The sequence below is a fragment of the Pagrus pagrus genome, assembly GCF_965226575.1.
Source record: "Pagrus pagrus genome assembly, chromosome: 5".
NCBI classification, from domain to species: domain Eukaryota; kingdom Metazoa; phylum Chordata; class Actinopteri; order Spariformes; family Sparidae; genus Pagrus; species Pagrus pagrus.
In genome coordinates this window covers 91,150-163,238 of record NC_140189.1, presented here as the reverse complement: position 1 = coordinate 163,238, position 72,089 = coordinate 91,150, and the positions used below count along the sequence as shown (strand labels likewise).

General features: G+C 39.9%; 3 long non-coding RNA genes across 4 annotated transcripts; 2 read left to right on the top strand and 1 right to left on the bottom strand.

Annotated features, from left to right (window-relative positions):
• Positions 1 to 26,790: 26,790 nt before the first annotated feature.
• On the bottom strand, positions 26,791 to 29,022 carry LOC311257615. The gene is made up of 4 exons (XR_014622642.1): positions 28,605 to 29,022; positions 28,100 to 28,300; positions 27,726 to 27,925; positions 26,791 to 27,306 (listed from the first exon to the last, which is right to left on the bottom strand). It is a non-coding gene; the product is annotated as an uncharacterized lncRNA (long non-coding RNA).
• A 1,002-nt stretch (positions 29,023 to 30,024) lies between these two features.
• Positions 30,025 to 34,960, top strand: LOC311257612. 2 transcript variants are annotated; one of them, XR_014622640.1, is made up of 5 exons: positions 30,025 to 30,342; positions 33,275 to 33,379; positions 33,512 to 33,631; positions 34,014 to 34,121; positions 34,278 to 34,960. It is a non-coding gene; the product is annotated as an uncharacterized lncRNA (long non-coding RNA). The 2 variants fall into 2 exon arrangements; XR_014622641.1 differs by having other exon boundaries at positions 30,027 to 30,342; positions 33,532 to 33,631.
• Positions 34,961 to 37,088: 2,128 nt separating this feature from the next.
• Positions 37,089 to 41,049, top strand: LOC311257391. Its single transcript, XR_014622616.1, has 3 exons — positions 37,089 to 37,140; positions 38,256 to 38,499; positions 40,638 to 41,049. It is a non-coding gene; the product is annotated as an uncharacterized lncRNA (long non-coding RNA).
• The last annotated feature ends 31,040 nt before the right edge of the window (positions 41,050 to 72,089 follow it).

Here is a 72,089-nt window from a genome sequence, read left to right as displayed (position 1 = left end):
ATTCAGGTCGGCAATTTTACCAGTAAACAAATGTTCCTTAAAAAACAACTAATGTCCATATTTTAGCTCTACTGTAAAACAAAGAAAGCACAAGTGATTATCCAAGGTCACCCAGATAATTGAGGTGTCCCACCGCTGTGAAACAGTCAGTCTGAATCAATCTGATACGGTTTAGCAGTCCCCCTCTCCATTCACTCTACCTGTAGCCTAAAACAGCGCCACTCTCCATTGCAGCTACATTGTGGTCAAACGTGGAATTGTCCCAGAATCGTTTGAGCTGCAATTCAGTACTATGCTTCCACCTAGTGGCTACAGTTGTCACTTACATTTCACGCGTTGCGTGAATCTCGCTCCCCGCGAGTGAAATGGCCACTTTGAAGTAGTACCTACTGTATATCAGCGCAGCTCTGTTTGTTTTTAAACAGCTAAGGTAGCATGAAGCTGTGGTGCATAAAGCTGACAAAAACACTGAAGTAAAGAGTTGTTTTGCTATGAAAACAATACACTGTCTCGTCTCATCATATTGGTGTAAACAGGTATGATTTATAAATGTTGCTGACCACATTCTTGCAAGCAGATGCAAGCTTCAACTTGTCAACTTGTGAATTTCTGTGGTAAATATGCAAATGCAATAGATTTGATCCTGAGCAGTGTGTTCCTCCACCAGTCTTTCCAGCTCTTTTCCCCATGTGTCCTTTAGTCGGAGGTTGGAAGACGACTGTGAAGAGAGAAAAATATTATAAATTGATGAAATATTATTTTGTGATTTTGGGGAAGACACAATATAGGTCACAGAAAGAGACCAGACCTTTTCTCCTTCCATGTTGTAAATGCTGAATCTAGAGGGTTAAAATTGGGAGATTATTGTCGGAGTAAGAACAGGAGATTTTAATCCAAAATGTTGTCTAAACTATTTCCAGATTTTTAATGAAGAAAGTACAACAGGATTGTTTGTGTACCTTCGTTAAGGTAAAGCCTCCATTTGATTGGGCTTGCCTGCCCGGATGTAAGACAGTATAGTGGCATTACGTGAACTAAGAAACGATTTGGGAAGAAAAAGAGGAAGAGGATTCGAGGTAATACTCTCATTTTAATTGTTTCGATTCGACCCACAAGTGAAAGAGGTAACATCTCTGGGGATCCAGTTTAATCTTCTCAGTCAACTTTTGTGAAAATTTTCCTGTGAAGTGGTGGATTTTGTAGCATCACTAGATGCAGCAGTACAAAGATGTCTGCAGAGTGCTACTGTGTTTAAAGTAGAGCATGACACGGGAGTGGATTTTCACTCCCGTCCCATCCCACTCGCAGAGAAAAAATCCCATCCCATCCCAATCCCGGGCCGGAGTAAAAAAAAAAATCCCATCCCGTCCCACTCCTGTAGAATGACTCCCGCTCCCATCCCGCTCCCACTCAAAATTACTCCCACTCCCATCCCGCTCCCATCCCACTCCGTTTTTTAGTGGCCGGCCCGGCCGGAAGTCAAAGCACTGTTGGATGTGTAGTTCTAACGCAAGTCAAAATAGTTTTGGCTCACTGAAAGATGACTACAAAAATGGACGTGTCTGTCCTTTTGGTTGTTTAACACGGCTGAAAATCATCATCTATTAATGGCGTTCCCGCTCCTGCCCGCTCCCGTTGATTTTTATTCCCATCCCGTCCCAATCACGGGATTAATAAAACTTTGACTCCCATCCTGCGGGAATCCCACTGGAATCACGTGACCCGCGGGAATTCCCGAAAAATGTCATGCTCTAGTTTAAAGGAACATCTAAGACATTACAGAATGAACTCAGTTTTGAGAAAGCACATCATTGAAGAAATCAGCAGTGCTGACTGCTTAAAACGATTTTAGTCGTGAGCATTTTTCACATTTTGACTTACTTATTTTAGTCATTTTTTAAGCTTAAATATCAAACATTTCCTTTTTCCATCTTCTTAAATGTAGTTTTTTGCTGCTGTTCTTGTCATTTATGATGGTAAATGAAGAGGCTTCGCATTTGGACTAATGGTTTGACAAGCAGGGCTCTGGGAATTTGTTAATAAAATAAATGTTTGCAAAACTTTTTAAGTGAGTTTTTAACAAGGGTTATCTTAATGTGGTAATTATACTTGTGGATAAACCATATTAGAAACATATTACTGTTCCAAACATAGTGTTTTTATTTTAATTTATTTATATGGACAAGTGTGATGCACCTTGTGACGCACCTTTGGTGCATCCTACTGGTGATACATGGTTATAGCGCATCTGACAAATGACTTTTACAATACTGTGCCTCCCCCGAAAAAAATTTCACCCGCCACCACTGGTGCCAACACCTTTGCTAAAGCTTGACGTTGTTGTTGAGCAAACTGATGGGTCTGTAGCTACCATATAGATTAGGGTCCTTATCTTTCTTTGGAATAAGAGATATCAGAGCCTGGTTTAATGTTTATGGTAAGACACCCTGTTCGGGCCACCCTGACAGCTCAGTCAGAGGCTTAGTCCTTGCTGCAGGGGCCCAGGGTTTGAGCCTCTCATCCCATTTCCTGTCGTCTCTCCAAGCTATCCTATGAATAAAGCCATAAAAGACCAAAAAAGCTGTGGGGCAACTTCTTATAGTACTCCACCGGTAAGCTGTTTGGTCCAGGAGTTTTGTTATTCTGCATCAGAGGGATGCAGGTAGTGATTTCCTGTAAGCTCAGTGGTAAATCTAAACGTTCTGCTACTTCTTCACTAACAGTTGGCACTGTATATCTAAATTTTTGACAAATAACAGAAATATCAGGAGGTGGCTGCGATTTGTAAAGGTTGGAATAAAAGATAGAAAACTCAGAATTTATGTTTGCTGGGTCTGCAGTCAGGCTCTGAGAATATTCATATATTTGTGATATGATTTGAGTGGTTGAGGCTTGGATTAATAACACAGATGAGATCGCCTCCCAAGATTAAATGATGAATGCCCAAAGTTGGTATGTGGGAAAATATTGTAGAAATAAAACTTGCTGTCCTAATTTGATGCTGTAGAAGAAAAAATTATCATTCAGGTCCAATTCGATGGCTGGTTTAGATTAGTTTTATACACTGATCAGTGGAGACAGAAGTTCACAACAGGGAAAGTTCCCTCTGACCAGAGTGACTTTCTGGTCAGTATTATATGCAGATAACAGGAAACAATAGCCCTTTTCAAACAGAATCTCTCATTATTGCCGCAACGAAGGCTCACCTTTACGCCGCCTTTGTTTGTTCACAATGAACCAAGCAGCACCAGCGTAAAGCCGCTCCAGTGTGCCATTTCGTACAACATGCTAGAGTTGCCTAAGCAAAAGAGGCGTGATGGTACACATCATGATGTTGACATCTGTGTGTGTTTTTAAACCTGTTTCCCACGGTTTCCACCAGTAAATCTAAACATTTATCTGCAATGGTTTATAATCATATGGATGCTGTTATAATGTGTTGTGATTGAGATCCTGATCCACCATGCATAGTGGAAAAGGACAAAGTTACGTTTTTTACTCTAAATGACATCACATAATCACCATCAGTAAATAGCAGACGCTGTCTGATAAAAAGACAGCTTCAATGATCCGTTTCCTACAGAACATGGGAAAGTAGTTCTGTTTCTGTAAAAATATCGAACATTGAAGAATCCCAAGTCCAACAACATTGCTGGTAAGCTAAGTTAGCCAAAATAATATCACCTGGAGAGGATAGTTATTTAACCCGCCGTTGAATCTTCCCCGGATGAGAGGTGCTCCTTGTAGAAAGCCTCTGCTGCCTTGGGAGAGTTGATGATGTGCTCCCTGTTGTTGTAGGTCACCTGAAGGCGCGCTGGGTACAGCGTACCAAACTTCACTCGCTGAGTGTAGAGGAGCTCCTTGACCCAGTTTAATGCTGCTCGCCTTTTCCGTTGTAAGAAGAGTCCTTATGAGTCTTTGCCCACTTCAGAACAGTTTCTTTCTCAATGTATCGATGAAACCTAACAATAACAGGTCATGGAGGTTCATCTGATCGTAGTTTTGGCTGCACAGTCTAGCTTGGGCGGCTCAGAGAGCAGATCTCCCTTCAAGTCAGAGAACAACTTGGACCCAGCATCTTTCTCCTCTATATTTTCTTGCAGTCCCAGTACCCAGCTATTTGTATAGATAGATGGATTCCAAATCTTTCACTTTAGCTTTGAGCATTGTATTCTCCTTCATCACTGATCCAAGGTCGGATTGAAGCCCACTCATGTCTAGTGTAGAGCGGTGAGTTTGCGGGCCATATTTTCCGCAGCTTTTCAAGCTCTTGAGCAAGCTTTTCAGTTGCTAGTGTTTGATGCCGGGTCATCGTCCGCCATGTTGCTAGCAACTCCAGCACTCCTGCTTTGCTCATTCTGCCTTTCAAAATTTCTGATTAAACCAAAGTAGCTGTTTCAAGACAAAACACAACACTACAAAAAGTATAAATTGAAAGGATGCTAAGCTCAGACAATGTGCATCTTAACACATCATTGCATAACCAGTAGTCATTGATAAATGATTTAAAGTAATGTTATGTAGTAATTTGTATTTTATGTGCTTTGGCAGATACTGGGCATTGATTTATGATTCAATAGTAGCAGTATATTGTGTAGCTTATGTTCTAAGAATCAGTGTTCACAAACTGTAATGTTAAATTGAACTTTCTTTGTGTCATGCACAAAACTTATCTCAGTGTTCTCCTGTTCTCCTTCTCCCAGGGTGTTCAGGTTAAAGAATTCCCCAGTGCTCGCACACCTTTTCTTAGTTTTGGGAGGGTAACATCAAGTAGGAAGTAGGGCTGCTTATGGAAAAAATCATAATCACGATTATTTTGGTCAATATTGAAATCGTGATTATGTAAACAATTAATTTTGAGTTTGGAAACATGATGCATTTATTCAGCATTTCTCTCAAAAAATACACGAAATGTTCAAATCGAAAAATACAAAATGTTCAAATCGAAGATAATGTACAAACATGTATCCAACTGTTCTGCAATTTCTAGTGATGATGATGATGGTGGTGGTAACGGGGAAGATCCAGGGGTGATGGACAGCCAATAGAATGAGCCACCAGCAAGGGTGCCACACATCCACCAAGAACCCAAATTGATACGATTCTCTCCTGATAATAACAATGAACGCTAATTAAAAACATTTGAAAGAATTGCCACTGTTTGTTGTTGCCAAAAGGAGTGGGCTTTCCAACGTGTCCCTCAGCTTACAGGTAAAGCATCTTGCTGTCCCTGATGGTTTTGGGAGCTCCCTGACAAAAAGCCCCAGATCAGAGGCAGATCGGCCTGCGCTCCCATGAACGATGGTCGGTATGTGTGAACTGTTCAAAGACATGCTCCAGGAGCTCTGGGACAGCTTGCTGGCGTGCTTCAGCTAGTGGTGATGATGATGGTGGTGGTAACGGGGAAAATCCAGGGGTGATGGCCAGCCAATAGAATGAGCCACCAGCAAGGGTGCCACACATCCACCAAGAACCCAAATTGATACGATTCTCTCCTGATAATAACAATGAACGCTAATTAAAAACATTTGAAAGAATTGCCACTGTTTGTTGTTGCCAAAAGGAGTGGGCTTTCCAACGTGTCCCTCAGCTTACAGGTAAAGCATCTTGCTGTCCCTGATGGTTTTGGGAGCTCCCTGACAAAAAGCCCCAGATCAGAGGCAGATCGGCCTGCGCTCCCATGAACGATGGTCGGTATGTGTGAACTGTTCAAAGACATGCTCCAGGAGCTCTGGGACAGCTTGCTGGCGTGCTTCAGCTAGTGATGATGATGATGGTGGTGGTAACGGGGAAAATCCAGGGGTGATGGCCAGCCAATAGAATGAGCCACCAGCAAGGGTGCCACACATCCACCAAGAACCCAAATTGATACGATTCTCTCCTGATAATAACAATGAACGCTAATTAAAAACATTTGAAAGAATTGCCACTGTTTGTTGTTGCCAAAAGGAGTGGGCTTTCCAACGTGTCCCTCAGCTTACAGGTAAAGCATCTTGCTGTCCCTGATGGTTTTGGGAGCTCCCTGACAAAAAGCCCCAGATCAGAGGCAGATCGGCCTGCGCTCCCATGAACGATGGTCGGTATGTGTGAACTGTTCAAAGACATGATCCAGGAGCTCTGGGACAGCTTGCTGGTGTGTCACCAACGTCTGCTGGATATCTAGAAGGCAAAATATCTGGCTGATTTGCAGACAATTCAGAGAGCTGGGAAGAAGCTACAGGGTCATTATACAAAAACGTGCCATTTTCCATTCTTAATGTTTGATTTTCAAAGTACTGTCTTTAAGCCCCTTTTTGGATGAAGTATATCCTTACCTTTCAGAAAAATGTGCCGTGCCATCTCAGGCCATCTTATTTTTTTATTTATTTTCACATATAATCAACATACATATGTGTTTTGTCAACCCTGTTACTGACATATCAGTTACTGTTTGAAAAGGTTTAAATCCAAATTTAAAACAAATCTGGTATACAGTAAAAGATACAACCCCCCTTGTTACACTAAGTGTGTTTACAAAGTGAGAATATTGAGGATTTGACTTTTTTCCATGAATGAATATGCTCATTTACAATTGACTCTTTCACAGCATCTTCTGTTTTAAGAAAACGTTATGTAAACAAAATAATAATACCACAATTTCTTTGAGTGGATTACTGGCCTCTTTTACTTAACATATCGATGAGTTGATTTTACATTTGTCTTTTCATTTTTTACATTATATTAGAATATTATACAAGTAACAGGGTTGACAACAGTTACCGTATATACTGCTTGTTTAAGTTACAGTTATGGCTATAATCAAGTTATAATGGGACATTCCTAAATCTTTCATTCAACATGACTAATCTGAATATTTTGGAGACAGATTTTTTGAGAGGAATTTGCATAGAAGATGAAAAAAAAATGATGATACTCTGTATCTAAATGTATTTCAATTGTTTTATTCAAACCATGAAGGACATTGAAATTACATCACAAATAAATGATGTATTGAACATGTTTGGCCTTAACAGAAGAAACAAAAGCATAATATTATATCTGCTGTGCCTCTTAACGCAATCAGTGGTACCCAGTTAAAGCAGTGAACCTCTGCAACAAGCGACAGCGGAACAACTTCCCTGTCAACTGTAGCGGAATGCAGTGACAAATGGCAGAGGAATCCACACCATTCCTAGATGGATATAAAGCACATTCCTAAAATAAAAAGATCTTAATCTATCTAAAAAGATAGATCAGTTTAGGTCAGTAACCTCAACAAATTGTAGCCCGCCTATCAGTAGAATAAATAGAAAAACATGATATTTAGGTATGAAACCTGCAAAAACATGTAAATACTATTGGAAAGAAAAGTATATTTTCATGTACACACAAAAGCATATACTTTCGTCAACCCTGTTACCCTAGAATAGTAACAGGGTTGACGAAATATGCTTTTGTTACGGTAACAGGGTTGACGAAAAATGTTATTGGCAGCCATTACTAGCCATGTGGTAAATGTAATGACACCACATGGTGTGCATTCATGAGAGGCTTAAATGTTGTTATATATGTACATTTAAAATTTCAAACAAATAACTTTTTAAAGTATGCTTTTGTGGTAACACGGCTGACACAATGAGCTCGTCCCCCCCCCTGTCAGACATTACATAACTCAAAGAAAATTCATTAAAAAAAGAGGACACTCACTTGTTTTTTCACCATCAACTTCATAAAAGGCAGATGATTTCACTACCTGGAATGATGCAACTTTCGGAACAGTCCATTATCTCTGAAGGGTGTTTTCATTGAAAGTAACAGGGTTGACAACAACCCAGGGACCCGAGTAAATCGTTGTTTTTTTCAACATTTAACACATATTAAGAATAAAATCCATTCATGAGTAATGAAACAACACTTGAGGCTTTATATAGGTTTAAGTTTTTATATGATAGTTTGACTTTTTTGGCCTTACTAGCTAGTAAAGGTGGAAAAATCATAGTGTGGGACAGGCCATTTTTACATTTCTTGCAAGATGCTTTGCACAAAAAAGGGTTTAAAACTCTAAAAACAAAAGAAAAAAACTTTTAATTAGTTTGTATGTTACTAGACTTATCAAGGAAACTAAACTATATATATATATCTATATTATTTATTGTTTATTCAGATTTACTGAGCAGTTTTGTTGGAGGGACACAAAATGGCAAGTTTTGGTATAACCACCCTACAGCCAATGAGACCAGACACTCCTCTCCTTTCTCCCTCTGGCCATTGCTGTCATTCGCAATTCGCAATAGCCCTGTGAACCCAGACTAACCCAGTGGGCACAATAATAGCCTGACGTTTCTATCAGAGTACATACACACAAGCATTTCAGTATGTGTTAATATTAATCCTTGCTGAACCATAATACAAGCATGTACTCCTGTGCCAGAGCCATCATCTGTTGAAGTCTCTCATTTTCACCACATAGGCCACAGCATTCTCCTGATCTGCAATTGGATTCGCCCAGAGCAGGTATTGCAGCCATTGATCGCACTGTGGGGCAAACAAACTTCTGCAGCATATGTCTTGAGAGTCAGATTGAACCTCTCCACCAGCTCGTCCATCTGGATGTGGTATGGGGTGGTCTTTATACCCCTCACCCCTTGCAACTGATAAACCTGCCTCAGCAGTTTGGACAGGAAGTTTGTACAGTCTGTAAGGACCTCTCTAGATGTGCCTACCCTTGAAAACAGTTATAGAAGCCAATTTGCAATCTGTCTAGGTCTAAGGGGAAATGCTTCTGCGTAACGGGTAGAACTCACATATTACCAAGATGCACCAATTGCGTAATGACCTTCTTTCAAGGGGCCCCAACACAATCATGCCTAGTCTGTCAATTGTTGTGACAATGACAGACCAAATGTCAGTGAAGGCTGACAGCTAAAGCTGGGCATGGACTATTCCCCTTGGTGAAGTTAGCTGATATGTTTCACATGAATTACAAAAACATTCACCATGGGTGTTCATGCCTGGCCAAAAAATGTACAGGCAATACTGCTAACTTAATAGGATATTAGTATTGGGTCAGCTTCCTGCAGTGCTGCTATGTCAATCTAAAGGCTGATTGGACTGTGTTGCTTCTTCACACTATTCACTGGCACCAAGTCTAGCAGTGTGGGGAGATCATGACAAAGGACAACTGGATATAACAGTGTTGCCACTGAAGCTACTGTCAGGAGGTATGTCTGACCACTGACTGTAGGGTAAATCTAAGCTGTGGGGTACAGTTTCTCATCACCATGAACACAATTAATGTTCGAAGTAGCCTTACTCCACAGTTCTCAAGGACCTTAGGCAGAACAACAGACTGTAAGTAGCAAAAGTCTAAGAGGGCCTCCTCACGCTGACCATTCACTGGAACAGTGAATACTTCCGCCTGAACTAGGGCTGGGTGTGACCTATACCATTACACTGATAGCAGTGTGTGTCTTGCCTAGAGTTAGAGAAAGACTTCTTACTGGCGTTTGGTTAACTTGGAGAGAGCTGCCTTGCACTTGAATTAGGGTAAAACCTGAGTTTGACCCCCCTTTCATCCCCATGGGACTTATGCATCTAGTGAACTAGTTGTCATGGCAGATGGTGGTTCTCCTGCTCCTGGTTCTGGCTGACACTAAGACCTCTGCAGGCCAGAAGGTGCCACGTATCAATGAGTTGCTGGAGAAAGTGGGTAAGTCTAAGTTTATCACTATGCTAGAGCTGAGCAGAGTGTACTGGCAGCTTGCCCTGGCACAAGAGACCAAGGAACTGACAACGTTCTTAACACCCTATGGCAAGTTTCCGTTCGCGGTTATGCTGTTTGGTCTCCATTGTGCGTGTCTGTGTCCATGCTTGTATAGTGAGTCAGTAAAAAGTCAGGACAGCCACACCCAGCAAGGTGAACGTCTACTAGTTTAAATAGACACACATGTGGGGGAGGATAGAAAATGTGAGTGATTTTGTGTGTGTGTGTGTGTGTGTGTTGCTTGGACACTCCTTTTTGACAGATCCTCTCAGTGAGTTTCAACAGACATATGGCCTCAGGAGTATGTGATGTGCGTGCTGTGAGACATGTATTTACCTGTAGACACCTCCCACACACACACACACACACACACACACACACACACACACACACACACACACTTTAACACAGTTCCATGGATAAAGTTGTCAAACCAGCTTTATATGGTTTCATCAGTAAAGTATGTTTGGTGGTGAACTAATGCTTAGTGTGTTTGTACATTTATTCATGTGTTAAACTTTATTCCAAAGTGACAATGATATAGAGGTACTATCCGAAGCCACAGTAGATCAAGAAGAGGCAATAAGAATAAGTGCAGTATAACTCAGTGTCAAGTATGCGTCAGGATTTAAGTTTTGGGTGGGCTACAGTAATTTTGGCCTCATAGCCTATATTAAAATTGTTTGCCTTTATTGACACTTCCCAGCATCGCTTAAACAGCGATGATATCATGCTGTGGAAGGAAACTAGCACCTCTCGTTGATTATGACAGTTTTTAGCTATTTTTCCAAAATATGTTCTTGCCTAACAGCAGTTCAGTGGTTGGTTCTGTTGCCTGACAGCAAGATGGTCCGGGGGCCAAGACCAGGCTGGAGCAGGGCCTTTCTGTGCAGAGTTTGCATGTTCTCCTGTGCTTGCCTGGGTTCTCTCTGGGTAATCTGGCTTTCTCCCACAATCCAAAAACATGCAAGTAAGGTTAATCTGTTACTCTAAATTGCCCATAGGTGTGAATGTGAGCATAAATAGTTGCTTGTCCTTATGTCAGCCCTGTGATGAACTGGCAACTTGTCAAAGCTGTACCCCACCACTTGCCCAATGCTGTGATCAACAGCTGGATGAGCTAGATTGACTTTTAAGAAGAGAGAGAGCACTGCACTGCACTGTCAACATATACGTTTTTCTCAATAGAAACGGTCTATAGATGCTTTCAAGGCAACATAGAGACATTGAAGTTGGGCAGGAATCCTCAGCTCGATTCCGTCTTGCCTATATTGTTTTCTAAGTTCTTCATGTCTATAGAAAAGTGATCAATAGTCAACATCTAAAACTTACATAATAAATAATAACTACATTGTGAGAGAGTGTGAGAGACCCCTCATAAAGAAGAAGATTAAAAATGATGCAGGACTACATTCTGCAGAGTGGAGGCAAGAGGATGAGCAAGTGTGACAGAGGGCAAATGTCAATAAAGTGGAAAGTCTTGCATCGAGTTGAGTGCCATGTGGATTTTGGAAGCTTATTTCTTCTTGGGACATGTTTCACCCATTGTCAGCAGCAAACTGAGGGGAGCAGAGGGCTTGAGTGAGTGCAGGGACAAGTGACACATGGCAGGTACAGACAGGGTCATTTGCACAGGTTCATCTCTGCCTCTGGGTTAGGTTGTGGTAAAAAAATTATGTACACTTGTAAAGAAAATGTATATTATGGCAGTCTTCACTTCCAATGATTTCTACATCCCTCATCTTTCTGTGATAGAATGGGTGGAACACATACTGCTTTGTCACAAGAAACATTCATGAAGGTTAGTTCAATAATGAATTTATTATGGGTCTTCTGAAAATGTGACCAAATCTGCTGGATAAAAAATATACATACAGTGACTTGAACAATCAATTTTGGGGATTATAGAAAGTTGTGTGAATCAAACTTTCTTTGTACCATGGACTCTTAACTTTTCTGTGTGATTTTGATTGATAACAGCTGGTGACTTTTCTGGGCCCATTTTAATAGGGCATGTTTTATACACCAATTAGACTCACAAACACTACAATGGGAAAGTCTAAGGAACTCACGCTTTTATCTGAAAGAGCACATTATTGATTTGAACAAGTCAGGAAAGTCACTTGGAGCCATTTCAAAGCAGTAACAGGTCCCAAGATCAATTGTATGAACAACTGTTTGTAGGTACACAGTTGTGTCACTGCCACCATTAGGAGGAAAATGCAAACTATCACCTGCTTCTGAGAGAAAACTGGTCAGGATGGTCAAGAGCAGGGGCGTCACTAGGTTTTAAGGACAGGGGGGGCTTAGCCCCAGGAGATGCACAGAATGTGAGCGAACGTTTAATTTCACAAACAGCTAACAAAAACTGAGAAATTGCACGTTTTTGGACAGATTTAACAGAGTTACTTTACTGTGTAAATGTTTTAGGCCACCATTACATTTTTAACACAGTACAACAACAAACACAGGAAGTACTGTATGTTTACAGCATTAACAACAACAAAAAAAGAAAAATATCCACATAGTTACAGTGCCGTATTTAACCAATGCTTCTTATTCATTAAGAGCCCACATGTATTAGCCAAAACTGTATGCAAAAAAAAGAGCACTGTGTTCTCACAAAGTACACCATTTTAAAATAACATGGCTACAATTGGCAGTTACTTGGTGGGTGAAAGCATCAAAGAATGTCGTCTGTTTTTAAGGGTGGCAAAGGCGTCTATCACTGTATTGTGATTTAGGTGCTGAAGCTCCTCTTTTTCAATTGACATGACGACCCTTCCAGATACATTAAACACAATGATTTGAATGAATAACTGATCAACAAAGAGGGTAATGCCATGACTTTCACTCACAACACAATAATTGTTTACTCCCAAATATTTTGAAGTCGCACAGAATACATTTTGGGCACATATGTGACTAAAATGGTTTTAATTTCAAGCCCTGAAAAAATATTACTTAATTACATAAATTACAGTTATATCAAGGTACTCTTGAAAATATTTGGGCCAGGCTAATTTGGCTTATACATCTCTCTCTTGGCTATATCCACTTTCCAATCATTACTCTCCTAAATAAAAGCTCAAGTTAAATAAGTCTTATATGGTGCACTTGGACTGAAATGTTTCATATTTCATATTCATATCGAGTTCCATTTAATTCCAAGACTGTCTGCATCACAAATGACTCTATCCTGTGAAATCCTTTAGACTCACCTTTCCAGTAGAGGTTTCTCCCCTCTCACTCCCTGTGCTCCTCTGCCCTGACTCCTGCAGGTCAATAGGGGTGGTGGAGTGATTATTATTAGTGTATTATTATTATTATTATTATAACCGTATTATCATCATCATTATTATTGTCATTATTATTATTATTATTATCCACATAATCATACGTGAATGAGCTGTTTCACGGTGTGCATCTGATGCTGGAGCTGATGCTCCAGAAGGAAGTCACCCCAAAGATAATATGAAGAGTGCACACCTAACTCTATAAACAACCAGGACCTTCACATTGCATTTCGGACTAACTAGCTAGCTACTGTAGCAGAGTAGACTTTTTGAGCTGAAATGTAACTTTTGACCGCAAAACAACAAAGGTAAGACGTGCACAGAGATATACAGCACGCATCTCACGCTGCCTCCTGTACAGGGGGCTCTCAGCTACAGAGTGTGCAAGCCAGGTTTTTATTTGTCAAACAGGGAGCATTTGGCAATTACGTGGGACTTTCTGCTGTTAGCTGGGGGGCTGCAGCTAACTTATTGTTACTATCAGCAGTGATGAATACTTACTCTCTTGAAAAAATTTCGTATATCCATTCTTGTTCACGTTCTTCTCCTAATGCTGCTCTAGTCGGTTCTGTGTGCTCCGCTCCCGGTACACACACTGCAGGTACCCAGGTACCGAGTGCAACCTAGGTTGCAGGGAAAACGTGGACTGGATTTCAGTGATGTGGGCGTGCTCTATATGAACAAGTGGAATGGACTGGATAACGACACACTGACTCTGACTCTCTACCACTTCCACTATGAAGTGAAGGGAAACTAAGATTTATGATCACATTTAAGTTAATAATAACTGGTTTATTTATTTAAACTTTATTATTATTTAAACATTATATTGAATTTGTCTGCACTTTTTTGTAAAAAAAAAACAAAAAAAAACAAAACATTTTTTTTTTAAAATAAATGAACATAAAATTATTTAGGGGGGCTTAATAATATTTTAGGGAGGCTCAAGCCCCCCTAAAATATGCCTAATGACGCCACTGGTCAAGAGCCAACTAAAAACCGCCAAAAAGCAAGTCTGCAATGAATTAAAAGCTGCTGGAAGACAGGTGACAGTGTCCACAGCCTGCCAGAAGCTTGTGGATGGCTATCAAAAGCAGCTAATTGAAGTGAAAATAGCCAAGAGACATTGAAACCAAATATTAGAATTACTGTATGTATATTTTTGATCCAGCAGATTTGGTCACATTTTCAGAAGACCTATAACAAATATGGAATTTGTAGCAAACTCCGTTGATGTTGTTTGCGACAAGTAGTATGTGTTCCACTCATTCCATAACAGAAAAATGAGAGCTGCAGAAATCATTGACTGCCATGATATACATTTTCTTTAGAAGTGAACCTTTGACTGCGACTGAATATACATCGTATTATATGGTCATTTAGGGTGTGCCAATTGTAGGGCCACCCACAATGACGCGATTGCTCCCTTGTTTAGAATTTAATTCTCAAAGTAACTACTTAAGAAAATGTAAGACACAGGATTCGATCTTAAAGACTATGAGACTACGAGTCATGAGTGACACGAATGTTCATGAGTAAGTGAGAATTCATAAATAAGAGTCAAAAAACACAAACTAGCTGAACGTCTTGGCAGAATGTGGGTAAAATGTGAATTAATTACTCCACAGAATAAACCGATGAAGCATAATTTGTGCTGGAAGTACAGAGCAGAAGATGGAACTTTGCCGCATTGTGAATGGGAATGTATGAAGGTCATCCGTAATGGATCCATTTGACTCCTTTCCATCACTTTGGTAAAGGTTAATCTTTATCTCATCAGTCCATAAAACTTTCTCCCAGAAATTATGAGCCTCGTCTCTTGTACTTTTTGGCAAATTCCAATCTGGCCTTCCTATTCTTATTGCTAATGAGTGGTTTGCATCTTCTGGTGTGGCCTCTGTACGTTTGTTCCCTGAAGTCTTCTGTGAGCGGTGGATTGTGATACCTTCACTCCTGCCCTCTGGAGGTTGTTGGTGACAGTTGTTTTAGGGTTTTTCTTTAGAGCTCTCACAATGTTTTGTCATCAACTGTTTTTTCCTTCGTTTACCAGTTCGACATCTGTTGCTGAGTACACCAGTGGTTTCTTTCTTCTTCAGGACATTCCAAATGGTTGTACTGGCCATGGCCAATATTTGCGCAATGGCTATGATTGATTTTATATCTTCTCTCAGCTTCAAAATTGCTTGCTTTTCTCCCATAGACAGCTCTCTGGTCGTCATGTTGATGACACCTTTTTAACTATAAATGCAGTCTGCAAAGGCAAAACTCAAAGCTGAAACTGAGAGCAGACATTCACAGTTTTCACGCACACAGTTTAATGTTTCACGCACACAGTTTAATGTTTGAATAATCAATCTAACCCTAATCAATCTGAGAGGATGTTATAATGCACCTCAAAGTGGTCAGTACATAGAAGAGATGAACACACCTTCCAACCTGATAATAATTATTTCCAAACTCTCTTTGAAGCTCAGGGACAAGTTCAGGGCTGTCATTGTGACATATGTTGAAAAACAGACTAGGATCCGCTCAGATCCCATGTTTGGAGATATCCAAGATCCCCGCCCAGCCAACAAAGATTCTGGATCAAAGACCTTTAAACATACCACCAAAGGAAGTAGCTTTGTCCCTGCAATAACTACTGTGTCCGAAAACTCAGAGAAGGAGAACAAAACTTGCCCACTGTCTGCCATCGATCAGCCATCGCAAGATCCTGTGAAAAAGAAAATTACCTACCAGCCATCAGAGAACCCTATGAAAAACATACTGAGAAATGGTCTAAAGCTTTCACTTGATGACATGATACAGGCCAACAAAGTCAGTGCTTCCCAGAAGAAATTGCTGCTTTAAAAAAGAAAACCCTTATGTAAAGAAAAGCAGTGCCATCCTCAGACTAGATCCAGTCTTGAAAGATAGATTGTTAAGAGTTGGAGGAAGGATAAGAAGGGCAGCATTGCTACAGGAACTCCTACTTCCTGTCCTCTTAACTAAAGACAGCCCCATTGCCAAGCTCATTTTGAGAGACATTCATGATCAAGTTGGTCATGGGGAAGATGCCATATGCTCTCTCAGCTAAGGCTGAAGTATTGGATCCTAAATGCCAATGCAGCAGCAAGAAAAATAATCAACAAATGCATGTTTTGTGGTCGGTAAAGGGCCAAAGTAGTAGAGCAAAAGATGGCTGATCTTCCTAAGAGTCATGTCATATCAGATGAGCCACCTTTCACATACTTTGTAACAGACTACTTTAGACCAATCGAAGTGAAACATGGAAGAAATTATGTGAAAAGGTATGGTGTCATATTTACATGTAACCAGCCCTGCCATACATCTGGAAATGGCTTCATCTTTGGATACTGATTCCTGCATTAATGCCATCTGCAGATTTATCTGTAGAAGAGGTCAAAGTTGTGGAGATCGGGTCCGACAACGGAACAAACTATGTCAGCTCAGAGCGTGAGTTGATACACAGCTTGATTGAGAACACCCTACTTCAGGATGGGATAAAGTGGATCTTCAATCCTCCTTCCGGTTCCCATCATGGAGGAGTGTGGGAGCACTTGATCCATCAGGTAAAGAACATACTTACCTCAGTCATGAAACAGCAAGCATTAGACGATGAAGGCTTACAGACGGCATTTTGTGAAGTGGAAGCGATTCTCAATGACGATCCAATAACAACCGTGTCTGATGACCATAATGACTTGGAAGCCCTGACACCAAACCATTTGCTTCAGCTTAATGGAAAACCAATCATGCCACCCGGACTCTTTCACAAGGAGGACTTGTACTCCAGGAAAACATGGAGGCAAATTCAATACCTAGTATTACCTTTTCTGGAAGAGATGGATCAAAGAATATCTCCCCTTATTGCTAGAATGCCAGAAATGGAATATCTCAAGGCGAAATCTTGCTACTGATAATGGCCGCGTTTCCCAGATTCGTTAAGAAGCTCTTAAGTGCTAAGATCTTCTTAGGAGCGCTCTTAAGAACGCTGTGAAAGAAGGATGCGTTTCCCAGAGTCGCTCTTAGCTTAATCAGATCTTTCACTAAGAAGGAAATGTAAGATCGAGCTGACCCACTCTTAACAGCCTTCTTAGCGACCAAATGCTCAGTGATCAAGCCGCGTCAGGGAAATTTATATCATCCACTTTGCGAAATAATAAAACAATGCTCAATGTTGAAATGCGCTCATAGCTGCGGACCACTGGCACAAGAAAAAAAAATAAGAAAATGGTAGATGAAAAAAAAACCTTTTTATTGAATTACACGTTTAAGTTTTCCACAACGTCTGCATATATGAGTTTATAGTACTACACATAAAAAAAACAACAACCCTGTGGCATTTCACAGATATCAAGGGAACAGATGTATTAAACTCAGCTGAACCTCATCCAGAGAGGCTTCACCTGCTACTCTACAGTATATAAATGCGTTGCCAAAGTCCGCACGTGTGAGAAACCACGGCTGCAATACAGCACATTCTCGCTGCGAACCAACAGCGTCGCCGTGCGCGAAGCTAGACGGTTTACATAAATGCATACGTGCGTCAGCACTTCTCCCCACTGGACGTGCTGTCAGACCGGGCTGTCCAGGCAAAGTACCGGCTGCCCCGTGCGGAGATCCAACGGCTGATCACTCTGTGCTGCACCTCCGGGCTGAGGCCAAAATTGCAGCGGGTTGCTCTCTGGATGTGTGGAGACACCAGAGTGATCAGCCGTTGGATCTCTTTGCCTGGACAGCCCGGTCTGACAGCACACACACACACACACACACACACACACACATAAAGAGGTGGGTGATCGATTTGCCTGGCATCGATTGATTCAGCACAGCAGCAGCGCGGTGGACAGCTCCCACTAAGAGCTTCTTAAGAAGCTTCTTTGGCTTGATCTTAAGGTTCTCCTAAGAAGGCAGTTAAGAACGCATCTGGGAAACACCCGTATCTTAGCGCTCCTTCTTAGCCGAACCCTTCTTAAGAGCCTTCTTAAGTCCTTAAGAACGATCGAATCTGGGAAACGCGGCCAATGTTGTTCTCATAGTGGATGACACTGCTCCATGCAGCTCCTGGTTGATGGCCAGAATTGTTAAAACCATTACTGGATGCAAGGGGGCACGTAAGAACTGTGCTACTGGAGACCAGGAAAAGCACATCAGAACACCCCATCAGTAACTTAAGTTTGCAACAAAAAGCAGTCATGTAAAGCCTGATATTTTTGTTTTGTTTTTGTTTTAAAATAAAATGGATGGAAGTTACGATGAAGCTTTACGTTAAGGCTCCTTGAAAAATTATGTTGAAGTAAATATTTTGTTAATCACAGCCACAATTAGAGGCTGGAAATGTAGGAGCCAAAATAGCAGTTTTTGTTTATATTTAAAGAATAATTAGTATTATTCAAAACTTCCCATATGTTTGGTTATAGTTCTGATTCACTGATCTTTATAACAGCTTGGTCACTGACTGGCAAACTGGCTACAGCCATAGTGATAAAGTTAAGTTAAGGAAGTTGGAAACCCTCGAAAAGGGTGGTAGTCTTAGCTTTAGTTGAGACCAAATACAGTTTTTTAACCATCTCATTGTTTGAGAAGCTATTTTCTTTAGGCTACATCCACTTTCATCTATTCGTCTCTCTTTAACACACATACATACATTTGAATCAGACATTGTTTATTGCATTGGCCTACAACGTTTTGGTAGGCCATTTGAGTTTATTTCACCCATTATTTTCACAATGTTTATTTAAACAATTACATTTAAATTAAAACACTTGATTGCTATGCATGCCTATTCATTTATCTGTGATGTACTTCCAAGATTTGTTAGGCCAATCAGCAATAGCCAATGTATATGTAGCAGCAATGTATGGCTAAGCATTCTGTAGGAAAGTTTGTATTGCAAAGAGGTTATTCGTGTCTCTTGACAGGCATGCATTATTATCCCACACTGTAATGAACCGGTTCAATTTGGATAGAGTTTCTTTGTTGCCTTCTACACAATGAACTACTTGACCAAAATCATTGCAGAAGTTTCAGCAGGTCTCTTACAGCCTTCATCCAGTGAAGTTTGCATAAGCTTCTCTGAGGGCCACTGCCTACCATCGGTCGCAGTAGGAAATGTGAAAGAATCTTTACAATTAGCCCATTCAGTTGTATATGTGTATCTTAGTAGCTGCTGTGTATCAGGAATCTACGCAGTTGGATGAGTGATTGGGTTAGGGCCTTCTCTTACGATATCTCTGATCTCAGCCGCAGTCCACAATTTACACACTGACATTTCCCCTACCAGGAGCCTCAACAGGTGGTGATGCATAGGTACAATTACCTAGGAGAAGGGGGGGTAGATCATTTGTCTTGACTTTAGTGTTTTGAGACGGGGCATCAGGAGGAACATCAATCACCTTTTTCTCTTTGCCTCAATCTTTAATTTTAACAGACGCTCCTCCTTGGGTGGGTACTCTCCCTCTTCACTGCCTGAGTTAGTGTTGTTTGGGATTTTGACACAGGCTGTACTCTGTTCCCTCTTTTTGTTTGTTTGAACTAAAATAGCGGCTGTATATAGCAATAACTTGTCAGTGATGCTGTTTAATTACCTTTGGTAAATGCAACTTTGGTCTTTGTTGTATTGAGATCCTATGGACAACGCCAAGTGTTGATGAATTTTCGTTTATTTATTTAACCCAGGTGAGAAGGGAGATTCAGGAGACACGATCCTTACGTTGAAGTATTTAATGAAGCTTAATCGAGGGGAACATAGCTCAACAGACGTGGTACCACAATGCGGTGCTTGCCAGTTCTGAATGATACTTCCCGGTCTATGACTATTTAATCCACTATGGAATACTCTGTGGAAACATGCTTACCTAAGTCACGTTGCATTGGATGGGAGACTATGGAGTTGCATGGCACCAGTGAAACTCTCGTATGAGATGTAGTAAAGGTTAAGATGCTGGAGCAACAGAATATGACCTTGATTGTCTGGGAGGCCGCTTATCTCTACAGCTGCTCACTATGACCCAGAGCGTGACCTCAGGGCAACTCTATCTCCTGGGTAAACAAAGTATATAGACAAATTTATGACTATGACTCTACAAGATTTAACATATGGAAATTCCTTAACATCCAAATCCAAAAAAGCTGCCTCTGGATCAGGTGACCTGGAAGCATACAAAACACACCAGTGCAAGATTGAAAGCTGGTATTAAGGAGGCAAAGAGGAGACATCAGCAGAAACTGGAGAGGGACCTCAACACCAACAGCACTAAAGATATGTGGCAGGTGATTCATTATTTCACAGGCTACAAAAGCAGGAGCGCCCATATTGTGTGTGGCCATGCTACCAGATGAGTTACCGCCTTTTATGCTCACTTTGATCTCCTCAGCAAAGAGTCAGCTGTAAAGTCTTCCAACCATTCACATCAACTCAAGTGCAGCTGGTATTGTTTTCACATTGTCTCTCTGTCTGTCTATCTGTGGACAGATTTCTGTCCCGCAATAGTTTAACAGCAACGTGCGTAGTTGATATCAAAATGAAGGAAGTGAAGACTGGTGTGGTTCCATGTAATAATGAAGTAATGACTACTGAGCAGTCATGAACAGGTTGGCAGGCATTGCTGCTGGTGTGATCTCAATATCGGGCGATACTAGTAACCAGTGTTTCATTACGTTGATTGTCAGGTGCAATATTCCTTTTTTTTTATCAACCATTCAATATCACTGCCAATTTTACATTCAGTGTCATTGCCACATGGTACTGTAAGCTGCCCTACATGTTATTGTATGCTCCGTTTAATATTCAACAAAATTCTATACAATATACTGTATGTAGTAGAGTGTCCCTGCTCTGCCTCTTTATCAGCTAAGGGGTCCTTGGACCGCAAAACCTTGAAGATCCCTGGTGTAGAACCTTTGTAGTTCTGTGCTGCTCTACCTCATCTTTGTGGGCGGCAATAAAAAAAAAAAAATCTTGTTTCCTTCCTAATGGGCTCTAATTATATTTGTGCACTTCTTCATTAGCTTAGGCTCGCTCAACACTGACACTCTGGTCAGGGGCATTTCTAGACCCCCTGGGGGCCCTAGGCAAGAAGGACCATGGAGGCCCCCCAGGCCAAATGAAGTCCAGGAAAAATATTTGTGTAGTCATATTAAATCAGATAGATCCCATGATATATTTTAAATGGGAGAGCAAGTCACTGTAATCTTAACTTTAAAAAGGAAACTAAAGTTAACTAAGTCCCTACTTTGACTTGTAGAGGTATGCTGTTGTTGCTGCTGCTGCTATTGTTGTTGTTGTGGGCCAAAAAACTTCAACAAAGCACCTTGAGGAAGAAAAAAGAAAAGAGCACAATGTATTTGGTTGGCTTGCGTAAAGTAAATTAAAGTAAAGTAAAGAACTGTGCATGCTACACAAACACTCAACATTTGAGATCTGTATGGAATAATTACTGAACATCCATTTGCAGTAACAACTTTAATGCTTCATGTTAACATTTTATTTATTGTAACATTCAGGCTATAGCAGAATATTTAAGGATATATTACATCTTTCTATTCCAAATACAAATTAGCACCAGTTTGGACAGACTAAACTGACAGCAGAATTGATGCTGGTATCAGTTTTAGCAGTTGACAACAAGTGCTTTATTCTGGGAGAAAATATCATTGGCATTGGCAGCAAAGGACTAACTTATTGTGTAGCTATAAATGTATGTAGCCTACACAGCCATTGACAACAAGGCTTATGACATACACCTGTTCTGTGTGAGCAAAGCTGGTCTACTTTTTAACTAATGTGAGCTGTTAATGTGCAGTAAACTTTTTTGGCGCTTGGTGGGACTGGGAGTCTGGGACAAAGTGGCAGCACTACTTTTTTATAATGTAACACACATAGCTTACACATTCCCACTTATACTGTCACGTTTTTTCTTTTCATCCTCTTCTTGTTTTTTTTCTCTCCCGTGCCCAGAGGGATACGTTCACTTCATTTTTGTTTTATTCGGCGTGTTTGACAACTGCGCGATGCCGGCTAGTAGGGGGCCCCATTAGGGAGATTCCCGACATGTCATTGCAGTGTCTACGGGGGTTTCATATGAAACCAGAGTCTCTGCGACTCAGATCTTTTTTGGGTTTCATCTGATCATGTTTTCTTGTCTCTTGTCTGACAGTGAGTCACAGATGTCAGACTGACTAGATCTGAAGTGAGGAGAAATCAACGCACCTATATAACAACAACATAACTACTTTAAGTTCAGAGGAACATTTCAAGCAGGTTGCGTTCTTTGGGATGAGATCCAACACCTAACTTACATAAATACAGCAGGTGTCAAATCACCCTGAACATTCATGTGTAAACCAAGTCCATAGACAGGTCATTTCTTTCCAAAATAGGCTCATTATATTCTCTTTCTGTGACGGCTACACCTGTTTCCATATAGAGGTGTCCTGTTCTGGTCTATATGGAAACATATAGAACAGTAGGACAGTAGTGTCTCATACTTCAACATCAGACAACAGCATGGGAGGACTTACATACCATACATCTTCATGTCTGAATATAGGAAGTTGAGTTCCTCGACGAAGAGGAAGGTCAGTATTTCTTTACCACTGATAATAGGCTGTGTACACATACGTGCTAGAGCAGCACCACCCTATGGCATTATTTTGTGATTTTCAGTTGAGTTAGCAAGAGCCTTCTCATTTTTTATGATACATAGTTGCTAGTATTTTCATCATCAGATCAGTGTTTAACACTTATTAATACTATCTAACACTGTTTCAGCAAGACCACAACACTCTACAGACAGTGTAAAAAATTTATTCATAGAAGCACAAAGTTCATACAAGTCATATGGCGGGGAGATTGTAACCCCAACCCAGATGTAAATATTTGTATATTTTCCCAATAGTTCATCTATTAATATCAATAACTGCAGTGAAGACAGAAATATTTGTTTTACTCTGTTTTGTCAAAATAAAGGATCTGATTGTATTTGTTTGCAGTGTAGTGAATATATGATAAGATGTTGTCCATTAACCAGATACACCTTACAGCTCTTCCACTGTCAGTCAAACAGGATCTCCTGCTACTCTCTTCCTTGCAGCTCGGATGAGAGAAAGCAACACTAGGTAGTTTTTCGACCTTAAAATAATGTTTCTAAACTCAGTTAAGTGGTAGAATAACCGTTAATAGGATGAACGGTGACGCCTCTGCAGCCTGAGGGGGGTCGCGCCGGCAGAAACCGCACTGTGTAACTTCCCAGAGCGGGTAGGTACATACCTGACGTAAAAAAGTCTAGTGCGACCTGCTTTACGACCCTTTTATTCATCGGTGGATTTAGCCAGCAGCTACTTGGATTTTTTGTAAACCAACACCATGGCCAAGCCAGCTAAAAAAGCCAAGAAGGTATTGTCTGAGGAGGCGAAGAAAAGAAAAAGAGAAAGTGATATAACATGAGTCGGACACGGATAAATATTGGACCAGCTTACGCTCGGTGGAGCGAGCTGAGAGAACAAATGGGTTTCAAGACTGATGGCGACCTAGCCTCGATGCTACTGGATTTGTAAGTCATATATTACATATATACATATTTATTATCTTAGCGACTTTTACTTTGAATTGATTTGTTGTTATGTGGTGTTCATTGGGGCTCTATTTGTCCACAGTTTATAACCGTAATAAAGGCGGGAGATAATTTAATGCTGTCCGTTTCGATAGCTTGCACGTTTTCATGTAGTGACTGTAAAGGATGACTAACTTCTTGAAAGTCTTGTCTTGAAAAGTTGCTGATTCCTTAGTTCATGCAGATAATCAACATAATTGTTGAACAGTGTGGTCGGGAGGTAACGTTAGGCTATTGTTGTTATCGGTAACGTAGCATGCTACTTAGCTACTGTTGTCGTACTGAGTTGGTTGTAGTTGTTACACCAAACACAACGTCAACTTGCACGTTTTCATGTAGTGACTGTAAACGATGAGTAACTTACTAAAACACCATAAACGTCTTGTCTTGAAAAGTTGCAGATTCCTTAGTTCATGCAGATAATCAACCTAATTGTTGAACAGTGTGATCGGGAGGTAACGTTAGCATGCTACTTACTGTTGTCATACTAAGTTGGTTGTAGTTATTACGCCAAACACAACGTCACAACTTGCGATTGTATTGAGTAACTCCCGAAAACATAGTTATATTTTCAGACGTTACTAAACACATTCACGCCCAAGCGTTGTGTTTTGGAAGTAACTTAGTCGGTGCATTCACTATAACCAACTCGGTATGAGAATAATTCTAGCATGCTAATGTGCTGTGCAGCCTATATGCTAACAAACTACCAACTGCTATCTCTGAATCTAGCTTGTTGTATAATACACATCACACAGTAGAAATACACTGTAGAAATACACAGCACAGAGATGAAATTAGGGCTGTAACGATTCATCGAGTTACTCGAGTTACTCGATTACAAAAATTGGTCGAGGCAAAAACTCTGCCTCGAAGCGTCGTTAAATTCCTATGACGCACAGGGATCTTGAATGTTCCACACGGACCGTTGTTAATACTACTGCGTAAAGTGCCGTACACGGACACGGAGAGCCCTCTCCGTCGCCGGAGAGCCGGAGAGCCTCTCCGTACTCTCCGGGCGCGGAGTGTCCGTCACTCCGTCGCGGGGAAACGGAGATGGCAAGGGCTGTGATTGGTCCTCTAAACTCACGTCCTCACGCTGGTTCTCCAGCAGCCCGGGGGGGATTGCATTGCGTATCCGCCACCACGACGGAGAACTGCGAAGGCTCGAGATGACATGCCAGAGCAGAATCAGTTTGTGCGCGTTTAAAAAACGTAGATATGATATCTGCTTTACAGACAGTTGAGACCGACGTGACATGTTCTCTCTCTCTGTCTGTCTGTAAGTGTGTGTGCACGTGTGTTTGTTTACGTCGGTCCGGAGCTCCTCCCTTCGTAAAACAGAGCGGCGGAGAATTGTAGATGCGCGACGATGAAGAAATTATTAATTAAATGAACACGGTCCGGACCGGTTCTATAGGAAGAGTGACCTTAAATGACTTCTGTTGTGATTTGGTGCTATGTATAACATAAAATTATATATAACACAGCATGCGTGCACACACATAGGTTGCTAGGTTACCATAGCAAATAGGCCTATCCCAGAGATTATATATTATTTGTTAGTAGGTGGTTAGAAGGTGCAATCCCTTTTTGTAATGTTGTATAAGACAACACTAAGGCAAAATGGCCGTTACTATTTAAGTTTGTATTGATTCATAGTGTTACATGTTATACATGTTTTACAGTAAGTTGAAACTGTATTGTTATTTAAGGAGGAGTTGGAGTTGGAGTTGTAAGAAATACCTCTGTTTTTTAAAGAAATAAAAGCCAAATGGTTGATCATTTTACAGCCACATCATTTTCGTCATGCATTATTTGTTTTGGTTGTTTAAAAATGCAAAATATATATATATACGATTAATCGATTAATCGATCGATAAAGTGCTAGATTAATCGATTCCAAAAAGAATCGATAGCTACAGCCCTAGATGAAATACACATCGCACAGTAGAAGTATACAGCACACAGTAGAAGTACACAGCACACAGTAGAAAAACAGAGTAGAAATAGACATCTCACAGTCGAAATACACAGTAGAAATACACAGCACACAGTTGATGATGTGTATTTCTACAGTGAGATGTGTATTTCTACTGTGTATTGTACTATGTACTGTGTATTTCTACTGTGTATTTGTACTGTGATGTGTATTTCTACTATGTGATTTGTATTTATACTGTGTGCTTTGTGTTTCTGTATTTCTACTGTGTGGTTTGTATTTCTACTGGGATGTGTATTTCTACTGTGTATTTCTATTGTGTGGTCTGTATTTCTACTGTGTATTTCAACTGTGTAATGTGTATTTCTACTGTGTTTTTCTACAGTGTGCTGTGTACTTCTACTGTATATTTCTACTGTGCGATATGTATTTCTACTCTGTGCTGTGTATTTCTACAGTGTATTTCAACTATGTGATGTGTATTTCTACTGTGTGATGTGTATTTCTACTGTGTTATGTGTATTGCTACGGTGTATTTCTACTGTGTGATGTGTATAATATCATACTGTGCTGAGCCCCTGACCTTGTTGCCACCTACTGGTGACTTTTGGTATTGGTCGCTTCTTTAAGTGTCGTTTTCCTTAAGTTTCATTTTCCTCTCTCCATGTGCTACAGTCAAAAGCTAGCAGCCTGCAGCCTGCAGTGTGCAGTGTTTTCCTTTACGTTCAGCCTTGGAGTAGATTTGTCCGTAAGTATTGTTTGTAAAAAGTGATTCTGCACATGTTTACAGTGTCAGTATTTTATGTATATTTATGTATTGCATGTAAGTAAATTCTGTTCTGTACTGTTCAGTTTTACAGAAATGGCATCAGTAAAAAACCATACAACTGAAGACGGTTTGGCTGAGATTTTGTACGCTATCTGTCTAGCCTTGTACAGATACGCAAGAGTGAGGACAGAATACATACAATTGCTAATAACTTTATACAGTGTTGTCACTTTACTAAAAGCTCTTAAAGTCATCCTATAACATATTATTGATATTTATAAGGCATTACGCCCTTTCTGTAACCGAGCATTTAGTATCTGTTCTATGTTGAGCAGTTCTATGTGTGTCTTTTATAATTATAATCACTTAGGAGCAGTATTTTGCTGGCTGTAAGTAAAGTGTAAGTTAAAAATTATACACCATAATGATCTTTAAAACAACTTTATTTTGCAAAAACAAAATATAAAGAAAAGGTGCATGTTATTCTGTACATATCAATACAATTGAAATCTGTAGAAAAAAAAAAAAAAAAGCTTGCATAGCTCACAAATTTAAATTCTTGCACCTGAGAGACTAAAGAATGCAATTTATAACATTACAAATTAAAACTTGGAACAGATTAGCTTTTTTGCACATTTAATGTGCAATGGGTAGCAAAGTACCATTCTCTTTCATTTCGCTTATGCGCTCTTTAATCTCAGCTGTAATAGCTGCGCGACATCTGTCCACAAAGGTGGAGAGCTTTTCAAACTTCTCATTCCACTGACCTAGAGCTCTGAAAGCTTCAGGGGCTGCGAGGCTGAGCTCTGCGATGACTGCCGTTCTAGCGATTGTGTTGCGGCCAACACCGACTTCTTCAAAGGCAGATTTCATGGACCCCCCCTCACTGCAGCTCTTCAGCACTGCCTTGTACCTTTTCATGATGTCTCTGCAGTTTTTCACTGAAAGAAAAAAAAGTTCATCTGTCATTGTAAAGAGAATGCATTAACTGGTATGTGCAGTATATGAAAGGAGAGTACATAATGTTGTATATATACTTAACATCTTTTGTTCTATTTTTGCCTGCTCTATTATTTTATGAGAGCACAGTAACATTACACAATTTCCCCTCTGGAATCAGAAAAGTCTTTTAATTTTGTTTGTGAACTGGCTATCTCTTGGGGACCACGAAAAGTCTTAGAGATAATGACATACTGTCAAAAATAATTCACTTTTTGGTAAAATACAGTCTGTTCTATCTTTTTATTCATTATTATTAGTTCATGGTTTATATTTAATGTTTTTTTATGCAAACAGTTAAAAAAAACACAGTTAAAACAGTCAATTTCACTCATTACTGATATATAAAAAACAATCTTACCTCGAACACGACTGGTTTCTGGTTTGGGGCTTCCACTCAACTTCGGGGATCTCTTCTTCAGCTTTTTCTTCTTCTTCTTGGAGTCGTCTTCCAAGGACGAATCAGACAATGGCGAGTCAATGGCTAAGGTCGAAGCAACTTCAGATTCTTCATCAGAGATGAAAACTCTTTTCACCGTCTTAGAATCTTGGAAGACTCTGCTGCAATAAATCAAACACACACACACACACACACACACATATTTTTCTTCTTCTTGTGTTTCTAGTTATAACAAACATTGTAGAACAATCCAAGATTCTGGATGTCAAAATTCAAATGTGTGAAAATTCATGTAATAACCCAGGAGCAACACAACCTGGCATATAATTAATCACCTGAACTAGATGATGGCTCCACCGATCTGTTCCCAGATTTGACTTGTTCCCTCATTAATTCAGCCTTGCTGGTCAGTTCACGCTGAAGGTAGTCTTTATCTGACTTCAGCATTTCTATGGTTTCTTCTCGGAGTCTCCCACGCTCTCTCTCTGCTTCCAGCTGAAGTTTGATCATGGCCAGCTCATGCTTGATTGTAGGAGCTGCACACAACACATTAGCAAAGATCACAAAAAATTATTTTTGTAAATATTAAATAAAATTATTTTAGCAAAAAGCTATGACAGAGATGCTATGCCAAGTTTGAAACACAATCTATAACCTTTATTAGGCCTATGCTGGATATGACTCAACCAGGCATCATCTAACTTTAAATTTTCGAATGTATTAAATGAAAAGTTTCAGCTCTAACTTAAATGCTTCAATATTATGAACAAAGCCCACATTTAATGATTGCTTTTTGGACAATCTACAGAAAAAGAAGCAACCTAAAATGACAATACATACCCATTTTCTCTTCCTCCACAGCAGGAGTGGAAGCCCTGTTGTCTTTTGGTGGCGGAGGATTCACAGCTCCCCTTCTCGTCGTGTACATGGCTATTCATAAAACATAATCAACCGAGGGTTAGCATTTGAAGCATTATGCTTTGGCTATTGTTAGTTTGAATTTGATTCACACAACAGTTTCTGGCTTCTGACAATCAATAAATTTCGTTCATGCTGTAAATAAATTCAATTGCTTGATTTCGGTTCACTTGCATAACCTCTCAGCTAATGTTACCTGCCAACAAAGGCTAACTAATTTAGTCAATGCAATAGCAATTAACCTCCACATATTGCTGAAATCATAGTGTAAGATAAACTAAGCAACCATTATAATGTATAATTACAAATGAAATGTACAATTAAATGTCAACAAAACGTAGCTCTGAAAAGACAGCAGAATTTAAGAATTTAAACTAAAGAATTACAAGTTGGAGAACCATTCAATTTATTTTTAACAACTCGGAATTCCCTTTTCCCAGCGTTCCGACTTGCGTGAACGAAGCAGTCCCAGAAGGCAATTTTGGACGCAAGCGGGAGATCGTATGGATCTGTCAATCTGTCAGTGCCCGATCCGTACCCGGAACACGATCCGTTCCAGACGCTTCTGCGCATGCGCCAGCATTTTCCCTCCATCACTGCCCCCCCGATTCACGGCTGGACAGCTACATACGGCAACTCCACTTGGACAAACTTTATTAGGGCACTGGCCGTGCAACTGACGGTACAAGCGTACGTCTGTTAAAGGTTAAATGAAGTGAAAATACTGAAAAAATAAAGTAATAAATACAAAAATAAAAGCGCCAGTCTGTTTAACTGCCTTTTTACATGTTGTGCCGCTTCGCTGGATTATGGCCGAGGTAGACGCCAGACGGGTCTCGCTGCCCTCGGTCCTGCCGCGGTCCTGGTGCTCCCCAGGTCAGCCAGACCGAGACACCCCGTCTGCCTCGGCCGACGGACTATCACACTCCGCGGCGGGCGGCTGTGGCATGACACGGTCTTTCTCACCCCGTGGTTAAGAGCAGGGCGGTTGGTTTATTCTCCAGCCCAGTCACTCCGCTCTTCTCATCACCCACACTTCTATTAGCTCTTAACCACGGGGTGAGAAAGACCGTTTCATGCCACAGCCGCCCGCCGCGGATTGTGATAGTCCGTCGGCCGAGGCAGACGGGGTGTCTCGGTCTACCTCGGCCATAATCCAGCGAAGCGGCACAACATGTAAAGGCAGTTAAACAGACTGGAGCTTTTATTTTTGTATTTATTAATTTATTTTTTCAGTATTTTCACTTCATTTAACTTTTAACAGACGTACGCTTGTACCGTCAGTTGCACGCCCAGTGCCCTGATAAAGTTTGTCCAAGTGGAGTTGCCGTATGTAGCTGTCCAACCGTGAAGCGTCTGAGGGAAAATGCTGGCGCATGCGCAGAAGCGTCTGGAACGGATCGTGTTCCGGGTACGGATCGGGCACTGACAGGATCCATGGGAGATCGTCGCTGCCCGCTCTTGTGAAGAATGCCAACATGGCAAATTTATTGAGTGATGAAATTTGTCGATTAATACAACAAGAGGACACGATACGCAGGCGGAGAAAAATGGTTGTATGGATGCAAAGAAGAGGAATCCTAAAGCGCTGCATGATCTGCTCCACCTGCAAGAGGCCCATGCACCTAAATGTTGCCTCCAAAGCTGATGGATATGTATGGTAAGAAATGCCATTGCTACGTTAATTTTATGCTCAGACATGTCCACTTTTCACATCCTGTCAACGGCTTTGGAGGAGGGAGGGAGAGATATGAATTGTGAATATGTCCGGTTTTCATTGTTTTTTACGGGACCGTTCAGCATACTTAAACTGATGATGGTGTTTTGCACAACTTACTACTGTACATTGTTGTGTGCGCGCAAATGTCGGGGCAGCATTGCCTCTCATTAAAGTCCGTGTAAAGCAAATTCAGCCATTTTTTACTAAACACATTAAATAGGTCATACATGTATTTCCTTAAAACATGTAAAAAGCCATTCAACCATTTAGAATTTAATTATGGAGCTAGGCTTCCAAACTGTGTTTCAAAATTTCTGTGTTCAGGATTTAATGGGCGACCCGCAAATCATAGCCGCCTTACGTAACGCGGCTATGATTAGCATAAACCCCGCCCTGCTGCTGAAGCGATACAAATACGTTCAGCGCATTAGCTCCGGTGGTTTTCCCGCTAGCTCTCGAGTCTTGGATAGCGTCGCTTACGATAGTTTGCAGCTAGCTAACCAGTCAACCAGCCAGCTAACCAGCCATGTCTCCTCCACGTAGCTCATGCATCTTTCCTGGATGCCACAGTGTGCAGGCCAGGGTAACGGCTCAGTTAGCTTATTTAAGTCTCCTACCGAGACAACGTAAGGAAACGGTGGATCGATGTTGTCAAGAGGAGCTACTGTGGGGAGTTCAAAATCACCACCAACACCCGTCTCTGCAGTGTCCACATTACCCCCGATAGTTACAGCATTGGTCAGTTGGGCCAAACCGACCCTCTCTGTCCCCGGCTTGCATCCTCCCATCCCGCCGACAGCGGCTGCCACCATCACGGCCACCGGCATTATGTGCCCGCCACCGATCCTCTCTGTCCCACTGACAGCAGGTGCTCTCATCTCCGCCACCGGCATTGGCGGAGATGACGGCCTCCAGTGTAAGTGTGTGCTTATGTTATAAATATTGTATTCGTTTAATTAAATGCATTTTGCTGAAGGTGCAAATCCTGAAAGTGATTTTACATCGTGCATCCTGTCATGCCCATGTAATGTTAACAAATGTTATTGCATTTAATCATGACATGATTTGGCCTGATTCCCTGAGCGGAGTCCATCTGACAGCAAAATGATAATCCACAGGTAATATTTTATGTACACCAATATAGCTATGACAAGGAATAACATGTAGACTGGGGTTTAAATTACTGGGAAATAAATTACCATTCTGATGGAGGCTGTGAGGAACGAGGCTGAGCACTATCAGTGTCGGACTCAGTGTCAGTTTCTGGCTCTGATGGCTCAAACAGGTAGTGCTGGGTCCTTCAGATGATGCTGCAAGCTAGAGCATGACACGGGAGTGGATTTTCACTCCCGTCCCATCCCACTCCCAGAGAAAAAATCCCATCCCATCCCAATCCCGGGCCGGAGTAAAAAAAAAAATCCCATCCCGTCCCACTCCTGTAGAATGACTCCCGCTCCCATCCCGCTCCCACTCAAAATTACTCCCACTCCCATCCCGCTCCCATCCCACTCCGTTTTTTAGTGGCCGGCCCGGCCGGAAGTCAAAGCACTGTTGGATGTGTAGTTCTAACGCAAGTCAAAATAGTTTTGGCTCACTGAAAGATGACTACAAAAATGGACGTGTCTGTCCTTTTGGTTGTTTAACACGGCTGAAAATCATCATCTATTAATGGCGTTCCCGCTCCTGCCCGCTCCCGTTGATTTTTATTCCCATCCCGTCCCAATCACGGGATTAATAAAACTTTGACTCCCATCCCGCGGGAATCCCACGGGAATCACGTGACCCGCGGGAATTCCCGAAAAATGTCATGCTCTACTGCAAGCACTAGCTTCCATTGTTGCTGTAGGCTACGTCCTTGTGCAGTACACAGAGGGCTCCCCTCTAGAGCATGACATTTTTCGGGAATTCCCGCGGGTCACGTGATTCCCGTGGGATTCCCGCGGGATGGGAGTCAAAGTTTTATTAATCCCGTGATTGGGACGGGATGGGAATAAAAATCAACGGGAGCGGGCAGGAGCGGGAACGCCATTAAAAGATGATGATTTTCAGCCGTGTTAAACAACCAAAAGGACAGACACGTCCATTTTTGTAGTCATCTTTCAGTGAGCCAAAACTATTTTGACTTGCGTTAGAACTACACATCCAACAGTGCTTTGACTTCCGGCCGGGCCGGCCACTAAAAAACGGAGTGGGATGGGAGCGGGATGGGAGTGGGAGTAATTTTGAGTGGGAGCGGGATGGGAGCGGGAGTCATTCTACAGGAGTGGGACGGGATGGGATTTTTTTTTTTACTCCGGCCCGGGATTGGGATGGGATGGGATTTTTTCTCTGGGAGTGGGATGGGACGGGAGTGAAAATCCACTCCCGTGTCATGCTCTACTCCCCTCCCGCGCGTGGGCGTTGTTCCAGCGCCTCTAACTGACACGCCCCCAGCGTTTCACAGCAGAGAGAAGTGCTTGTTTTTCCATGATTTTGAGACCTAATTTTATATACTTAGCAATTTTTTTAATCTTTCAAATTTGGCACAGTGGTCAATGATTGTTACTTATGAATGTTACTGTGGTGTGACAAACTCATAACACAATTTTTTTGCTGCTTTACACGCACTTTAAAAACTGTCCAAGAGTGGGCCCACACAGGTGATAACTGCATGAGGTGCTCTGCTGTTTCTTCCTAGGATATTATTAATTATTAATTAATGTAGCACATACCCTTATCCATAACGCATACGTAATGAATAACATCTGGTCTGGGTAAATCCCCACCCTGCTGCAGGCACAGATGTAATATTTTGTAATTATTAGTTACAGTGTTAGTTAAATCTATCGGCAATTAATAATTATTAACATTATTTTTCTTACTCACCCATTAGGTCTTGTGGCAGAAGAGGCCATCGCCAGAAGAGGAGATCTGTCAGAAGTGGATCCATCTTAAACTCTCCTAGGCCTCTCCGAAGCCATTTGGAGTTCATCTATCGGTTGGTGTTTTATTTGTTAACATTACTCATTTTAATACCCATATGCAAATGCTGAGGTCCAAATTATTCATAGACTTCTGCATACAGACATTTGCCCGTACATAATTTATGTTTTAATTTTTTATTTTTAAGATCAACCATTTCTGTCAAAGGTATTCTCAGGGATTGAGGCTGAGACAGATGGATATGATGGAGGATGGCATTGCCAGCAGCAGTCGCACTTTGACGAAGATGGCTTCCACTTTGAGAAAGGTGTTGTATCAATGATATGAAAGGGATTTTAAGCATACGTTTTTGCGGTCATAACTTTGCCTCTATACATAATATGTGTGCTGCATTCAAGTGGTGTCAGAAAAACAAGTTGCCAACCATTTATTTTGCCCCTGTTTGAGTCTCCACTTGTTTGCTACCTAACATTATTTCTTGAATAGTGCATAATTGGAGATCACAACTTACATTTGACATGTACGTGTGACAGAGTAGACTACTTTATGACTGAAGCTCAAAAAGGTCTGCAGTAGTGATCTAAGATTTATTTTAAAGCAGTAGAATATATTTTGTTGGAGAAGAACATAACATTTGGAACAATGTACCTGACTGAGCAAGCTCTAATATTGAACTTCCATCTCTCAAGGTCTGCATTACAGCCATTGACAAACTGAGACATCAGGGGAAATTGAAGATTGGTGGACATCATTGCTTTGTGATGTTAGATGAAAGCAAATTCTCTCACAAGAGGAAAGTAAGTAGTGTGTACTAGTTATTTCTTTTGTAAATTATCCATTTGTTGTTTGTTTTTGCAGTGTGATTTTTAAAAAGTAATGAGCTGGTTTGAAAAGTGTCTTCCAAGAAAGTTTTTCCACTCCATCTGAAAATATTTGGTTTTGCAATATAACAGAGGACGCTTTGGACCTGCCTGGCGCCGCACAAAAAAGTGGGTTTGGGGCTTACTTGAAAACCCATACTGAAGGTGGTGAGAGGCCGTTCGAGAGAAGATCTCCTGCCAACCATAACACACCATGTGAGAGGAGGCTCACAGATTGTCTCTGATGAATGGCGAACTTACCAGCGGGCACTTGGAGATATGGGATTTGACCATCACACAGTATGCCATAAAAGGCATTTTGTTGACCCAAACACTGGAGCCCACACTCAGCATTTGGAATGTGCATGGCAGACGTTCAAGGTTGAAGTGTGGAGGCACCGTGGAAACCGTACCACAAAACTTTTGCAAGAACATTTAAAAGTGATTGAGTGGGAATACTGGCTGGGCAGGAGTCATAGATTTCATATCATTGGCCGGCTCCTGCATGACATTCGTAAATATGCAATTCATAACTGTTGAAAAATGAGGTACATCAGCTGATAAGAGTACCAAAATATTGTGCCTCTACCTACCTGTTTTATTTCGTATTTAAAACTTGTAGAGCTGTAGAAGTATTTTTTAAGGATGTACAAAGTAATATGCATTTTTTCTGATTTTGGTTTGGTAAGAGACTTGTTTTTTTATTGACCTATATTCACTCCATAGGTCAATAAACCATTGTGTTTCTGCAAAATAAAGAGTTGCTTTAAACATCATTATGGTTGACTTACACTTTACTTACAGCCAGCAAAATACTGCTCCTAAGTGATTATAATTGTGTTATAATATCATGCAATTGCTAATAACTTTATACAGTGTTGTCACTTTACTAAAAGCTCTTAAAGTCATCTTATAACATATTATTGATATTTATAAGGCATTATGCCCTTTCCGTAACTGAGCATTTAGTATCTGTTCTATGTTGAGCAGTTCTATGTGTGTCTTTACTACTGGCTAGAGTAAGGATGGTTATTATGTGTTATGTGACCTAGGACTTCAGATTCTTCATTCAAACACTGTCGTCACTTTAGTATGCAGGTATAAAACATTATAAGTGCTTAATTTATAATACATTATGTCCACACTTGTAATACATTATAAACCTTGGTATAAGTTCTTATACATGATTATACACTATTATAATGACATGTATGAAGCATTATAAATGCATTATAATGCCTTATACATGTGCTCCTAATGCATTATAAACTAGACCTTCATAGAAAGTGTTACCATGTTTTTCTACAGTGATGTGTATTTCTACTGTGTATTTCTATTGTGTGCTCTGCGTTTCTACTGTGTATTTCAACTGTGTGCTGTGTATTTCTACTGTGTATTTCGACTGTGAGATGTCTATTTCTACTCTGTTTTTCTACTGTGTGCTGTGTACTTCTACTGTGCGATGTGTATTTTATCTCTGTGCTGTGTATTTCTACAGTGTATTTCTACTGTGTGCTGTGTATTTCTACAGTGTATTTCTACTGTGTGGTTTGTATTTCTACTGCATTTGTACTGTTTGCTGTGAAGTTCTACTGTGTATTTCTATTGTGATGTGTATTTCTACTGTGTATTTCTACTGTGTGCTCTGTATTTCTCGTGCATTTGTACTGTTTCCTGTGTAGTTCTACTGTGTATTTCTATTGTGATGTGTATTTCTACTGTGTATTTCTATTGTGTGCTTAGTATTTCTACTGTGTATTTCAACTGTGTGCTCTGTATTTCTACTGTGTTTTTCTAGTGTGTGCTGTGTACTTCTACTGTGTATTTCTACTATGTGCTGTGTATTTACCCAGGTGAAAAATTATTACACTTAATTATATTAAAAATATATTTGTACCGTACAAAGTTTATTATAAATTATTATAAATATACTTAATTTGTAGTATATTTAAAATATACTTTTAGAAAGTGTACTTTAAAATATATGTGATTAAGTTCATCTTCAATATACTAAAATTAAACATACTAATTATGCAATAATTAAAGTTGTACTTTATTTTACTTATAAGAAGTGTACTTTATTGTAAGTGTATTGTAAATTGTTAAAGTGTACTTTTAAAAAGTATACTTTATTTCAAAGCACTTATAGTAGTAGATTAATATTCTTATTAAAAGTGTACTTATTTTTGAGTCATTTGTAGTTTACGGTTAATATACTTTATTAAAGTGCACTTAATTTGCACTTCTTTGGAAGTGAACTAATGTACACTTATTAAAAGTGTACTTCACTGTAGGTATGTTTTAAATTGTTCTAAAATATACTTTTACAAAGTATACTTTATTTCAAAGTACTTACATTAGTCGAATAGTATTCATAAGATAAGTATGCTTATTTGAGTCATTTGTAATATACTGTTAGTATTCTTCAAGTGCACTTAGTTTCACTTAATTGGAAATGAATTTAGGTACACTTAAAAAAGTGCAAATGAAGTTGAGTTTGTTTTAAGCCGTACTTCTTCATTAAATGTATATTAAATAGTTCTAACAGTGGTAATTTAGTGTACTTATGAAAGGAGTAATTACTTAGCAATACACTTTCTACATATTACATGTATGTGCTAGTACATTTGTTTTCATTTCATTCCCAGTTATGATACAACGATTTGTAGGAAGTTGCAAAATGAAACGGGTTGTAATTAATATATATATGCATTTCACGTTTGAGTACAGACCCTTTTTATATACAGTCTTAGTACAGGCCCTGGAAAGAAAGGCGCCTAATTCAAATAGCAACGTTTGCATCTTTGCCGTCCAATCAGCGCATTGCGCTCAGCTCCGCCTCTTTGAGCTCCACCATTCACGGCGCTTCATTCTGGTCACGTTGCTGTTGAATGCCATTGACCAGCAACGTCTCCGTCGCGAAGCGAAGCAAGCACAAGCCTACTTCTGATTCACAGTAATACATTCAATGTTTTCATTTTCTGATTGAATGGTCATACATTTTATATTTCCATTCATCACACCGGCTAATTTTATGATTTCGTTGGCAAATCATGACGTGTTTCAGCAACTTCAGTCATCGTAGCTAGCCAGATAACCAACGTTAACGTTAGCTAACGTCAGTCTTACAGCTACTGTAACTGTAAGTTAACCTATTATTACTGCTCTTGGTAGCAGCAGGGTTACGCCTGTGTGTATGTGCTTCAGTAGCACAGTGTATTATTACATGATGAAGAGTGGTGTGGTTTCTTTAAGGGGTAGAGCAGTGCGTGTAGGGTCTGTGTGTGTGTAGTGAAGCGAGCGGCAGGTGAGGTTGGAGCAGACATTAGCAGAGCAGAGGAAGAGGTTAGCCGTGCATGTGCAGTTCAGTATGTGGCCAAATAAACGCACAAGCTTCTCCAGACCACGTAATGTCTCTCCTATTTTACCAACTACTGTCTGGCAGCGAAGTGAAGTGAAGGGTGTTAGCCCTGAAGCTAACCGGCTTCAGCCCAGGAGGAAAACGGACTCCCCTGCGCTCTGCCACTACGGTCTTAGCCTGCTGTACATGTTAACCGGTCGTCTAGCTGCTTAGTTTATGACTTTAATTTAAACTACTTCCAAGAAATAACGGACCTTATCAGCCAACCTGAAGCTTACGTATGAAAGCTGTTCATGTCTGCAGAGACAGTATAGGCATGTCAGTACAGTATCTGAATGCAAAAACGACAAAATAAGGTGACCTCTATTGATCCTACACCAGTAACTTGTAATAGCAGCTCAAGAGTCAAAAGTAGAGGAAAAGATTGATTGATTGATTAATTGATAAATACAATCAAAATAAATAAATATATACATGATATACACCTCTCACTGATAGATATGACCACGGTTGGATAATTGCACAGTACACGTGAGCACATCTTTGTAATATAAAGATAAAATGCTATGTAGCATTAATAAAAAAATATAGCCTCTAAATGTGGTAATTGCACAGACTGGAATTCCACAGGACCTACACACTTGTTCAGCACACTATGTTTATGCTGTGATTCATAGTTATAACCACTGTTATTATTTCCATGTTTTCAGATGAGCACTAAACCAAAGAGCCACAAGGCAATGTGAGAGGGGGAGTGGATGGTGAGACTGAAGACATTCACCAGCTCTGGGGTTTGACCTGCTGGAGGACGCAACAGACCAGCCCAGGGTTTCCCCCAGAAAACTTGTTAAGCCCGGTGGTAGGGTGGCCCACCAGCAGCCCACCGGTGCCCAAACGTGTTCTTTTGTGTCAGGGGCCTGACCCTGACCATTGACTGATGGCAGGGCCCTATAGGTAACAGATTCATTAATGGAATAGTAGAATTTAGAAGGAGTGATTCCATAAGGCTTTAAGATCAATGTTAAAAGTTGACTGGAAATTTGAAAATATTATCATTATCATGTGTTATTATAAGACATTTATGTAACACCAGGTCTTACAGATTGGACTCTTGAAATGCTGTTCAACCAACCACAAAAATAAATAAATAATAAAAATACTATTTAGATAAATAATATCAACTGTCTGCACTAACTACTAAAAAACAACTGCCTGGTGTCTCCAGAGATTTTTGTTTTTTTCCTCAGAGATTTTTACAATATGGAGTCACGTAAACATGACCACGCGTCTTTTTCCGGTCAGTTGTCATGGAAACGTGACAATCACGGATCTACCAAAGATACTCTGTAATCTACTGTTTGGACCAGAGAAAACAAACGTGTGTAAACGCGAACCGTACGAGCTGAAAAATGAAACGCTGGGTCATTTTCACATCTGGTGAAAGCACCTCGGATCACAGAAGTCTGGAGCTCTGACGCTGCAGGGGACAACGACGTGCTAACAGCTAACAGCTACTAGCCGCTGCAGCAGCTGGCTGAGCCTCTAGAGCCGCGGCTCGGCTCACGTTAACGGCTACGAGGTCGGTCAGCTGGTGAAGCAGCGGTCTGATGAGCATGATGTCTGTGACATGTCCTGTTATGCGCGACGAAGTTGTGACGTTGTCAGGTGATGAAAAAGACACCTGATCACGTGTTGATGGAGCGCAAAAACTGATTAAAAAAAAAAAAAAACGATAAACGATGCTTAGCCTGGCGGGGGGGCAAGTAAGACCTGGCGGCCCGCCAGGCTTATAATACACTGGGGGAAACCCTGCCAGCCCCGAGGCAGCGCTAATGGCATGATCTCTACCAGATGGTAAAGTACAGCAAAATATCCACCTATTACTCATGACCATTGTTTTGAGTTACATGTAGTCTATTTAAAAGCTTCTGTGATTTCTATAGCAGCTAGATCACACGGAAACTGACAACTATAAATACATGTTGGACTATTTACTGGTAGCAGTATTGGTATACCATACTGATAAAATTTCTCAGTTTCCAGAGGGGTATTCCAGAAAGCAGGTTATGTGAACCCTAAGATGAGGGAAACTATGGGGTTTTTTCCTGAATGAGAGGTATCAACTCTGTGTCAGTCACCATGGTGACTGACTCTGGGAACCTAACGTGCTCGCTAGCAGGTTTACTTGAAGAAACCCTGAGTCTGACGGAGCTGTCTGACAGGGCCTGTCCTTTCCTTCTCAACAGCATCATGTTGAAGCAGAAATAATTCACATAGTTTTACAACAGGGGGATTATTTAGATTTGTTTAAATTAGCTCTCATTCCCTGAGCCGAACGGTACCACTTCTCATCAGTCCTTCATTTATCTGAACAATATTCTCAGTCTGGCTGCACATCGAATATCAGACTACACGTCACCGCTGACGTGCTCTCAGATCTGGACCTCTTAATTTTTATCACTTTGCAGGTTAATCAATCACTTTCCAGCAGTCAGAAAAAGAGGAATCATTCACATTTCATTTGGCTCTCTTTATTTCCCACAGATAGCTACAAAAGTAGGCTAACCATCAGCCTGCATTGCCTCCAACAACGCAATTTCAAAGTACATGTTCCTAATTTGCTGCCGCATTTAGCATAATATTAAATAACTTCAAGTCTGTTGTTAAAAGTGTCTGTCTGCCTCTTGGGTCCAGGAGGTGAGTGACGCCCTCAGCCTCTAGTCACCCAGTGACCTGACTCAGGACCAGCTCCTCTGCCTCTGTCAGACGAGGTGGAGGTGACCACCACCTCTGCCTTCTTCCACCTGTTCATTTACTCAGCAGGATGTTATGAGACAGGATGTGTGTTAATCAGTAGGTATCTGTTGGTGGTAAAAGCTGCTACAAGCTGAAATATCCACTGAATAAACTCATGAGACTGTTTTTATAGCCTATACTCAGAGTTTCACTTCACAGATTAAGTCAACTCAGAGTTCAGGGTTAGGCTTCGAGTTTGTTGAACCTCCTTTCTGGAATACCCCTTTGATGTACTGTTCAAAATACTATGAATATTCTGTGTGACTTACATTATCTCTTGTCTATTTGGTCAACAGACGCTGTTCTTCTGGAGTTTCCACAGACAAGTGTCTCTATGTGCCCGCGGCCATCAGACGAAAGTGTAACAATGAGCAGTTCAGCCAAAAAAAAGGAACATAATGTGTGGTGTGTGTTTCTGTATGGTGGGAGGGGTTAGGCGTGCAATAATAAGGAATGTTGTTTTTCATTGTTCACTATTTCTCAGTGTTCTGTAAAGTTTATGTGTAATGTTTAGGTCTTGCTGCCTGAAATGGACCTATTTCTACAAGGTGTACTAAAGTACCAGTATTTGAAAATGTTTGAAAGCCATAATGTAAATGTTCATACATTTGTTGAATAAATGTTAAGAGATAGTACAGGTTTTTTGTATTTACAATGTACTAATTTGGATATGGTACAAATACAATAAAGTATATTTTTTCACCTGGATGTAGTCCCACAAGTCTTTCAGCCTTTAGTATACTGGTAATACATTTGCAAGTATGTGCAAGGTAGAAAGTAATATAGCAAAGTAATGATAAAGTATATTGACTATTATGCAAAATATGCTTTTTTAGTAATTGGAATAAGCCAAAAGTATAATTAAGCATTTAGTAAAAATATATTAAAAGTATAAAGCTTATATATTTTTGAGACACTTACAAATAATTTTTAATGTACTTATAATACAAACAAAGTACACTTTAATTTTACCAATTAAGCAAATGTTAGTACATATAAAGCCATATGCTTAAAGTAGGCTATACAAAATATACTTTAAGTTGTTCCACTTGTTCCACTAGCACATAAAAGTACACTAAATACACTTCAAGTTGAGCTTTTCTACAATTTAATTACAATTTAAATATATTTAGTACAAAATTAGTTGTTCCAAAATAGCATGCTTCAAGTTAAATAATCATGAACACAGTTGAAGTATAATGATGATGAGTGTGGCTTCAAGTACACAAAAGTATGCTAAATTTTAGTACACTTAGCACATTTATTTTTCAGCTGGGTATACTCTGCAGTGTATTTATACTGTCTACTCCGTATTTATACTGTGTACAGTGCATTTATATTGTGTACTGTGTATGTATAAGGTGTAATATGTATTCATACTGTGTATTTATACTGTGTAATGTATTTATACTATGTACTTGTCACGCCCTCCGCTTCTAGGGCTAGATAGTGGCAGCCTCTTTCCTTTTCCCCCCTCTCTCTCTTCTCCCTCTCTCTCTAGCAGGCTTGAGCATGATGCGGGTGCAGGGCGGACAGGTGCAGCCACTCCGCAATCAGCGGATTGATCCGTGCGGCGGGGAGGGGAGCGATCTCATTCATTCACCTGCCGCCATAAAAACCATACGCTTTCCACAACCCGACGCTCGACCGTAACTCGATTACCAGTCAGCGTTGCTGTTACTCTGCTCTAACCTGTTTTCCTTGAGAACTATTCCTTATCCCTGTCTCCGTCTCTGTCTCCAGTTTCCCTTCCCCGCCTGCGCTGCCGGACCCGCCTGCTCTCCTGTTTTTTCCGCCGTGGCTTCAACCAGCTCCCCGGATCCCCACACCGGCTCCCGCAGGAAGCCGCACCTGTCCGCCGCATCTCCATCTGGCTGCACCGCATCATCTCCGCCTGCCTTCCCCCCTCCAGCCCCGCAGCCAGAGGCCGCCCAGCTCACTCTCTCGTCTGGTCTGGTTGTACATTCCCATTCCTGTCTCGTTATTTTTGTAGACAGCGCTTTTTGTTAGTATTTAGGCTATCTGCCCCTGCTTTCCCATTTTGCATAGTGTTTCCGAGTGTGTTTAGTTTCCTTTTCTTTTGGTGGTGCGGGTTTGAATTAGTCCCCGCCAGCCCTTTAGGTGTATTGTCACTCCTTCCTTGGTTCCAGTTTTGTGTTTGTGCAGCCTTAAATAAATTTCCTTGGTTTTGAATTCGTCCCTGCCTGGTGTCTTTGTCGTGCATTTGAGCCTCAGTTTCTGAATCGTGACAGTACTGTGTATTGTGTATTTATACTCTGCACAGTGTATTTATACTTTGTATAGTGCGTTTATACTGTGTAGGCTACACTGTAAAAAGTCATTCAGTGGTGCTGTCTATTTCTTTAATTTAAAAAGTATTTCTTCCAATAAATCAATTACCTTTTCTTTTTGTGTTTTAAGTATCTCATGAAGAAAGTGTGTATTTTGGATCATAAAATTGATTGTATTAAACAACGTAAGAAATTGCTTTTCTATGGAGCCAGAACGGTGACTTTAAAATTTGGCATCCAAAAAAAAAAATTGGCATTGAAAACAAAACCAGTACTGAAAAAGGAAACATTGGCATTGAAACATTTGTATTGAAAACAGTTGTATTGGCACTGAAAAAGGAAACTAATTAAAATCTTATTTCATTTTATTGGGATTTTTTTTATTTTCCAATGACAATCTTCAGATTTTTTTCAGTGACAGCTTTTTTTTTTTTTTTTTTTTTTTTTTTTTTGGAAGTTCCCAGTGAACAGGACATTTTAGTAATGCCACCATGCCAGAGGCTTCAGAGCAGATGGCAGGTTGCTACTTCTTCAGGATGCCGATATGCAAATGATATGCAAACCACGCTCTACTTGCCCCTCCCCTCAGACCCTTCCCTCGACGCCAAAACAGTGACAGAAAGTTGAAACTGAAAATCAGTGACACTGGAAAAAAAAACACAACTGACATTGTAAAAAAATCTGTCGCTGAAAAAAAAGTGACATGAAAGGAAAAAATCTGAAGATTGTCATTGAAAAATACAAGAAATCCCAATAAAATGAAATAAGATTTTCAGATTTTAATTATTTTAATTAGTATCCTTTTTCAGTGCCAATACTTGTTTCAATGCCAATACATCTGTTTTCAATACAAAAGTTTCAATGCCAATGTTTCCTTTTTCAGTACTGGTTTTGTTTTCAATGCCATTTTTTATTTTTTTTTTTGATGCCAAATTTTAAAGTCACTGTTCTGGCTCCATATTTTTCAACATTTCATTAATGGGTGTATGTCGGAAGTAAAACGTCAGGACACGCCCACCGCAGTAACGTTTGCGCTCTTTCCTCACTCGCGCCGTCCGTGACTGCTGCTGGAGTCTTTGTGGGAGAGAGACGTTATCCTTGACGATAAAAAGCTACACGCAACACATGTAAGTACTAATATGCATTGTTTTCAGGTAGATTTTACCTGAGTGAGCATGGCTGTACTATCTAGGTTAATGCAAAAGTATTGCTCTCTGTCCGCCATTATGCTTTGCTTGTTAACACAAGGCCTTACCGAGTGCGGTCTTAAATTAAGATAATCTCAGAGAACGAACGTAAGTCTTTTAAAAGTCGTTATTTTTTACCTGCATGCGCTATTTATTTTGCTGGCTTTTATAAACGACAAACGTCGTCCTCGTGTCGCCCGGACATTGAAATGGACGTTTTTCTTGTGGCAGCAATGTCTGTACTTTCTGAGTAACGTCGACGTTAACGTTTAAACTTTTAAACTGGCAGTGAAAGCAGAGGTGCTTGGGCTGTTTGCGCTCGGCAGTATGGTATATGAATTGAAACTTGGTGCATCAGTCCAAAATGTAGCTAGCAAGAGACATGGAGCGCACGCGTGTGTGGCAGTCATGTCGTCCCCCTGTCGGTTAAACAGTCAGTGTATTACATACAGACGACTACGCTCAGCCCGCTTCCTGTTCAGGGAAGCAGACGGGAGTGCGAGCACGTGAGCTTAGCAAGATAGAGCTGTGGATGGAGATGGCAGAAAAACAGATTTTAGACACTGAAAAGACCCTTTAACTGCCACAAATATTATTTATGTCATTATTTCATGTTTTGTTACACACTTTAATTTTATACTATTTATTTTCATGGATAATTATTTTCTTTGTGCAATACTGAGTAGGAAGTTATTTTTTATTCTGTGTTGCAAGCGGGACGAATTTAAGTGTAACACAAAAAAGACGAAAGAGGGAAAAGAAAGTGATGAAGCAGGAGAAGTGTGCAAACCTCCGCAAATAAGTTTAAACCCTTAAGTTGAAGACATTTTACCTCTCATTTTGAAGATTCTCGGTTGAAAGATTGTATTTTGTGGGCATTTTATTTTTGGTTTTGAAAGATTTGCCAAACGGACTCATTCCCTCTCGGTTGTGTGCAGCCAGCGAGGTACGTTTATTTCTGTTGCGTTGTATCGCATGTGTTTACATTCTGTATGTACAAATGATGTCTTAATTCTGCACACTGTGTATTTGAACAGTTCGACGGTGACTTATGGTGGCTCATGGTGGTTTATGAGGAAGGAGGAAAATAAAGTCATCTGTAATTGAAGAACCGTGGTCCCGTGTATTTCCTGGAGGGAGTGATAGACCAACCTAATAAATTCTATGTAAGTTTAAGTGTACACTTTATTAAGAATATGTTCACTGCTTTACCTTACTGTCAGACAGACTTTTCTGACAAGAATCAGAAGATGATGCCGACCTTCTGTAAAGAATGATCTTTACAGTCTCCGCTGCACCAAAACCCTTAACAAAAACACTCACTTTACTTCACAGAACACAGGAGTTGCTGATCTACTGCTGCCTTGATCTGGAAGTTTGTGTTATTTTGTGACTTGGGTGTTTGAAAGCCTTTGTTCTGAGGCAGCAGTAGACCAGCAGCTCCTGTGCTCTGTGAGGTAAAATGACAATTCAAATCAAATCAAATCAAATCAAATTTTATTTGTATAGCCCAAATTCACAAATCACAGTTTGCCTCAGAGGGCTTTACAATCTGTACAGAGACGACACCCTCTGTCCTTCGACCCTCGATTCGAGTGAGGAAAAACTTGCCCCAAAAAAAGGCCCTTTTAACAGGGAAAAAAAATGCGGAAGAAACCTCAGGGAGAGCCACAGAGGAGGGATCCCTCTCCCAGGACGGACAGACGTGCAATAGATGTCGCATGTACAGAGCAGATCAACGAGATCACAATGTATTCGATTATAAGCGATGGTTGACAGGAGTGAAAGTACATAAAGATGTATTACAGCAATAATGATGAAATGCACATGGAAATGTGATTACTAGTGATAACAGTAGTAGTGATTAATGGTAAGGATGGTATGTAGTAATGCAGTACGATAATAGTAGTGCAACGTATGTAACAAAGATGTGACTAATATTAGCGACAGTAGTGGTGGGTGTTAGGCAGGGTCATGGCAGTAGGCGCATCCACGATCAGGCAGGGCCATAGCAGTAGGTGCATCCACGATCAGGCAGGGCCATAGCAGGAGGCGCATCCACGATCAGGCAGGGCCATAGCAGTGGGCGCATCCACGATCAGGCAGGGCCATAGCAGTGGGCGCATCCACGATCCACGACCCGGGCGCAGCCAGGATCCAAGGGAGCCTGTAGGACTAGAAAGCACAAGGACTCCGGGGAAGAAGTAAGTCAGTGACATGCAGAGATGGGGCATGTATACAGGCATAATGTATACAGATGGAGAGGAGAGGAGAGGGGAGGAGAGAGAAGCTCAGTGTGTCATTGTCCCCCGGACTAGGCCTATAGCAGCATAACTAAGAGCTGGTCCAGGACAGGCCTGGGCCTGTCCTGGACCAGCCCTAACTATAAGCTCTATCGAAGAGGAAGGTCTTAAGTCTACTCTTAAAGGTAGAGAGGGTGTCCGCCTCCCGGACCAAAACGGGAAGATGGTTCCACAGAAGAGGAGCTTGATAGCTGAAGGCTCTGGCTCCCATTCTACTTTTGGAGACTTTAGGAACTACAAGTAATCCTGCGTTCTGGGAGCGTAATGCTCTAGTTGGGTGATAGGGTAATATGAGCTCCTGGAGATATGATGGTGCCTGACCATTAACAGCTTTGTAAGTGAGGAGAAGGATTTTAAACTCTATTCTTGATTTTACAGGGAGCCAGTGCAGGGAGGCCAATACAGGAGTAATATGATCTCTTTTCTTAGTTCCTGTCAGTACACGTGCTGCAGCATTCTGGACCAGCTGGAGACTCTTTAGAGACTTGTTAGGGCAGCCTGATAATAGAGAATTACAGTAGTCCAGTCTGGAAGTAACAAATGCATGGACTAGCTTTTCTGCGTCTTTTTGAGACAGGATGGGCCTGATTTTTGCAATGTTACGTAGATGAAAAAATGCAGACCTTGAAATTTGTTTTATGTGGGAGTTGAAGGACATATCTTGATCAAAGATAACTCCCAGATTCCTGACGGTGGTGCTGGAGGCCAAGTTAATGCCATCCAAACTCGCTATATCATTAGATAATGCATCTCTAAGGTGTTTAGGACCAAGTACTATAACTTCGGTTTTATCTGAGTTTAACAGCAGAAAATTGCAGGTCATCCAGGTCTTAATGTCCTTGAGACATGCATGGAGTTTAGTAAGCTGATTAGTTTCATTTGGCTTTATTGATAGGTATAACTGTGTATCATCTGCATAACAATGAAAGTTTATGGAGTGTTTCCGAATTATATTTCCTAGAGGGAGCATATATAAGGTGAATAGTATGGGTCCAAGCACGGAGCCTTGAGGAACACCATGACTAACCTTGGTATACAGGGATGACTCATCGTTAACATGTACAAACTGAAATCGATCCGATAAATAGGACTCAAACCAGTTTAATGCGGGTCCTTTAATGCCAATTAAGTGTTCCAGTCTCTGTAGTAGAATGTGATGATCAATGGTATCAAATGCAGCACTAAGATCTAGTAAGACCAGGACAGAGACAAGTCCTTTGTCAGAAGCGATTAGGAGGTCATTTGTAACTTTCACCAGTGCCGTTTCTGTGCTATGATGTGCTCTAAAACCTGATTGAAAATCCTCATATAAACTATTTTTATGAAGGAAGTCACATAGCTGGTTGGCGACTGCTTTCTCAAGGATCTTGGAGAGGAAAGGGAGGTTGGATATAGGTCTATAGTTGGCTAAAGCTTCTGGATCAAGATTAGGCTTTTTAAGGAGCGGTCTAATTACAGCTAGTTTAAAGGATTGTGGTACGTATCCTGTTAATAGAGACAGGTTGATCATTTCTAGTAAAGATGTGCTAATTAAAGGTAAAGTTTCTTTCAGCAACCTAGTTGGGATGGGGTCTAGGAGACAAGTTGTTGGTCTAGATAAAGAAACCATCGAAGTTAGTTGGTGGAGGTCGATGGGAGAGAAGCAGTCTAAATATAAGTCAGAATTTACAACTGTTTCTGAGGTTCCTGTGTTTAAAGATACAATAGTGCCAGTTGAGGGCAAGCGATGATGGATTTTGTCTCTAATAGTTAAAATTTTATCATTAAAGAAGCTCATGAAGTCATTACTACTGAGCGTTGTAGGAATACATGGTTCAGTAGAGCTGTGACTTTCTGTCAGCCTGGCTACAGTGCTGAAAAGAAACCTGGTGTTGTTTTTGTTTTCCTCTATTAATGACGAGTAATAGCTTGCTCTGGCATTGCGGAGGGCCTTCCTATATATTTTAAGGCTATCTTTCCAGGCTAAGCGGGATTCTTCCAAGTTGGTGGAACGCCATTTCCTTTCAAATTTCCGTGATGTTTGCTTCAATTTGCGGGTATCCGAGTTATACCAGGGTGCTAACCTCCTGTGCTTTATAGGTTTCCTTTTCAGGGGGGCAATAGAGTCCAGTGTTGTTCGCAATGAGCCTGCAGTGCTATCAACAAGATGATCGATTTGTGAGGAACTGAGGTTAGCGGAGGAGTCCTCTATTATATTAAGACATGGCATTGAGTTTAGTGCCAGCGGTATAATTTCCTTAAATTTAGCTACAGCACTATCAGATAGACATCTAGTGAAGGAGTTTTTGCCTAATGGTGTGTAGTCCAGTAATAGAACTTCAAAAGTTATTAAGTGATGGTCTGATAAAAGAGGATTCTGTGGAGAAACTGTTAGATTTTCAATCTCGATACCATAAGCTAGAACAAGGTCAAGGGTGTGGTCAAAACAGTGAGTTGGTTTATGTACACACTGAGAGAAGCCAATAGAGTCTAATAATGAGATAAATGCAGTACTAAGGCTATCATTAACGACATCCACATGAATATTAAAATCACCTACAATAATTACTTTATCTGATTTGAGGACTAGACTTGATAAAAACTCAGAGAATTCAGATAAAAATTCTGAGTAAGGACCAGGTGCTCGATACACTACAACAAATAGAACTGGCTGTAAAGTTTTCCACGTTGGATGTGAAAGACTCAGAACAAGGCTTTCAAATGAGTTATAATTTAATTTAGGTTTAGGAATGATTGACAGACTTAAGTCATAAATAGCTGCAACACCACCTCCTCGGCCGGAGCCTCGAGGAATGTGAGTATTAATGTGACTGGGTGGAGTGGATTCATTCAGGCTGACATATTCTTCAGGATGCAGCCAAGTTTCAGTAAGACAGAATAAATCAATATTACAGTCTGAAATTAAGTCATTTACTAGTACAGCTTTCGATGACAGGGATCTGATATTTAGGAGTCCGCATTTAATTCTCGTCTTGTTTTGAGATTGCAGAGTTGCTGTTAATTTTTATTAGATTTTCATGCACAACTCCTCTTCTGTGGACTTTTGATTTGATTAATTTAATTAATTTAGGTGGTCGGGGGGCAGACACAGTCTCAATGAAGTTTTGGGTGTGCAACTGATCTAATGGAAGCTCAGAGAAGCGTATAAGACTGCAGCTCTGCCTCCTGGTCAAAGCGATTTTGATTGTCAGTGGACACTGGAGAGAGAGTGATTTTAAAAACTGATTTGACTTCAGTTTCCTGAAAAAGTCTTTCTGAAAGCGACGAAAAGCAGTGATCATATTTTTAATATAGCATATGTTTGCACTGACATAGCTTGTATTAGCTAGGTCTTTCACACAAGGAATCAGGCAAGGACTGAACTTGTTTTACGATGAGTCATTTAATGAGAAGGGCTGTCCAGATATCAGATATTTACACTGTTTTTGTGGCCAAAAATGTTCACAATAATGCTATGATCACTATCTATAAAAAAATTGCTACCAATCAAATTCATCTTTGACTTTGTTGTGTGTTTTACCTCTTCTTTTGTAAAATGAATTACACTCCAAAAACAAGTGAAGGAAAGTGAAGAAACAAACTGTCCAAAAGCATACAAAATGAAAATTGCACTTAATTATTGATGGATTTTATGAAGAGTGCCAACCAGCATTGAGGTGCTGGAATATTTACACAATATTATTATATGTCAGGGTTTCCCCCAGTGTATTATAAGCCTGGCGGGCTGCCAGGTCTTACTTGCCCCCCCCCCCGCCAGGCTAAGCATCGTCTATTTATTTATTTTTTAATCAGTTTTTGCGCTCCATCAACACGTGATCAGGTGTCTTTTTCATCACCTGACAACGTCACAACTTCGTCGCGCATAATGGGACATGTCACGGACATCATGCTCATCAGACCGCTGCTTCACCAGCTGACCGACCTCGTAGCCGTTAACGTGAGCCGAGCCGCGGCTGTAGAGGCTCAGCAGGGTTTCCCCCAGAAAACTCGTAAAGCCCGGTGGTAGGGTGGCCCACCAGCGGCCCCACGGTGCCCAAGCGTGTTTTTTTGTGTCAGGGGCCTGACCCTGACCATTGACTGATGGCAGGGCCCTATAGGTAACAAATTCATTAATGGAGTAGTAGAATTTAGAAGGAGTGATTCCATAAGGCTTTAAGATCAATGTTAAAAGTTGACACCAGGTCTTACAGATTGCACTCTTGAAATGCTGTTCAACCAACCACAAAAATAAATAAATAATAAAAATACTATTTAGATAAATAATATCAACTGTCTGCACTAAAAACTAAAAAACAACTGCCTGGTGTCTCCAGAGATTTTTATTTTTTTCTTCAGAGATTTTTACAATGTGGAGTCACGTGAACATGACCACGCGTCTGTTTCCGGTCAGTCGTCGTGGAAACGTGACAATCACGGATCTACCAAAGATACTCTGTAATCTACTGTTTGGACCAGAGAAAACAAACGTGTGTAAACCGTACGAGCTGAAAAATGAAAAGCTGGGTCATTTTCACATCTGGTGAAAGCACCTCGGCTCACAGAAGTCCGAAGCTCTGACGCTGCAGGGGACGACGTGCTAACAGCTAACAGCTACTAGCCACTGCAGCAGCTGGCTGAGCCTCTAGAGCCGCGGCTCGGCTCACGTTAACGGCTACGAGGTCGACGTCGACTTGGTGCGTTCCTCTCGGTCAGCTAGTGAAGCAGCGGTCTGATGAGCATGATGTCCGTGACATGTCCCGTTATGCGCAATGAAGTTGTGACGTTGTCAGGTGATGAAAAAGACACCTGATCACGTGTTGATGGAGAGCAAAAACTGATTTAAAAAAAAATAAATAAGTGATGCTTAGCCTGGCAAGTAAGACCTGGCGGCCCGCCAGGCTTATAATACACTGGGGGAAACCCTGCTCAGCCAGCTGCTGCAGCGGCTAGTAGCTGTTAGCTGTTAGCACGTCGTCGTCCCCTGCAGCGTCAGAGCTCCAGACTTCTGTGATCCGAGGTGCTTTCACCAGATGTGAAAAATGACCCAGCGTTTCAGAACAAAAGTTATTAATATGGTTAAATAAGTTCCCCAATGCCTTACTTTTAATAGGCGGGGATTTTAATGTTGCTCTTGATAATGATTTAGATAGATGGCCATCAAGACAAAACAATAATGAAAGCTGCCATTTAAAGCTCTTCATGCAAAGATTTGATCTGACAGATATTTGGAGAGAAAAATTTCCGACTGACAAAGTATACACATGGTCTAATAAGACGGGATCCTCCCAATCCAGAATTGACTATTGGCTGATATCCAGGAGCTTTAAAGAGAACACAACAGTACAAATTATGGCTACACCATTAACAGATCATAAAGCTATACATATTATCATCCCCCTATTCCCCTCTGCTTGTCATAACCGTTCTTCTTATTGGAAACTGAATAGTTCAATTTTAAACTATGAAGATGTAAAGACTGAAGTTAGAAGACTTATTCGAAAATACTGGAGTGAGGCTCAAATTGACAATAAATATTGTAGCAAGTGGGAACTTATGAAATTTGAAATTGCCAAGTACTTAAGAAAATATAGCTCTGATCTAACCAAACGGAGAAATGCAGAGGAGGACGAGATAATATCCACCATAACTTCCCTCTCTCGAAAGCTCCCGGAATATCTTTCTACGAACGAAAAAGAAATTCTCACTGAATATCAGAATAAGCTTGACAACTTATATAAGCTCAAAGCAAAAGGCGCCTTTATCAGATCGAGACAAAAATGGATGGAGGAAGGTGAGCGAAATTCTGCCTATTTTTTCAGGTTGGAAAAATCTCATTCCAAAACTAACTCTATCCAGCAACTTAAGATTGATAATACTTTATGTGATAACCCCAAGCTAATTGCTACATATTGTTCGAACTTCTATAGCAAGTTATATACTTCTCAATATTGTGAAAAAAATGCATCTGCCTTTTTAGACTCTGTTGTGGTGAATAACATTAATGATGCAGACAGAGATTTGTGTGATGCTCCTTTGACATTACAAGAGATAATTGATTCTATCAGTAGCCTCAAACACAACAAGTCTCCTGGTGTGGATGGATTCACCTCCGAATTTTACAGAGCATTTGTGGAACAATTAGCCCCATTCTTACTGAAGGTTTTCACAGAAAGCATAGATAATGAATCGCTCCCCCCAACACTAACTCAAGGCTTAATCAGACTTATTCCGAAGCCTAAAAAGGATGTAATGCTTATCGATAACTGGCGCCCTATTTGTCTTTTAAACAATGATTATAAGGTGCTAGCAATTGCTTTTGCCAAAAGGCTCAAACTAGTTTTGGATACTGTCATAGATGAATCACAGTCTGGATTCATGAACAACAGACACATATCTAACAATATAAGACTGGTTTTAGATATGTTAGATTATTCTGATTTAATCTCTGACAACAGTTATATCCTATTTTTAGATTTCTATAAAGCCTTTGATTCTGTTGAACACCAGTTTATTTTTAGCGCTTTAGAAAAATTTGGTTTTGGGCATTTTTTTAGCCAAGCTATTCGAACATTATACACAAATAGTAACTGCTCTATTAAATTGAGTTCTGGCACAACCCCACGTTTTGATGTCAAATGAGGAATTCGACAAGGCTGTCCTATCTCCCCTTATCTTTTCCTCCTTGTCACCCAACTTTTAGCCGTCTATATTAAATCAAGCACTCTGAAAGGCATTACAGTAGCAGAAAAAGAAATCGTTATTAGTCAGCTAGCAGACGATACAACCATTTTTTTAAAAGACTCCTCTCAAATACCTCATGCTCTAAATATAATTAATGTGTTCTCTAAAGCCTCTGGTCTATACTTGAATGTAAACAAATGTGAGTTATTGGCAGCGAAAGACTCGGCTACTCGCTCAATAGCAAACATCCCTGTCAAAGATACTGTGACATATTTAGGAATTTCCATCACTAAAGATCAGAAAGCCAGAAATGATTTAAATTTTATCCCAATTATAGAAAAAGCTCAAAAAAGATTTAATCTCTGGCTGCTGAGGGATCTATCTTTGAGAGGCAGAACTCTAATAACAAAAGCAGAAGGAATATCTAGACTTACTTATGCTGCCCTCTCATTACATATCGAAAGTAAAACCATTCAGTGTATAGATCAGATGTTGTTTAACTTTTTATGGAAAAATAAAACGCATTACATAAAAAAATCTGTTGTCATAAACACATATGAGAATGGGGGTCTTAACTTTTTGGACTTTGTTTCTTTGAACAACACCTTTAAGATCAACTGGATCAAACAATTTCTGAAAAAACCAAACTCAATATGGAACTGTATCTCCAATCATATTTTTTCTAAATTTGGTGGTCTAAAATTCCTCTTAGTGTGTAACTATAACATAGAAAAAATCCCTATTCGCCTCTCCAACTTTCATAAACAAGTACTGCTTGCATGGTCAATGATATACAAGCATAATTTTTCACCACACCGTTACTCTATATGGAATAACAAAGATATACTTTACAAGAACAGATCTATATTCTTTGGGGAATGGTTTAGCAATAATATTATTTGGGTAAGACAGCTATTCAACAGCAATGGTGTTTTGTTTTCTTATGAGGAGTTTCTTCAGTATTATGGAATACCAGTTACTCCTAAACAGTATGCCATAGTTTTTGATGCTATTCCATCTGGTGTACTCATGTTATTCAAAAGTAATATATCTATTTCTGTACTTGATGCTCCCTTTACTGATGTAACTGACTCACCAGTTGGTAAAGTATGTTTTAGCCCATCTTCTAGTAAGAACATTCGTAAAATTCGTGCTCTTTTCCAATGTAATATCACCTCTGTTTCTCCTGTAATATTTAATTGGAATAGTCGTGTAAATAACTTATGTTGGAAAAAAATCTGGTCTCTTCCTCAAAAATTCTTTGTGGTTAATAAAGTGAAAGAAGTGTCATTTAAAATTATTCATAGATGTTACCCGGTTAAATCCTTCTTTATCAAATTCAAATATGTTGATCTTGATCTGAAGTGTGCCTTTTGTGACTCCCATACTGAGACTGTTGTTCATCTGTTTTGGAAATGTGAATATACCCGTAAACTGTGGCAAGATATTTGTAGATTCATTTTAGATAATATCTGCCGTGATTTTGAGCTCCTCTTGCAAAATGTCCTTTTTGGATTTATAAAGAGTGACACTCCAGTTGAAAAAGAATATTTTTTAATTAATCTCATTTTAATTCTTGCAAAGTGTAAATTTCCCAAAGTAAAACCCATTTTTTGTGTTTTCATGAAAGAACTGGAAGTGTATTTCAAGTCAATTTCCTCTGCTAATAACAAGAAAGCTATCAAAACTATAATTCTGTGCTCCCATTTTAATATCTTCAATTCAGCTTAATTTTCACTGCTCATGTCCCCTGGTGTATCTTAATTTTTTCTTTTTTTTCTTTTCTTTTCATTATTATTTATTTCTATTTATGTATGTACTTATTTTGTTGTCACGTCTATTTGTTATCCATTTGTTATTAATATGATGCTCATCATATGGTTTGCACTGTTTGTGTATCTTGTAAAGCAATAATAAAGTAAAAGTAAAAAAAAAAAAAAATAAATAAAAAAAAAAAAAAAAATGACCCAGCGTTTCATTTTTCAGCTCGTACGGTTCGCGTTTACACACGTTTATTTTCTCTTGTCCAAACAGTAGATTACAGAGTATCTTTGGTAGATCCAAACAACAACATGAAAGTAAAATATCAATGAAGACATTACTGTTTGTTTTATTCAACAGTCATTTTAACAGGATTTAAGTATGTCAAAACACTAAATAGCTTATTGAAAAGGGTCAAATACGTCCGTCAGTGGTTGGACTGTCCGACGGGGGGGTGGGGGAGTCATGGTAATTTGAACACTGTACAATTAGCGCGATATAGCGCATTTACCGCGACCTATCCATGCGCCCGTGTGTGTGTGTGCGTGCCCACCCGCCTGCACCCGAGAGATTGGTCGGTCAGGTTGACGCTGTAATACGTTTGGTGCGTCGGTGCATAGAACTGCAATTTATAGAATGTGCCCTAGACGATCCCTACGATCTCTGCACTTTGGCAGATCGTCTACACATTCTAATCCTTCACGATCTAATAGCGTCATATCGCCCACCCCTAAATATAACCAACCCATTGCTGACACATTTGTTACATCTCTAGTGGAAGAATTGTGCAAATCCAATCCCCTAAGCAAAGCACTCAGTGCTGGTAGTCCTCTTTAATCATCATTCAAGAGACGTCAATATTATAAAGAAAAATTTGAAGTTGTTGAGCCCGTTGAATACATCCTTGAACCAAATGACAAGAGAAGTTTCCAGTATGTTCCAATTCTTCAATCATTGATTCAAATTTTGAGTAAAGACAATCTTAGAGAAAAAGCTCTGAGTAAAGAACCAGACCACTCATCTTTTACTGAATATAGATCATATCGTGATGGTACAGTCTATAAAGAGAATTCCTAGAAGGAACTAAGAATAACACACTGCTGTACGTGGCTGACATTGAGATCTGTAACCCACTTGGAACATCAAGAAAAAAGCATAAAGTTACAGCTTTCTACTGGGTCTTTGGCAACACCCCTCACTCCTCTGGATCTACTCTCAACTCTGCATACCTTGCCATTTTATGCAAAGCTGTTGACATCAAAAGATTTGGCTATGTTGAAGTGCTTGCCCCTTTGTTAAAGGACAGTGCTATCTTGGAGCGTGATGGCGTCTACATTTCTGTTGTAGGACAAAATGTGAAAGGCACTGTGTTTTGCGTAGCTGCGGATAATCTTGGAGCACACTCGATTTATGTATTTGTGGAAATTTTTTGTGGACCATTCATTTGCAGATTTTGTCTTGGTGAGCGTTAAGAATTTCAAAAAAAAGACGTGAGGTGCATTTCCTGCTCATACTAAAGCGGAACATGCCACTCATGTATTGACCGTTAAAGAAAACCCTGCTCTGACACACTGTTATGGTGTAAAAAAGGCTTGCCCATTAACTGAACATCTGAGATACTCCCACTGTGTGACTGGTTACCCACCTGATATATTGCACGACACTTTTGAAGGCATTGTTCCCTTGGAATTGGGTCTGTGCTTCAGAGTTTTCATTTCAAAGAAATATTTCACTTTCAGTGAACTCAACAAGTTTCCCTATAGATGGGCTGACAAAACTGACTGTCCTCAGCCATTGCCTGCAACCTTCTCCTCACGAAAGAAGATTGGAGGAAATGCGCATGAAAATTGGGCCCTCATACGACTGCTGACGTTCATTGTTGGGCACAGAATACCTTTGAATGATCCAGCCTGGCTTCTACTCATGTCTTTAAAAGACATCGTTGAACTAGTCGTTTCCCCACTCCATAATGAAGAAAGTCTTGCGTATCTAGACTCAAAAATTTCTGAACACCGACACCGATTCCAAGAAGTATTTCCTAATGAAGTGTTACTCCCAAAGCACCACTTCTTGGAACATTATCCTCCATTGATAAAAGCTTTTGGACCTGTGATTGCTTTCTGGACAATGAGGTTTGAGGCAAAACAGCCAATTCAAAAGGATTGTGAGGCGTACTGGCAACTTTAAGAACATAATCCTATCTCTGGCAACAAAGCATCAGCTTATGATTAGCCACCACCTGCATTCCACAACAGTTGTGCCTGCTTTGAGGGTTGTAAGAGTAACTTCAGTGCCATTAGATGTCCTGCATGTGGATGTTCAGGAGTCAGTCAGGCGTCTATCTCCTGGTCAGTCTCAAGTACAACTGGCTGACACGGTCACCTTTCAGGGAACAAGGTACTCAAAAGGCATGATTGTGGCCTATGGCTGTACTGCAGGTCTTCCTGATTTTGCAGAGATTGTTCAAATTGCACTTTTTGGAGAAAGAGTAAATTTTATCGTAAAAACACTGATGTCCTGGTATGATGAACACTATCATGGATTTCATCTGGAGAAGACCGGTCACATAACTCTTGTTGAACAACAAAGCCTTCATGATGTTTGTCCTCTGTCTGCCTGTATTGTTGCAGGAAAGCTCATGGTCACATTGAAGCGCCATATCTGCCTCCAGTGTTGAGTCTTCCTAGACATGGAACCAACTGTGAGATTCCGGGTCCTCAATTAATCCCGAAGTCAAGAAACTTACTCTCACCAATGGCATACCATCATCAGTGGACGAGTTGGTTGCAGCCATCAAAGAGAATTTTTCCATCACCACAGATATAAGTCTTCAATACAAAGCTGAAGACTTTGATGACTTCTTCACTCTTACCTCTACAAATGAACTGAAATTGTTCCCCAGGAAAGCACACCTGATGTCTCTGATGTGAGCTCTGTAAGTGAGTCTGTGGCTCTCTCTGTAGACTCAGAAGACACAGTGATTCTGCGTCCTTCCCCATTTGAAAGGCAGGACCCATGGCCTGCTGAGTTTCCCATTCCGACTTTCTCATACAACACAGAGCTGGCTTTGAGTCAAGGCAATGAGATTTATTTAAGAGATGGCACCACACTGACCTCACCAAGTGTCAAATCAGACATCCTGGAGCGCCTGGCAGAGGCCATATTTTACTACACAGCTTACCCCAATGATGCCCAGAGGTCTGCAGTGGCACAGGCACTAGTCGAGAAGCATCAAATCAAAATCAAATCAAATCAAATCAAATTTTATTTGTATAGCCCAAATTCACAAATCACAGTTTGCCTCAGAGGGCTTTACAATCTGTACAGAGATGACACCCTCTGTCCTTCAACCCTCGATTCGAGTGAGGAAAAACTTGCCCCAAAAAAAAGCCCTTTTAACTGGGAAAAAAAAAATGCGGAAGAAACCTCAGGAAGAGCCACAGAGGAGGGATCCCTCTCCCAGGACGGACAGACGTGCAATAGATGTCGCATGTACAGAGCAGATCAACGAGATCACAATGTATACAATTATAATGGATGGTTGACAGGAATGAAAGTACATAAAGAGGTATTACAGCAATAATAATGAAATGCACATGGAAATGTGATTACTAGTGATAACAGTAGTAGTGATTAACGGTAAGGATAGTATGTAGTAATGCATTTACAATAATAGTAGTGGAACGTATGTAACAGAGATATGACTAATATTAGCGACAGTAGTGGTGGGTGTCAGGCAGGGCCATGGCAGTAGGCGCATCCATGATCAGGCAGGGCCATAGCAGTAGGCGCATCCACGATCCACGACCCGACGCGGCCAGGATCCATGGGAGCCTGTAGGACTAGAAAGCACAAGGACTCCGGGGAAGAAGTGAAGTCAGTGACATGCAGAGATGGGGCATGTATACAGGCATAATGTATACAGATGGAGAGGAGAGGAGGAGAGAGAAGCTCAGTGTGTCATTTGTCCCCCGGACTAGGCCTATAGCAGCATAACTAAGAGCTGGTCCAAGACAGGCCTGGGCCAGCCCTAACTATAAGCTCTATCGAAAAGGAAGGTCTTAAGTCTACTCTTAAAGGTAGAGAGGGTGTCCGCCTCCCGGACCAAAACGGGAAGATGGTTCCACAGAAGAGGAGCTTGATAACTGAAGGCTCTGGCTCCCATTCTGCTTTTGGAGACTTTAGGTACTACAAGTAATCCTGCGTTCTGGGAGCGTAATGCTCTAGTTGGGTGATAGGGTAGTATGAGCTCCTGGAGATATGATGGTGCCTGACCATTAACAGCTTTGTAAGTGAGGAGAAGGATTTTAAACTCTATTCTTGATTTTACAGGGAGCCAGTGCAGAGAGGCCAATACAGGAGTAATATGATCTCTTTTCTTAGTTCCTGTCAGTACACGTGCTGCAGCATTCTGGACCAGCTGGAGACTCTTTAGAGACTTGTTAGGGCAGCCTGATAATAGAGAATTACAATAGTCCAGCCTGGAAGTAACAAATGCATGGACTAGCTTTTCTGTGTCTTTTTGAGACAGGATGGGCCTGATTTTTGCAATGTTAAGTAGATGAAAAAATGCAGACCTTGAAATTTGTTTTATGTGGGAGTTGAAGGACATATCTTGATCAAAGATAACTCCCAGATTCCTGACGGTGGTGCTGGAGGCCAAGTTAATGCCATCCAAACTAGCTATATCATTAGATAATGCATCTCTAAGGTGTTTAGGACCAAGTACTATAACTTCGGTTTTATCTGAATTTAACAGCAGAAAATTGCAGGTAATCCAGGTCTTAATGTCCTTGAGACATGCATTGAGTTTAGTAAGCTGATTAGTTTCATCTGGCTTTATTGATAGGTATAACTGGGTATCATCTGCGTAACAATGAAAGTTTATGGAGTGTTTCCGAATTATATTTCCTAGAGGGAGCATATATAAGGTGAATAGTATGGGTCCAAGCACGGAGCCTTGAGGAACACCATGACTAACCTTGGTATACAGGGATGACTCATCATTAACATGTACAAACTGAAATCGATCCGATAAATAGGACTTAAACCAGTTTAATGCGGGTCCTTTAATGCCAATTAAGTGTTCCAGTCTCTGTAGTAGAATGTGATGATCAATGGTATCAAATGCAGCACTAAGATCTAGTAAGACCAGGAAAGAGACAAGTCCTTTGTCAGAAGCGATTAGGAGGTCATTTGTAACTTTCACGTGCCGTCTCTGTGCTATGATGTGTTCTAAAACCTGATTGAAAATCCTCATATAAACTATTGTTATGAAGAAAGTCACATAGCTGGTTGGCGACTGCTTTCTCAAGGATCTTGGAGAGGAAAGGGAGGTTGGATATAGATCTATAGTTGGCTAAAGCTTCTGGATCAAGATTAGGCTTTTTAAGGAGCGGTCTAATTACAGCTAGTTTAAAGGACTGTGGTACGTATCCTGTTAATAGAGACAGGTTGATCATTTCTAGTAGAGATGTGCTAATTAAAGGTAAAGTTTCTTTCAGCAACCTAGTTGGGATGGGGTCTAGGAGACAAGTTGTTGGTCTAGATGAAGAAACCATCGAAGTTAGTTGGTGGAGGTCAATGGGAGAGAAGCAGTCTAAATATAAGTCAGAATTTACAACTGTTTCTGAGGTTCCTGTGTTTAAAGATACAATAGTGCCAGTTGAGGGCAAGCGATGATGGATTTTGTCTCTAATAGTTAAAATTTTATCATTAAAGAAGCTCATGAAGTCATTACTACTGAGCGTTGTAGGAATACATGGTTCAGTAGAGCTGTGACTTTCTGTCAGCCTGGCTACAGTGCTGAAAAGAACCTGGTGTTGTTTTTGTTTTCCTCTATTAATGACGAGTAATAGCTTGCTCTGGCATTGCGGAGGGCCTTCCTATATATTTTAAGGCTATCTTTCCAGGCTAAGCGGGATTCTTCCAAATTAGTGGAACGCCATTTCCTTTCAAATTTCCGTGATGTTTGCTTCAATTTGCGGGTATCCGAGTTATACCAGGGTGCTAACCTCCTGTGCTTTATAGGTTTCTTTTTCAGAGGGGCAATAGAGTCCAGTGTTGTTCGCAATGAGCCTGCAGTGCTATCAACAAGATGATCAATTTGTGAGGGACTGAGGTTAGCGGAGGAGTCCTCCATTATATTAAGACATGGCATTGAATTTAGTGCCAGCGGTATAATTTCCTTAAATTTAGCTGCAGCACTATCAGATAGACATCTAGTGAAGGAGTTTTTGCCTAATGGTGTGTAGTCCAGTAATAGAACTTCAAAAGTTATTAAGTGATGGTCTGATAAAAGAGGATTCTGTGGAGAAACTGTTATATTTTCAATCTCGATACCATAAGCTAGAACAAGGTCAAGGGTGTGGTCAAAACAGTGAGTTGGTTTATGTACACACTGAGAGAAGCCAATAGAGTCTAATAATGTGATAAATGCACTACTAAGGCTATCATTAACGACATCCACATGAATATTAAAATCACCTACAATAATTACTTTATCTGATTTGAGGACTAGACTTGATAAAAACTCAGAGAATTCAGATAAAAATTCTGAGTAAGGACCAGGTGCTCGATACACTACAACAAATAGAACTGGCTGTAAAGTTTTCCACGTTGGATGTGAAAGACCAAGAACAAGGCTTTCAAATGAGTTATAATTTAATTTAGGTTTAGGATTGATTGACAGACTTAAGTCATAAATAGCTGCAACACCACCTCCTCGGCCGGAGCCTCGAGGAATGTGAGTATTAATGTGACTAGGGGGAGTGGATTCATTCAGGCTGACATATTCTTCAGGATGCAGCCAGGTTTCAGTAAGACAGAATAAATCAATATTACAATCTGAAATTAAGTCATTTACTAATACAGCTTTCGATGACAGGGATCTGATATTTAGGAGTCCGCATTTAATTCTCTTGTCTTGTTTTGAAATTGCAGAGTTGCTGTTAATTTTTATTAGATTTTCATACACAACTCCTCTTCTTTGGACTTTTGATTTGATTAATTTAATTAATTTAGGTGGTCGGGGGGCAGACACAGTCTCAATGAAGTTTTGGGTGTGCAACTGATCTAATGGAAGCTCAGAGAAGCGTGTAAGTTATCGATACTTTTGAAAATGAGTATCGTATCCGGATACAACATTTGAGTATCGATACTTTTTTGAATTTCGATACTTTTGACAACCCTAATAGTTACACACCGACTCAACATTAATCTTAGTGACTTCCGACTGGCGTAGCCGGGAGTCATTACCGCCGACATGTATTATGATCTTACTATATTTACGTTTAGCTTTAGCCAGCAGTTTCAAATTTGATTCGATGTCGCCCGCTCTGGCCCCTGGGAAGCATTTCACTATGGTCGCTGGTGCCTCTAACTTCACGTTTCGTACTATGGAGCTGCCAATAACCAGAGTTGGTTTCTCAGCGGGTGTGTCACTGAGTGGGGAAAATCTGTTAGAAACGTGAAGCGGCAGATGGTGTAACGTGGGCTTTGGCTTGGTACTAGGCTTCCTTCGATCAGTCAGCCAGCCGCCCTGCTTTCCCGGCTGCTCGGGAGTTGCCGAGGGACAGCTAGCTGAAGCTACGGTTGCTCGGTCCGCATTAGCTAAGGGGGCCTGGCTAACTGCAGCAGTTACAGTTGGAGTTTCCATGCTGCGGAGCCGAGCCTCCAACTCACTGAGCCTCGCCTCCGACGCTACAAATAAACTACACTTAATACATGTACCAGTATCACTAAGGGAGGCAGAGGTGTAACTGAATATCTGGCACACCGAGCAAGAGAAAAGAGGAGAGCGAGAGGGAGAGAGAGAAGCCATCGCTAGCTGATAGTGGCTAAGCTAGGACACGATAGATTAGCCAGCAGAGCTAGGAGAGCTACAAACAGCAGCAAGCCCAGCGACCAAGCTATAAACACAGAGTATTGTTGAATGCTTTAGTGGACTAGTACGGCTTAATTATAAGTGGGAATTCGGCCGCTGCAGTAAGGAATATAACAATAATCTGCTCGGACGAGCCGGAGCAGCACAGTTACGCTATCACTATCAGTAACACAACAACAGGAAATGATGCAATGACGCAACACGCTTCCCTGCTTGAAGGAGCCAGGCTCTTTTAATGGATGTTATGGGTGGCAGCAAAGCCTAAAATACAAATGTAGAAACTACCGGACAAAACGTAAAGCACTGGGAAGCCCTGAACTCCTGATAAACTCAATGAAACACAAGATGGAGGATGACAGGAAACCTGCTAAAAACATCAAGAAACCAAAGAAGGCAGAAGTCAATTACCTGCCCCCACATCCACCTGGTGAAACAGACAACACCCTTGAGAATGTGAGACTTGACCTAATTGCAGCCAGCAAGAAAAGGGACAGTGTCAAGAGCATAAATGACATGATGGCCAGGACCTACAGCTGGTGAAGAATAGAAGTGGTTTCCCAGTCCCCAGGTGTGGCAGAATTCAAAGAAAGGTGGCCTGCCTTTTTCAAACCATTCCAGGTAAATGGTATATCATTCAAGTGTTCCTGAATTTCCATTTACGGTTCACTACAGAGTTAACTAAGTCTTTTATGTAGTTAATCGTGAACGGGTGAACAAGAAAGTGTTTTTGACACCACCCATGTTGCCACTACACACATTTTTTGCTTAACAACTCATGCTCCATAGCAATGGATTGCATACAATTGAAAAGTTGTCAATTCTTTACACTAAGGCTGCATCTAACAATTGTTTTCATTATTGATTATCCTGTTGATTATTTTCTTTATTCATCGATTAGTTGTTTGGTCTTCCCAAACTACATAATGTCTTGTTTTATCCACAAATAAAAGATATTCAGGTTAGTGTCATTAGAGGAGTAAAGATAGCAGAAAATATCACAATTTAAGAAGCTGGTATCAGTGAATTTTGACTAAAAAACACTCAGACCGATTAGTCAATTATCAAAATAGTTGGCGATAAATTGTTGCAGCCCTACTTAACACCTTTTGAATGTCCCAAGTAACAGCCAAACAATTGCTGTATTACAGATAAACGAGGAGTTCCGAAGGTGCGCTGCAGTTCCACTGGAGTCGACCTTTATGTTCCAGCTGGACAGGTACACTCCAAAGCTCCTGGAGCTGTTCAGTGCGAAGGGAGGAGCAGTTGGTCAGCGCATCAAGGACTTGTTGATGGAACTGATACAGGTGAGGCCAAGTCATAAAAACCGGAGCATAGAACAGCGTAGAACAATAGAGTTGCTGGTCTACTACTACATCGATAGGTTAGTTTGTGATCAGTCTGTCTGATGGCAAGGTAAAACATAGTAATTATTTTAAATATAGCATACATTTAAACTGATTTTGACTTGTTTAGGGGGCCTGTTTTTTAAGTGGCTTAAGCAACATATTGCTTCAACTGAGAATCCACATAGCTTTATCCACAGACTACACATTTCAGGGTTTGATTTCGGTTTTGAGACGGGTAAGATCTCCTTCAACCTCTCTGGGTAATGTGCATTGCTATTACGTAACATTTATCCATGACTCTCAAAACCAGCCAGAAAAGGAAGAAAATCTGAAGCGGCTGCATGGTAGTCTACGTATCTGGGTGATACTAGTTGTCTGTGTTTTTCAGGGGCAGGACTTAGGGAACAGTCCATAAGGTGGATATTTCAATTGACATTTTTTGTAATAAAAAAGTTTTCAGTAATTTTCAGCTCTTAACTGATTTTAAGGTTGTTGTTTTTTTTAAGACCTATTGAACAGGTAATGCAGACCCACAGTGATAATGGTATTGTAAGTTTGGAGTGATATTGACTGCAAGATTAATTTTTTTATTATTTATGCTAAAGAAAAGAGACGTGACTCTAAGATGCCTCATTGAGTATATGGGGGAGAGTGGAGAGGAGCTAATCTCTGACTACTATGTAAGTATTGTATAAGAAGAATAGTTTCACTTTTTGGGAAATGCACTTTGATATCAATGTCATATCTGTGTGAGTTTAGGATAGAGCTGGAGGTGGGGCTTGATTAGCCTATCATAGAATAAATACTGGAAGCAGGAGAAACGCCTGGTCTGGTTCTGCCAAAGTTCAAAGAGACACCTACAAATACCTGGATCTCTCTAATATTTGCTCTTAATAGCCTATAGGCTATATATTATCCACTTTGTGCTGTACTGTGTATAATCTCAAGTAATATTCTGCGTTCTTTACTAATCAGCTCTCCTGCTGAAAATATAATATTGTTACAAAACAGCAGAACAAGTGAGCTGTACAAGATGTTGCATGGTTACCAGTTAAAATAAAAGGTATTGTGACAAGTTGACACTCGCTCACTTAAAAAACATAGCAGTCAAGGGAGTGCAGGCCCGAGAAAATTCTCAATCATGACTAGGGCCTTTATTTACCTCAACTACAGAGGGTACAGGCCTTTCTATTATAATCACAATGTGGTGTACTCGAAAAATATATGAAGTCTAATGTACCAGATCTCAAATAAGGGCTGTATTTGAATGTTCAAAGCGGTCTCCACAGATGTCATGTTAATTGATTATCTGAATTTCATTACATAACTATTTATTTTTCACTAACAAGTGAGACAGTTTTTCTTAATTATTGTATTCTTCATACAGGGGACATTAGAGAGCAGTGTCCATGAGGACCTGAAAACGCAAAGTATGAGGATCTATGCTTGTCGTGAGCCAGATGCAGTGGGCATCATCATAGAGGGAATCCCAGTGCTTACTGATCTTGGTAATCTGACCAGAGCATGCTGCCTACTCCTTGGGGTAGCGTACGCCCTGAATCTCCAATATCCGCCAAAACTATCCAAAACATTTGAGGTCTTTCAAAGACTTTTTGTGGGACTCGATGCACTGCGCCCAAAACCAACCTCCACGTTCATTAGCCTCAAAAACAAGCTCCTTACTAGGACAGTTAGATTGACTTGTCTGTCTTGCACTCATGAATGGCGGTTTTTGACTTTTTCTGACTTTGTTCAAAGTTTTCCTGAACCAGATGAGTGAATGTTTTATTGTGAAGGTTTTATACCAGTTCCAGGTCAGAATTATTAGGATGTTTTAATGAACATACAAAAAGAACTCGTTCTGTGAAGGTGTTCTACTTGGCTGCACTTTTTTTATTTTAATGTGGAAATGTTTTAAGATGACACAGTAAAATACACTGCTGTGAAGATGTTGTAAGCTGCACAGCTGGTGTGCAAGTTATTTTATGTTGAGAAGTTTTAAAGGGAGAATTTGTCCATTTTCAACCTCGCCTCCATGTTGAAAAGTTTGGGATAGTGTAAAATGGATGAGGTTTTTGCTGATCTTCTGTGTTATTCCATTGCCATTTAACACATTAGTTGACTGACAAATGAGAATGTTAAAAATGGGAAAAATTTCCCTTTAAGATTATATACACAGTAAAAGACACTATTGTGGAGTTCTAGTAGGTGTTCTACTAAATAAATACATTTTGGAAACAAATGCGTCTCTTTATTTTGGTAAATTTATGTCAGCTAAGTAATTATTTGAAGCAAATTGCACTTTTAAAACAGAAAGGAAACATTGGACAAAATTAATAAGATTGAATATCATTTAAAACAAATTATGAATTTTTCTTTTAAATTTTACTTAATTTAATTAAGTTCAATGTGGTTAAAATGCTGACCTTTTTTTTTACAATGGTTAAACTCAAATTGTTTTTTTTTTTTCGTTCACTATACTTAATTTTTTAGCTTTCAGTAAAAATGCATATTAGTGAATTTTCCCAACTTAAAATTACAAGAAGTTCACTAAACTTCCAAAAAGTACTTGGAAAATGTTCCCTCATTTTTTTAAGTAATATCTAAGCAACAGTTTATACTGTGTAATATGTATTTATACTGTGTAATGTGTATTTATACTATGTACTGTGTATTTATAATGTAGCGACTTCAACGAATAAAGGAGTCGCTGAGAGACTGAGGTAGATCCTGATTGTCTTACGAAAAAACGATGATCAACTCATGATAAAGTGCACAAATTCATAATCAAAGTAATCAAAGAAAAATAGCGGTCAAAAAATATGGCGACCCAGCTCTGCCTCTCTCTTTCTCTCTGACCATGACAAATGAACAGGTGACTATATCAACTAATATCCTCGCCCATATCCACTTGACCCGCTATCCCCCTACTCAATATGACCACATAATAGAATATCATAACCAAAACAAACCATCAAAAGATAACAATATCCCTTCACCTTATTACTAATAGAAAAAACCCTACTAATTAGCTCCTACATACACACTGTGTATTGGATATTTATACTGAGTACTGTGTATGTATACTGTGCATTTGTACTGTGTATTCAAACTGTGTATTTATACTGTGTGCTGTGTATGTATAGTGTGTACTGTGTATTTAAACTCTGTATTTATACTGTGTCATGTGTATTTATACTGTGTAATGTGCATTTATACTGTGTACTGGGTATTTGTAATAAAAATGTATATTGTGTTTTTATACTGTGTGCAGTGTATTTATACTTTGTAATGTGTATATATATATACTGTGTATTGTGTATTTATACTGTGTACTGTGTATTTATATTGTGTACTGTATTTCTATGCTGTTTATTTATGCTGTGTACTGGGTATTTCTACTGTGTACTGTGTATATATACTGTGTACTGTGTATTTAAACTGTGTATTTCTACTGTGTATAGTGTATTTATACTGTGTGTCTCCAGGTTCCTCTTCCTCAGGGGCCTCTTCACCTGTTGACTGGTCAGTCTAACAAAAGTCTGGATCAAAATCAGGATCCATGTTGTCTTCCAGTTCCGACACATCCTCCTCTATCTCCAGTTAAACTTCGATCTCCATCTGATTAAAACATTTGGTCCAGAGCCTCTCTGACAGTAAAATTGCCTACTCATTGTGGTCACAGAGTAAAATTAGAGCAAGGCACAAATGAAGGTTTGTATAGGGTGTCTGTGAGAAGATATGATACATTGTTTATTCTGTAAAGCGTGGTTCACGTGGGGGGATGGGCACATAAGTGCGAGAAAGAGACAGGTTCCCACACCTAATTCTTCAGTCCGAAATGTGTGGTTTGCGTGGGGGAATATATGTGTGTGTGTGGTTGTGGATGAACATCATCTAGTATTACCCATTCATTTCCTATGACGGTCATTTTTGACCGGGAACACCACAGGTGTCTGAAAGTTGATTATACCACTCAAAATTCAGTGAAAGTGGTGATCAGCAATTTTATGTCTTCAAATGCCTCAAATGAAGTTTGATAAATATTATGCCAAATATGGTTTGAGTTGTTCTTTGATTCATTTTCGGTCAAAACTCTGGCTAAATTAAACTTTTCTCAGTCAAATAAGGGTCTTTTTGCACAGGGAAGTAGATTAAGCTGTATTTCACTGAAAAAGATTTTTTTCAAGGAAGTTTCCTACCCAAGAATGGTTGAAGTGTTCGTTAATTCATATTCAGTCAAAACTCGCTTATGGCAACATGAAGCTATTGAATTTTTAAAGGAATTTTCCTTGCCAGGAATGGTTGAATTTGGTTAAATATCAGGGGAAATATGGTTTCATTGTCCTTTAATTCATTTGTGATGAAGACTGGCTTATGTAAATTTTGAGAGTTTCAGAGCAAGTGTGTTTTTGCACTGTGCTGTATTTCATTGAAAGAAGGTAGTTTTAGAAGAAAGTTGTCTCAAAACTGACATGAGCCAGTTTTCACCATTAATGAATTAAAGGACAGGTAAAACCTTGTTTGCCATATAGATCCAAATTCAACCAGTCCAGGCTAGGAAACTTGCTTGAAAAAACTTGCTTGAAAAACCTTTTTTCAGTGAAATACAGCTTAAAGTACTTCACAGTGCAAAAAGATACTTCTGTCACTCTGAAAGGCTCAAAATTGACATGAGCCAGTTTTCACCATAAATGAATTAAAGGACAGGTGAGACCATGTTTGCCAGGAAATAGATCCAAATTCAGCAAATCCAGGCTAGGAAACTTGCTTGAAAAACCTTTTTTTCAGTGAAATACTGTTTAAGTTACTGCACAGTGCAGAAAGACACTTCTATCGCTCCGAAAAGCTCAAAATTGACATGAGTGAGTTTTCACCATAAATGAATCAAAGGACAGGTGAGACCATGTTTGCCATGAAATAGATCCAAATTCAACCAGTTCAGGCTAGAAAACTTCAGTGAAAGACCTTTTTTCAGTCAAATGCAGCTTATGCTACTGTACAGTGCAAAAAGAGGCTTTTCTCACTCTGAAACGCTCATTTTTAACATAAGCCAGTTTTCACCCTTAATGAATTAAATTCCAGGTAAACCCTTGTTTGCCATGAAGAAGATCCAAATTCAACCAGTTCAGGCTAGGAAACTTCAGTGAAAGACCTTTTTTCAGTGAAATACAGAGCACACAGTACAAATACACTGAAGAAATAAACAGTAGTAATACAGAGCACACAGTAGAAATACACATAACATAGTAGAAATATACAGAAAACAGTAGAAATACACAGTGGAAATACACAGCACAGTAGAAATATACAGTAGAATTACACATCACAGTAGAATAATACATCACAATAGAAATACACAGTCGAAATAAAGAGCAGACAATAGAAATGCACAGTAGAAATACTAATCACAGTAGAAATACACTAGAAATACAGAGCACACAGTAGAAATACACATCACAGACTAGAAATACACAGCACACAGTCAAAATACACTTTAGAAAAACAGCAGACAATAGAAATACACAGCAGACATACACATCACAGTAGAAATAGACTTCACAATATAAAAACACAGTGGAAATACAGAGCAGACACTAGAAATACACAGTAGAAATACACATCACAGTAGAAATACACAACACAGTGCAAATACACTAGAAATACATACCACACAGTCAAAATACACAGTAGAAATACACATAACTATAAATAAACATCACAATAGAAATACAGAGTAGAAATTCACAGCACACAGTACAAATACACTAGAAATACATAGCACACAGTCGAAATATACAGTAGAAATACACATCACAATAGAAATACACAGTAGAAATACACAGCACACAGTACAAATACAGATCAGACAATAGAAATACACAGTCGAAATACACATCACAGTAGAAATACACAGTAGAAATATACATCACAGTGGAAATACAAATCACAGTAGGAATACACAGTAGAAATCCACAGCACACAGTCAAAATACACAGTAGAAATAAGGAGGAGACAATAGAAATACACATCACAATAGAAATACACAGTAGAAATACACATCACAGTAGACATACACAGCACACAGTACAAATACACTAGAAATACATAGCACACAGTCGAAATACACAGTAGAAATACAGAGCAGACAAGAGAAATACACAGTAGAAATACACATCGCAGTATAAATACAGAGCAGACAATAGAAATACACGGTAGAAATACACATCACAGTAGAAATACACATCACAATAGAAATACACAGTAGAAATACATATCACAATAGAAATACACAGTAGAAAAACACATCACAGTATAAATACAGACCAGACAATAGAAATACACATCACAGTAGAAATACACATCACAATAGAAACACACAGTAGAAATACACATCGCAGTATAAATACAGAGCAGACAATAGAAAATACACGGTAGAAATACACATAACTATAAATAAACATCAAAATAGAAATACAGAGTAGAAATTCACAGCACACAGTACAAATACACTAGAAATACATAGCACACAGTCGAAATATACAGTAGAAATACACATCACAATAGAAATACACAGTAGAAATACACAGCACACAGTACAAATACAGATCAGACAATAGAAATACACAGTCGAAATACACATCACAGTAGAAATACACAGTAGAAATATACATCACAGTGGAAATACAAATCACAGTAGGAATACACAGTAGAAATCCACAGCACACAGTCAAAATACACAGTAGAAATAAGGAGGAGACAATAGAAATACACAGAGAAATACAAATCACAGTAGAAATACACAGTAGAAATACACATCACAATAGAAATACACTAGAAATACACATCACAGTAGAAATACACAGCACACAGTACAAATACACTAGAAATACATAGCACACAGTCGAAATACACAGTAGAAATACAGAGCAGACAAGAGAAATACACAGTAGAAATACACATCGCAGTATAAATACAGAGCAGACAATAGAAATACACGGTAGAAATACACATCACAGTAGAAATACACATCACAATAGAAATACACAGTAGAAATACATATCACAATAGAAATACACAGTAGAAAAACACATCACAGTATAAATACAGACCAGACAATAGAAATACACATCACAGTAGAAATACACATCACAATAGAAACACACAGTAGAAATACACATCGCAGTATAAATACAGAGCAGACAATAGAAATACACGGTAGAAATACACATAACTATAAATAAACATCAAAATAGAAATACAGAGTAGAAATTCACAGCACACAGTACAAATACACTAGAAATACATAGCACAGTATAAATACAGAGCAGACAATAGAAATACACCACACAGTCAAAATACACAGTAGAAATACACAGCACACAGTACAAATACAGATCAGACAATAGAAATACACAGTCGAAATACACATCACAGTAGAAATACACATCACAGTGGAAATACAAATCACAGTAGGAATACACAGTAGAAATCCACAGCACACAGTCAAAATACACAGTAGAAATAAGGAGGAGACAATAGAAATACACAGAGAAATACAAATCACAGTAGAAATACACAGTAGAAAATAACATCACAGTAGAAATACACATCACAATAGAAATACACAGTAGAAATACACATCACAGTAGAAATACACAGCACACAGTACAAATACACTAGAAATACATAGCACACAGTCGAAATAGACAGTAGAAATAAACATCACAGAGTTGAAATACACTTTAGAAATACAGAGCAGACAATAGAAATACACAGTAGAAATACACATCACAGTAGAAATACACATCACAATAGAAATCACAGTAGAAATACACATCACAGTATAAACACAGAGCAGACAATAGAAATACACAGTGGAAATACACATCACAATAGAAATACACAGTAGAAATACATATCACAGTAGAAACACACATTAGAAATACATATCACAGAGTTGAAATATACTTTAGAAATACAGAACAGACAATAGAAATACACAGTAGAAATACACATCACAGTAGAAATACACATCACAATAGAAATACACAGTACAAATACACATCACACTAGAAATGCACACCATAATAGAAATACAAAGTTGAAATACACAGCACACAGTACAAATACACTAGAAATACATAGCACACAGTCGAAATAGACAGTAGAAATAAACATCACAGAGTTGAAATACACTTTAGAAATACAGAGCAGACAATAGAAATACACAGTAGAAATACACATCACAGTAGAAATACACATCACAATAGAAATCACAGTAGAAATACACATCACAGTATAAACACAGAGCA